The following is a 71,735-nucleotide window of genomic DNA, read 5'->3' on the forward strand; positions in this document are numbered from 1 at the left end:
TTTTTTGCTTTTCCTGGGGGGGGGGGGGAAGTTGCATTTTTCAAGTTGCAAAAGGCCTTTCATGAGTACATGTCAACAGTGCAAGTGCAGCACTGAAAGGCTATTGGGTTCAACAGTGCTTTCACCAGGAGGTTTCATACATCTCCTTTGGGACCAGGGCTTGCAATCTCTGCTCCATCCCACAGCAGGGTGGAGGAGCTATGGTGAGTTCCTGACTGTGAACCACTCCTGGACCATCTCCATCCCTTGTTTGCCAAAGCAAGTGACCCGCGTTGCTGGCTCAGCAGCATGCACGCTGTGATGCGTGGCTCCTTGGAGCAGGCAGGTTGGCTGCAGCTCTCCGGCGTGGTGGTTACATCACTGCCATTGATGTAGGAAGGCCAATTTTCCCACATTCTGCCTGAATAAGGGTGAAAGAAAAGTACTATTTCTAAATGCAGAACAAAACCTGGTTCTAAAAATTGCTGCGGAGCAGAATTATTGTCTTCCGTGTAGCTCAGTATGTCGCTGTTGTACAACACCGAATGAAGAGCTGGAAAGCAGAATAAGCTCAGCTCCAGGTGCACGCACAGCTGGGAGCACAGCGTGCTTTCGGCTGCTGCACCATGCTCTGCTCTCGAGGTGGACAGGGCAGCAAATTAGAGCCATCCATAGGCACAATGGTACTTTTTAATGCGTTTTTTTGTTGGCTTTGAACCTTTAAACAGTTCTTTTAAGGTAGGAGCGTTTCTTTCTTCATCTACTGGGGTTGGGGAAAAAAAACCCCAAACCCAACTACCTGCATTGTTGCAATTGTTGCAATCAATTGCTTTGCCTGGTCTGTTTTTGAAGTTTAAGCCAAGGGATTAGGAATCCACAATGGAAAACTCCAGCACTGGGGCTGATGGAGCAATTCCCTGAGCCGAGAGCCAGACTGGACTGTCTGGCGTGTCCACGCTCAATCTGCGCCTCAGCATTTCACTGCTGCCATCAGCCATGAACACATGCACATCTGTAAAATATGGATTTCAGTGAGGCTGGATTAGGGGTGGATTTAACTCTGTGTATCTGAAGTTTACCAAAAACCCAGAGCCATTTAAATGTATTTTTAACCTTATTTTTCCCAGCAATTCTTATTAATGGCTGTGGCTTGGAAGCAACCGCCTTTATATACCTAAAGAGTCTGTGAATGTTGGCTTTTCAGAAACCTTTCTTGGCGCCTAACACAGCTGCATTTCTGTTTTACATTGGAAAGGTTTGACACCTTAGCAGTATAAAGTTATAGGTTTTATCCCTAAAACTTCCCAAATGCAGTTTCCATTATTAACACAATTGTGACAGCTATAGTTTGTTTATATTGCTTCACCTGGGGCACATAAACTTAAAGGACTGAAAATACCTCCATGCAATAAAAGAATTTAATATAATTGCTACCTCTTGCTGTAAGGGACAGCTGGCCTTTGAAAGTTGGGAACTCATTTACGTCATTGAAGTAAAATGTAAGCCTGGGGTTTAAATGACTGTAATTTATGTTTCTGAAGCTCAAAACACAAATATGGCTGTCCAAAGGGCAAATACCTTTCCAAACAAACTAATACTCATAATTCAACTTGGAGCGTATGTATGTCCCCTTACAGGAGGCTGTCCAGCATTGCTGTTTTCTTTTGATACTTATTCTCTTATTCTCTCTGGCTTGTTACGTTAACATTTCTATGGACAGCTTCCTAATTCAGCTGTTTTACATGTTTCCTAATCCGCTGTGCAAGGCTGAGCCACATCCCTGTGCAGTCACCGGGGACGCATCCCAAACCTGCCACCCGTCGTCACTGGGGGCTCCGACCGGTCCAGCCCACCCGGTAGATGTGGCAGTGGCTGTGTCATCGTAGCCTCTCTCATCACTGAGAATGGCTAATTTCTTGTGGCTGGATAAAAATCGGCATCCTGTGAGCAGAGTAGCTGGAAATCACCCTACAGTTCTTGCTCTGAGCATTTTCTTGTCACTGTCTCTAAGCATTTGTCTGAACACCGTTTATATACTTTGGGTTTAGGGCCTGGTTCCAAACAGCTGTTGCTTGTTTAGCTTTTTTATTTTTATTTTTTATTATTTTTAATTTATAACACTGAAAATCTCTCTGGAATGGGCTGACACCAAAAATGTTTGTTCTAGCCCTTGGATGAAAGCACCCACCCATGGTCCATGCTTTTATGATTTGCAAATTCACCAACACTTATTATGGCATTGCAAAACAACAGTGACAAAAAGAAGCTCAACCACAGCTCCCTCAGAGCAAATTCCAGGCTCAGAGCTCTGCTGCAAGCTCGCAAGCCCGTCATCACGGGGGACTCTGCATCCATTTGGAAGGTTTATTTCCAAATCTCCGTTCTGGTGTGATCGTGCTCTGCCTTTGCTGCCTCCAACAGTATGTGATTTTGTTATCTGCTTTTAATATATATTCAGATTTATCTGTGACTTAAAATAATTAATCTCATTTTCATAATTTTCAGGAGTTCGGTTGTGCTGCCCACTATAGCTCAGTGGAGAAGACCAAATGGCAGATTTTCTTAGTCTTGGATGGTATAAGTGTGAATATTGAAATCAGATTTCTAGTGCAAGAGGACCATGGAAAGTGACTTCAAATTTCACCTGAGCGTCATGTGGGTGAACTTGATTCCACCCCTTAAAGCACCTCTTGGGGCAAAAGTGAGCAGGACTTTGGTCCGAGCACATCCAGCTAAAAGGAGGCTGGATATTCAGGCCCTGCTGTACCTGCTCTCCTTGCAGTAATGACCACGAACGTGCCGAGACGGTGAGGACACAACCTGATGGGTGTCCTGCTGCTGCTCCACGTCATCTCCTTTCCATCTCTGGGAGCATGGCAAGGCTGCAGCTGGGCACATCCTCCTTGCGTGTTACTGGAGTTTATTTAATGTGTTAGGCTGGTGCCTGGGAATGCCGTGGCTCACTGGGGACCCTTCTCCATAGAGGTCTTCCCCCGACATGGGGACACATGGGCACACACACAAGGAGGGAGGCAAGTGGGGATCCTGTCCGTGCCACAAGCTCTCGGCAGTTTGCAGGCTAACCCTTGTTTACGCATTATTTTTCCTTCAGAATCATAGTGGAAGTATTGAGGAGGGAATTTGGGAAAAACACAGAAGTGGCTTTAGAAAATGTGTTAGGAGTCCTGCTCCGGAGTGAGAAGCGGAGCCTGAAAGCAAGCCCAGTCCTTCCTTCCCAGCACAAGTGCAGCCCCCGGGCCCTCGGGATGTGCCGTCATGTCCCGGGAATGTGCTTCCTGGACACGCTGCATCCACCTTCCTCCACTTGCCCGTCCTGCCGGGACCGGCCTCCCTCGCTCCTCTGGCCGAGCCGGCTCTGCGGGGACACACAGCCTCGCGCTGGGGACCGGGGGAGTCACAGAAGGACCGGTACCAAAGGGCAAGACCTTCTTTTCACCCGGTTTTTGGAGAAGCACAGCTGCTTGCAGCTGCTGCTGCAGTAAATAGTGAGTATGGATCAGACACCCGTGTTAAAAACCCACAGCGTGAAACTATCTCAGACTGCTCCAAGGGCAGTTGTGGACCTGTTTTCCAGCTGCACCATCAAAAGTTTGCCAGAGGCAAACGAGCTGAAGCTTGAGCGAATGCAAAGCTAGAGAGCTGCTGCACCCGTGAATCATTCCCTCATAGGAAACTGTCACAGATGCCAAATGAAGAATCTATTCCCTAAAATAAACTGAACGGTTAATCGGACCATCAGGATGAACCACCGGTCCCTGCCACGTGTGCATGGAGGTGGCAGTGGGGCTGGCAACCCAAACAGCATTTTCCTTTCTTCTTTCCCTTTCAGGGCTGGATGTTGCAGGATGCAATGGAAATTTAACGCGTTTCTAAGCGGACACTATCATGAGGAGGTTTGCTGCCAAGCAGGGGCTCGTCCCTTCCTGGGGACTAACTGATGGAGGTGACTGCCGTGTTCAGGGACTGCTCTCAGGGTCCAGGCAACTCCTTCCAGTCCTGCCCCTGTGTCACCAGTACCTTTTCTCCTCTGCCTTCTCAGAAACAGCTGCAAGATGCTAAGAATTTAAAGCCTAGTCTTTAAGATCTATCATAGCTGAAATGTCTATAAACACCTTGAGTCTCTTTAGAGATCGCTGTGCTTGCCAAACTCCACAGTTTACTAGCATGTCTCATTATACACAGTGCTTTCTCCCCTCCTGCAGCCCGTGATTATGTGAGAACTGCAGGAAAAGTAAGTTTAAAGACTTCAGTACATTCTCAATGCCTAAACTGAAGACAAACTGAAGAAGTAGGTGAAGGTACTCCAATTTAATTAAAAAGTTGAAAACTATTAGTAGTATTTAAGATGACCTCAAGACTTGGAGTCTGTCTGCAGCTGTTTTTCAGCATTGGCAGTTATCAATATTGAAATATTATCAGAAAAGGGTTTTTTTTTATGTATTAGTAACCCAAGACCACATACTGGTCAGCTGAAATCTGCTGAACATTAATCACCAGATTCTGTGTTTTGTGACTGAAATAAATCTGATTAGAAAACAGAAAAAAAAAAAAAAGCAGTAAAACCAGTGGCATGATTCACCATACTGTCACAGACTGAAATATGTTGCTTATAGGAGTCAAATTTTTTTTTCTAGTAGAAATATATATTGCACAGCTGACTGGGGTGCGTCTGTCCACTAAAATGGATCCAGGCTATTAATCAGCAGATATCTTTTCTGAGAGTGTGTGTGTGCGCATGTGTGTGAAGAGGATGACAAGATACTTGATCTAGAAGAGCTCCAAGGATATACATGGGGCACTATTTTCTTGGATTTTAACTGTATTTTCTCTTCCTTTTCAGGGCTGGGTCTCACACAGTGTGGTTTGGGGGTTGCAGAGCTGCATAGCTTCATCCATCACAGAAATGTTCTCCTAACCTATAGGTACTGTATCCAGGTATATCTACATAGGGGTTGTCATTAGGATCAGAATTTTGAAGCAAATATCCCAATCATCTCCACTTATGGCAATCCGGTTTGCACCGTGGAGTGGTGCTGCAGCACATGAACCGGATGGCTTTTGGAGGACACGAGACCAGATAATGTGCTCCAGCTCACCTAAACGTGTGGGTCACTAATGGTCACTCAGTACTGGGACCAATCCCTCCTGAAAGCATCTAGTATGGACACCCACTTCTCAGACCTGCTTGCTCAAGCTAATGCAGAGGTAGGTAACCACTAACCATGCTCTGCCCACAAATATGCTCACGCAGCAATAAACAGCCCCCAGCTCACGGAGATCCAGTTCACCTTTCTGAGCGAGGTTATTCCTGTCAATACCAAACAAGAAGAGACACAATTGTAGGGACTTTCCACCATTTATCTTCCCATCCCGTCTCTCCTCCCCACAGGTGTACACTTGATACAGTCACTTTTCTCCAGATAAAGAACCCGATTTCGTGGCAGACAGGAATGCTGACCCACTTGCCTTCTGCTGCAAGCATCCATCAAACCCAGCCTCTGTGTCCCCTGGAGTCTTAATTTTCCTCTTGACAGCAAAGACAAATGACTCCCCCAGGGCTGTTTGCTCATGTCTACTCAAGGTTTCCATGACGTTTCTTGAAAATGACCTGTTTTTTTAAACACACAATCAGTTTTCTTTTCACTGCCACCTACCAGTGTGAAGGCAGAGATAGATTTGTTGTAAGAAAATGTTATGGTGCCAATCCCTGACACATCCTCCCTCTCTGCTCTAGGCTTCTTCTGGTTCCTAGATGTTGCCGGCTCTAATACCTTTCCCCCATTTGGGGTTGTCCTGCACAGACATGATGATATTTTATTTGAGGTGGAACAACCAAAAGAAAATGTATTTCCCAGTATTTTTCCAATCTGCCACAAGTTTTTTTTTCCAATTCACCATGAAATTTGGCTTATTTTTCCCCATCCTGTTCTTTTCTCTTTCCTCTGCAAGGTTTCCCCAACACCCTGCCACCAGTTCCCAAATGGTGGGAATATTCCCCATAGGAAAATTCCTGTATCTCTAGCATTATCCCACTCTCTCTGACCACCACTGATAATCTGGGAATCTGCAGCTCGAGAGGTTGGGGGCTGCTGTTCAAATCATCAGCCGGAAGGGAAGGACTAGTTCGTGTTGTTTAGGGCGATGGTTTCACTGGGTTGTGAAACAGTGCCTTGAAAACAGGTCTTCTTCTCTCCAGCCATGTCAAATGAACCTCAACTCTGAACGCTGCCACAGCCGACTGCAGACCTGGGCAGGCAGGCGGACAGCGCAAGGGAACAGGAGCTGGTTCTGTGATTGAAATCCGCACGATGAGGCACGCAGAGAAATAGGGATGAAGCAACTTCAGTTACCCAGTTTTCTAATTTTGGAGAGCTTGTCTTTGTGATATAGCTTTTTAATGTCATCCTTGGCAAAAATGTCCTTTTATTTCCCTCCTCCCGGAAAACACAAACCCGCCCTGCAGTATCATACGCAGAGCAGCCTGGTCTTGCACTGGGAAATACCAAACACCCTTATTTGTAGGGAACGCTGCCAGCCCTGGCTATCATTAAACCCCCATAAAAATGAAGGGACTCTCTAGCCAGATTCATCCGTGTGTTGAAAGAACGAAGAATGTGGTTGCCACTTTCCAGTTTCCCTTGGCACAAGGATTTTCCAATCAGCCAGGACATCCTGAGGATGGGAAACAGCACCGGACCACCTGCGTGCTGGCTGTGCTCAGCTGCTGGCGAGCCCCTCCAAGCACCAGCATTTCCAAACACAGCAGAGCAGCCCGGAGGTTACACAAAGTCTTTTTGATCCCACCTCAATGACCCCAAGGCTACAAATGCTGCTGTGGGACCTTCTTCTGCACTGGAACGAGCTCCTTGCTCACATGAAAACCATGCAATCCAGGCACGCTATGACACAAACCCTCCTTGGTTATTGACCGCAATAATCACATCCTGGATAGCTATGAGTTACTGTGCAAAGGGAAAAGGCCTCTCTTAAATCCACTGCTTTGTCTTTTTACTGCTTGTATATGTGGCTGCTTAAGATATATTGAATAATTTAAACAATCTGCATGCCATAACATGCCCCCAAATGTTTCGTTGAGTGTCCCCAAATTTGTTTTGCATGTTTATTCTTCCATTCGTTAGGAACGTAAATGTTCTTTGACTTCGCCCTGTGCCTTTCAGCATTATTTTATGGAAATTCCAATTTCCTGCCCTGAAAGAAACCCTGATGATAATGAGAGGCTTGAAGCTTTTCAAACAAAAAAAGCAGTTTGAGTCAATTCTGCATTTTGTTCTTAATCAAAACTAGTTGTGTGCATTTGCATCAACAATGAGCTCAGCACACAATGCTCCTCCATATGGGCTTGGCTGCTGGCATTCAGTGAATGGCAGGAGCCACTGAAAAAGCTCCCTGGTTTTCAAAGATTTAGGGATGACCTTGCAAAAGTGTCATTTGTCACTGCCTTGTCCAGAATCGCTGGAAAAATCCCTGGAAACATGCTATGGAATCACAGAGCCCAACTCTCGCATTACTTACCTACAGAGGGACAGTGGGAAATAAGAAAGTGGAAGCTTTTCATGGAGCCCTGAAATATTTTTTTCTTGATACTTTATCTGGACATTGGCCTTCCACTTCAGATGTTACTCATTTTTCAGGCACACTATTTCAATTCTGTTTATACTGAGTCTACCATAAATACGAATGCAAACAAGCTACGGTCCATTAATCTGGACACCTATTTGCAATTCTAAAGTGTCTAAAACACTTGGAAACAACCCACAAACTTTTACTGTTCCCCAGTTTGGTCCTGATCTCACAGAACCCCCTTCACGCTAATTCCAGTCGAGTAACATCCAGGAGGGGGTATCCACGTATGTGTAGTTTTAGGACCAGGTCCCCATTTTTAAGCACATTAATAGTACCCAGAAGGGCTGCGGAGCACAGACTTTGCGGGTCTGTTCTGCAGAGCATGAACAATTAGGAGAAATAGGGACAGCGAGTTGCACAGGCATCCCTGGACGCACTGTTGTGAGTGGCTGGACAAGTTGTGCTCAGAAAGGATTTATTTCCACTCATTTTGGTCTTGTGGCTGTGAGAGGCTTGCAAAACCTTTCACCTTCTTTCCCTAGAGTCATATATATTTTATGAGAAATTTAAGAATTACCTCTTATTAAAATGGGGATAGTGTAATTACCAATAAAAAGCAGATGTTATGGCATGACTAATGCTTGAGAATGTATATGTAGCAAGCACAACATACCAGCACATCCAGGCTTTTCAGTAAGATAATAAAAGTTGTCTTTGTTGAAACTAACTGGCCAAGTCGCAGAGGTCTGAAGTCGCAGGGAAATCATTACGGAAAACGCTGAAAGGCTCCACGAAATGGCAGCTTTGCTCCCACCGATCTCAGCAGCAAAATGTAACTCCGGAAGGCTGAAATGGAAAACCCACATCCCTGTTCACCTTCCCCACATCGGGAGGTGTCTGCAAAGGTGTCCTGCTAAAGCACCCCGACTCACCGTGCTGAGAGCATCCTTCCCCTACAAGCCGTAATGAGCTGTAATTAGTGAACTCCCTGACACCTCCAGCACCTCTCGGGGGGTCCATAACCCACCTGCAACAGTCAAGATCATTCCCTTGGATCAATCCCAAGTATTTTGGCAAGGCGTATCTGGAGCGGTCCGCGTAGGCTGACTTTTGAAACAGGAATGTGCAAACATCATGTAAATGGAGTTGTTCAGCAAATCTGCTCAAGCAGTCCCGGGGATCACAAACCTCGTCTGCGCTCGCAAATTTCTCTCCCTTCCTTCCTGGCAAATTGTATTTGTTGCTTTTTGCCACAAAAGCGTCTTTAAAGTAGCACTAGGCTTGCAAAAGAGCGTTCGCAACTTGGAAAGAGGGTCTGGTCTTCTGGTTGTGGGTATGAATTTGGGAGGAAAAGGAGAATCTGCGCCTTGGCTGGGGGAGGCTGCGAGGGCAGCAGGAGCTGGAGGTGGGAGCTCAGCACCCAGGGGTGCAGGGGGGCCAGGACACCTCAGCAGCCAAGGGCTGGTGCTCACCCCTGCCTTCTCCTGTCTTCAAATCCCAGGTCTTTGACTCCTTCTCTGACCCAAACCCCATGCCTTGCCCCAAGCCCAGTGATTCAGGGTGCACTGGAGGCAGCAGAGCCCCCCCCCCCGTCTTTCCCTTAAGACCCTCCCATACTCAATCATTATTTCCTCTGCACGTAAATGCCATATTTCAACTTAAAGAAAAAAAAAAAAAAGAAGTATTTGAATCTTCAGACTACTCTTGGCCCTGCAGGAGTGTCAGCTCACTGGAGAAACCTCCCGCAACGTGCTGGGGTGTCTAGCAGGCTGGAGGGGTTTTTTACATTGGTTTGTGCCAGCATTAGCTCTGTCATTTTGTGAAATGAAGCTAAGACATATGCATAAGCAGCCTTGACAGCAATTAGTTCTGGCAGATTCTTTGTGGTAATGAATTCCAATGAAGCTGGGGTTTTGGGTGCCTGAACACTTCATTAGCTACCAGTATATCATACTGATGCAGTTGAGAAATTACATTATAATAAAACACTTTTTACTGCAGGCAGCAGCTAGGATAATAAATGGGATGAATAATAAAATAGTCCATTCAAAATTGTTCCTGTGCTTTAGAGTTCTGGAATTTCAGTAAATAGATCAAATACTATGTGGGAATAAATCTTATTCTGAATTTCTCTGTTACCCAGGTATTTATGAGCATTTTTAATGTATTGTTAGAGGAGCTGCTCCACTCTATTACCCTTGCCAGTTAAACACTGAAATACATAACATTGATGCATTAATAAGAAAAATCATCTGTCATTTAGCAAAAAATATTTTAAACCTGAACGGAGGAAAATAGATGTTAACTATTTCAATGTGAAATATCAGGAAGTCTTTGTTTGTTTCTGTGTATTTACAGGATATATTCTTTTTTAAAGTATGGAAATACATGGCTTTGAAAATGCCTTAAAAGGCACAACTGAGGCATTCCTGTGCTATCTTCTACATTTATAAACCAGAGAGAGATGCATTATTCTGTCATGGTAAAATGAAATTTATACTTTTGCAGCAATTAGTATGAAAATGAAAGAATGCATTAATCTGATGTTATTTCTGTTGAAATTTATCCTTTTGAACATGTCACTTGGGCTGCTGGTTGCTTGGTTGGGAATCCATCAAGCAAGATCTCCTCCAGCAGTGAGAAACAAGGTGGAGAAGCCCGTTGGGCTTTGATGAAACACCCCAACCAGGACCATCACCCCAACTGGGACCAGTGGTTTATTAGGGCTTATCTCGGCAGTTTGTTATCTCACTGCGAGGGACAAAACAACTGATGCTTCTTTAGAAGGAAGCCAGGCCATCTGTGAACATCCCATTAAAACCAGGATGTCCTCAAAAACGTACTGGGGAGGAGGAAGGGGACGGCTCTGCCAGCAAGGAGCTGGGGAGGGTGGGGGGTGTCCCCCCATTTGTGATGCTGCCTTGGAACCCTGTCACCAAGGCAGCCAGGCGGATGAGGGATGATGCTCTCCCCACTGGCTTTCCCTTCTTGGATGCTTCTTGGGTACCTGGTAACTATAAAAATATCCTTTCTCTCAGCCTTGTGAACAGATGGGTTGCACTTATATTATCCAATTGTGCAGATTCAGGCCAATTTGAATGAGCTATTTGTAAGATATCCTTAAAATGTCAAAAACCTTACAGACAGATCTTTTGATAAGAAAAAAGTGGAAGAAAGTCAAGGTGGATGGGGAATTAATAGCACCAGAGCAGCAAATAGCTAAGGAGTAGACATTTTTTCTAGTAGCAAAATATTTGTGTGTATTTATCTATAACTGTAAGATGACTATTTACCTTTTTTTTCCCAATGAAATAGTGTCTTGTAATAGTGGTGATCTGATAAATAGACTTTTCAAATAGAGATAAAACCAGAGTTGAATTGAAACATCAAGTCCAAACTCTTTCAAAGCCTTGAATTGCACATGCCAGTTTTGGTTGTATGGAAAATAAAAAAAGAAAGTATCTGGAGGAGCAGAGGGCTGTACAGGGTTTTTTTTCAGGCTCTACCCAAATTTTAATGTTCTTCCATTTCCAGAATGCTCACAAGCACGGCTGAAATACCAAGATTTTCAGGAGGCCATAAATCATCCTAAATAGCCCAAGCCCGTGGGAGTTCCATTTCGTTGGCCTGGAGTCTGCCAAGGCAGCTCATGAAATCAGATGTAAGTTTAACTTCAAATCAGGTATAAACACTGTCTCTGTGGGCCATGGTTTCATACAGTGCCAAACAGTAGTCTGTAAAAAATCAGGTAGCAGGGGATGGAGACTGGGTTTTTATTTCTGAAGCCTGGTTATTGTTGCTCTTCATCAACACAGGGAAAACAGGAAATTTCATATTTTTCCTGTGTGAACTACTAAAGACTGACTGAGAGTATAGGACCTAACTTGGTATTTAAATTTAATTGAAAACCCTGTATGAGAAACCATTTCAAGACTCAAAAAGAAAGAGCTGAAAGATAATCAGCCAAATCCTTACAATCCTCAATCTTCTGACTGGCCTCGTTATCTCTTTGCAACGGCCAATGTGCCATGCCCTAGGTGGACAGCAGAACTGATTAACATTGGTGACTGGTTTTGCTAATGGCTCTCACCCATTGATAGCATAATTTTGTTATATTTGATCAAATACTAATTTCTTTCAGGAGCTTCCAGGAGGTCTGGAGACAAGAGATGAAACCACTCCCACACCATCCAGCCCAGGAGACTTGGAGCACGTCCTGCTGACCAAGGACAGTCCTGAAGACTTGAATACCACCCTCTCGCTTTGCAATGACCAGTCAGTCCCAGATTACCAGGTGTCTGCTCTTGCGTACCTGCCCTGCTACAGAATGTCTTGTGTCTTGATAAGCCCATCTTCCCTTACTGCATCGCACACCAGCACAGAAACCAAAGAAAGCTTCAATGATGGCAAAGTTGACGCTAAGCAGGATGAGAAAGTGAGTTATTCAGCCTTTTCCAAGGGATATTTTCCATATTACAGAACATATGAAGAGCTTTTTGACCAGCCACTCACATATGGATTAAATACAGAGGAAAAAAAGCCTGATAACGATGGGAAAGATGAAAGCGAAGGTGGATGTGCAGAGGATGCTGGAGATGCTGAGAAAGTAAGCTGCAAGGGTAATTGCTAAATTGCTCCCTGAGATTGCACAGAGTCAGGGAATGCTCCATCTGTCACGAGTGGGAGCACCGACCCCACCACCCTCAGTGCCTCCTGCTTGCCCCGGGGCCTCGCGGACCTTTCTGAGCACCGGTGCAGAATTTGTGCAGGCAGTGCCTGTGCACGAACACATACCTTCAGGGCATGAAGAGACATAACTAGGAAAAAAACCCAAACAAAATAAGCCAAAGGCAGGAGCGGGAGCCCTTGCAGGTGCCTTTAGGTCTGAACGAGGCGCCTCAGCTCCCTCCATCATGTCAGCTGCCTCTTAGGAGTGCTTGTCACCCTGCACAGACTGTTTCAAAGTCTATGTGGTTAAATTGGGTCAAATACCTGCAAATTAGGTGAGGTGAAACTCACCTTTAAAGTTTCTGAAAGGGGTAGGAAGGAAGGCAGAGAGGTGGGATCATCTCACACCACGCTGTTCCCCAAAACTAGGCCCTTACGAACACAATAATGAATTATGCTCTGAAAACAGGACGCAGGGGTAGAGCTATCTGCAAGGAGGAGATGCCTGAGACAGCCCTGGCAAGGTCCCTGTCCCTTGAAACAACCTTGCGGGCCCCAGACTCTTGTGTGGGGACACTGTTGGCTCTGGATGAGATCTGTCCCACTGCTGCAGGGGACTGCCGTGTCCCCAAAGGCAGCACGGTTTCCAATGTGTCATCCCCGCTTTCCCATGCATTTGAGACCTTAGCTTTCACTTCTGTATATGTTTTTTTCAGACCATCTCACCAAGTTTGGAGTTGGATGAGAGGGCACTTTCTTCTGTGACCGATGAAGAGCCAACAGCCCACCAACTCCTGAGAGCCAGCACCTCTGAACACTGCCCATCAACGATGTCCTTCCCCAACGGGCTGCCCTTTCCCTCTGGTGGGTACTTCCCTTACTACAGGACAGAGGGAGAGCTCTGTACGGGTCCAGCTCAGGGTGGCAGGTTCTTCACCAGGATAGAAGGTTTGGAGAACAAAGAGGGAGGACAAGGGGGAGAAACAGAATTTTGGAGTCTCAATGCCAGCTGCTTGGTGTGCTGAGAACAAAGCGGGGGGTTTGTCTTTGTCAGCAAAAGGTTCAGTCAACACAGGCATGAATGAGAAGCTCTCGAAAACTACAACAACATGAAAAATCTGCATGAATGTGGAGTAAAAATACACTTCCCCTCAAACAAAACAACAAGCGATAAGCGGGACTGTGTAATGACAGCAGAAAGCAGCAGAGAGGGAAATGCCTGATTTGGGGGAATCCAGATAAACTTGTTCTAGAAAACACCCTGAAGGAGGAGGGTGAGGAAGAGAACCGTGTTTTTCTGTAGCTAATCCCAAAGGCTAGATGCTCATTTGAGGGATGTGCAGCTATGGGAAATGGCCAATGGGAAAAAATAAGAATTATTTAAATCTAAGCTGCTTGGAGGAATTAAGCAGAGACATAATTTCCAGTAGGGATTGGGAAATACATTTCCTCTCCCCTCCACTACAATCCTTCCATTGTATTAATGGCATCTGTTAGACCTGGTTACTGTGCACAACAGTCATACACAGGAGAAAAAAAACATTTTTATTTAAATTCTTTGTCAATAAAATTTTTTGAACACATTTCCATTACGTCTGTCTTCATTTCACTTGCACAGTCAGTAATGAAAATACTCCTGATTACTTTAATATGTGCAACTATGAGCTTCTACAAAACACGAGTTTTCACTCTGGAAAACTGGACAACAGCATCCAGGAACAACTTGGCTTTTGTGAAGCTTCACCAATTTACACCACATGAGGATCTGACAAAAAAAAAAGGTCAGCTCGGTGTTTCCTTTGCAGTTGTGAAATCTTACAACATACTCTCCCTACTGCCAGCTACGTCACCTCTTTCAGACACCACACAAGTCGATGAAACACATCCCTTTCCTATTCCTGCTATGTGCGCAGACGCTTTCTGTTCGAAATAGATGTGTGTACTCCAACCATTTAGTTAATCTTTGAGTACTTCTGTAACGATTACACATTGGTATTGGTAGCCCGCAGCTAAACGCACCAGTGTTACCTATTTTCTCGTAGCGATTGAAGGAACAAATCGCATCATATTTAGCATCATATTAGCATCATATTTCACGTCTCTGTAGTTAGACCAGCTTTCCCTGTCGGTAAGTGTGACACTGAGACCAGGAAGGCTACAGCCATGTAAGGTACATGATGACTTGGATAATAATTTCTGCCCATGCTGTTTTTGACAGGCAGGGAAGGGTTTTCAGCTGGATGCTGGGACCCACCAGACGACAGGAGCTTTGATCCCGGTCTTTCTGCTAGGGACTGCTCAGGATGAGGCGATGCACCGCCCCGGAGCAGCAGCTGCCTGTGTCCCACAGTGGATGAGAGCTTGGTGCCGTTTCAGGAAACCTGAGGTCAGCCAAACTGGTGGAAATTCATCCCAATGTCCACGCACAGCTGCCCTGACTGGAACTGGGAATGCAACTGGAGCAGCCGGTGTGCCTGCTGCATCTCTGCATCCCTGCGGGCACCTCCGTATCATTCTGCCACCTTCTCACTGAAAAACAAGACGAATCAGACTCTGGTTGAACCAAGCCAGGCTGTATGAAATAGCTTCTGGTTTTAAACATGAAGGCAGCCTACATCTTGGGTTGAAAGCAAGCCATGCAAAATATAGTGGGATTATTCAAACTCAAGGGATCTGGCAGAGGAGGGAGGGAAATCTGTCTGAAAATCAGGTGTGATTTGTTCTGAGAATATTAAATTCAGCATTTCCATAAATTCAGCATATTAAAATAGTTTAAACTACGTAGTATCAAATCCACAAATCTGCCTGACTTCCCCCAGCTAGATGTTAGCTGCTTTCTATTGGCTGTACTTGATAATTTACGGGAACAACGAACATCAGAAATCAAGGATTTGGGAGATGAGAATATTACAAGCTTTACCCTTATGGATCAGAAAAGCCTAATTTTAATCAAAAGCCGGCAAATATCATATCATATGTTGCCATCTGGAAAGTGGAGCTGAATAAAACTCATTATTTTAATATGTTTTCCATACAGTCTTGCTCAGAGGTAAAAAGGAAAGGATGGAGGGCAGAGTTGAAAGCTTCTGTATTTCTCTCAAAGGCTTATGCTGCTTTATTACTTTTCCACATAGTTAACATCCTGTACACAGACAGCAAACGACTTTTCTCAAAATGCTCCGTGGATCAAATTGCTACCTTAGAGAGGACATCATGTACCTCTACCCCAAGAGAGGTCCTGGTCAGCTGGACATAACAAACAGTTCAGTTCAGCTTCGTGTACCGATAATGTATTTCCTTTCATCTCTCTATTTGAAAAATTCATAATTATTGCTGTAAACCCTTAGTACTTCAATACCAGTGGTCCTATGGAGTTTGAAAAACAATCCACAGTTACTTTGATGCATGCTGTGTAGTCTTCATTGATCCCATTTAAGCTTTTAATCTCATGAATTCACAAACTTAATTCATAAAACAAACCAAACAAACCATGGCAAAAGATGCCCTTTAATAACAGAAGTGGTGATGACCATCACTGTCTTTGGGGATTTCTTATAATGCAGGTTCTTCTTTCTGGAGAGCTGATGTTAGATTTCATTTGGAAAGGGGGGGCGGAGGACTTAGTCACAATATTTGTTAATCTGCGTACCCCTAGGGAAATACCTACTTCAAAGTGAGTAAAAAAGTTCACACAGACATCACAGGGCATGGAATTTGTCTCTGAAATCAGGTATGAGAGGCCTTCTTTTAGTAAAAGCACTCCAGGCTTTAAGATCTAAACCCAAAACATCCTAAAATCAGTAAGAAAATTCCCTCAGCCTCAGCAAGGCTGGGCCTGGGCCTCCAGTCTGGTGCAGAACAGCAGCTGAAACGCTCCCTCTCTGTAAACCTCAACTCCACCAAATGCTGCTTTAGGGAGAAAAATAGCTCACCAACGTTTAACTGTACTGGTGTGTGTCCTGCCCCAAGGACTGTGGTTAGCTAAGCTCTCCTTCCTCTCCCAAATCCTGATTACGTCGACGTATATGACTTAATAGCTTTACTTTGAACTACATTAGAAATGAAGCTTTTGGCAAGTAGCACTTATCGCAGAGGAGCAGAACCCAGCATTAAACAAACAAGCTTAAACAGGTCCCTTCCCAGCAACGTGACAGGGAGGAATGGCAGCGATTCATTAATATGAAACAACCTGGCTTCCATTCAGAACCGTATTTACGGTAAGTGATTAGAGAACACCTTGAATATATACCTCCCACGCAAATACCCGCACCTCACGGGGTGAGCCCGCTGATGGGGGAACCACACAGCCCTCCTGCCGACACAGTCTAATCCAGGCTTCTCTGGTTTGCCAGTGCAATTTAGGAACCACATCAGACGTTAGGAACCGTGTTTTGCAGAACAGGGATGGGTTGAAGGTGATGCCTGAGGGTTGTGCTGAATGCTAATCATCAGCAGGAATAAATGGAGATACAAAGGAATGAGGAAGCGAGGGAGGCAAGCTCCAGTGCTCCTCATGGAAGCTGGTGCACCAGGAGGGGAAGCAGCTGCGCTCCCCGTAACACCTGGACCCTCAAAACGATTTGATTAGTCTATCCTGACACACAGATGTATATCTCTGTCTATCTAGATCTGTATCTTAATTCTCTCCAGAACAAATGTGTGTGTAACCCAGGTGAGGTCTCTGCCCAGAGCAATTGTATCCCAAAACACGAAAAGCTGGGCTGGGATGAAGGCGCAGGCTGGGCTTGTCTGAAATCCTTTCTCGATTAATGATACAGGTGGGAACGGATGACGAAAGAGCAAATGGCCCACTGACCTACATAAACCCCCATAAATCTATCTGTGCCCCTGCACTACCAGTTCTCATTAACTCCCTCCAGGCGCCCCGGCTGCTGGGGGCACTTTTGCCTTTCCCAGGGACGCAAGCTGATGGGATTTGCAGGTGTGGGTAAGGCAGCAACGCTAGCACCTGATCCAAGCGATGTACTCTTTATTTTGACTTCTGCAGCAATCATTAGAGTCTCACACGTGGAAAAATGCATGTGCTATGTATTTTAGTTAGCAGTCTTTTATCAAGGCTGGTGTCCTTGGGCTAGTTTCTGCTACTGGTGAAAATAGATGGAGAAACGAATTCCTCAGGACAGCCTTACAAGAGGATTACCTGAGCGGTGGGACTCCTCCAAGCTAATGTTTGAAATGTATACACTGTGCAGGGGAATGACTGTGTCTCTGCTTTTCTGAGCACCTACATCCTGTGCCTGGTGTTCTTGTGCGTCAGCTATTGCATAGGGCACATCACCCCGCGCAGCGATCGCCTGCAGTCTGGGGGAAGCTGGGGCACCTTCTCATGTTATTAGGTAAGATAAAAATAATGCCAAAGACTAGAGGTGGCACAAAACTGCTTCTGTTGCAATTGCACCAAGGAGCAAGCATGCTCCGTGATGGCTAGCGCACGACAAAATTATCAAATGCAAGCAGCTAAAACTGGAATTCTTGCTGGAGCAAGATCTGAAGGCAACTGGCAACGCATGCAATGCAAAGGGAGTGTGGCGGAGAGTGAGGAGTTAAGCTTGCCTGGCCGAACAGAGGGCTGTGAAAATAGACACCAACCTGGCTGGGAAGGAGGATCAGCACGGAGGATGCAGTGGCCTCTCTTTCCCACTCGAAAGCTCTGCAACGGCTGAGACATCAAAAACCCCAACACAATATAAACCTGAACAATGGGGTCTGACAGCTGCAGAGTGTTTGAACAACGTGTCAGATGGGAAAGTTTGTGAAATCTTCTATATCCCACCGGAGCATGGGAGTTGCAGCTTTTCCTGGTTTCTCTGACTGTATTTTCCCTAGAGAGCAGAGTCGCTGTCAGCGCGTGGTGTGAGCGCGGGTCCCGTCTGCAGAGGGGAGAGCAGAGGGAATCACCCCGGCAATGCAGAGACGGCGGCTGCGGTGCCGCTTGCTTAAACCACAGGTTGTGCCCCTGGTCCTCCCCTGTCCCACCACGTCCTCCTGGGGACCCGACGCGCACCCACAGCCACCGAGCTTTGGATTTACTCCCTAAATACATCTCATCTTGCAGCAGTGTGCTTATTGCTTCCTTTGAAGCCCTCATTTTCTTACGGCATCCTCACGACTGCGTGCGCTAGGTCAAGGTGACGGCGTCTCGCTCCAAGCAGCTGCCCCGTTAGCACCTGATGCTGGATAATAATAATGATTAATGAATCTTAATCTTTCTGTCACAATTCCCTTTCATTAATATTTATATCTGGCAGATGTACCCCCAAGGGGGAAGTTGAATTGCTACGTATTAGTCTGCTATGTACAGCTGGTATTTTCTGCAGCAACTTTGAGGACATTCTTCTAAACAGCATATTATGTGCAATTTTATTTTCAACTCATTGTTAATGCTGTCACGTGTCAGCCTAGAGAAGAATGTTTATTTTAGACCCCCTCATCTGATGAAGTTAAAAAACCCCTGAAATACCAACATTTTCAGGAAAAGGCTCTGATGTAAAGGAATGATTACACGCTTAAACAACTGGCATTGTCACCGAGGTCAAGCTCAGCTATGGATACACCACTGAGCCTCCTCATTACAACAGGGTGTAATTTAAGGCATCTTTAGCAGCCAGTGATTTTAAACGTGTGCCATTTTCCAGTTAGATGTATGTGTTCGGCTGCTAAAAAAAAGTCATGTGCAGCACTTTTGGAAGAATAAACATTCAATTAAATGATCTAGTTGAGTCCTTATAATTGGGCTGAAGTCTGTTTATAACTAATTCATAATACAGCATCATTAGCCAAATGATTAATTGCTAATTACTCTACGAAAACAAATTAATCACTGTGCTTCCCAAACCACGATCCTCTTGCTACACACTGTAGCAAACCATTTGGCTCTTGTCTATGATTGTCTTGATTTATTTCTAGTTATCCATCTAAGTCCTGGCTATTAAATTTGGAGGAATCTCCTCCCGGCTCTCAGCGATGTACTGTCAGCTGCAGCAATAGGCAACATGAAAAATATTTTCCATTTTTTTAATGTTTTATTACCCTCCCCAGACATGCCTGAACCCTGGCTGGATGGATACGATTTCTTTGATTGTGCTCTCACTTGAAAGGAGGAACATGAATCTTGCGATTACGTTCATGTAAAGACTAAAGAAATCAGCAGATGTAAAATACGGTCAGCCTTTGTGCCTGAAACATTCCTCAGCCTGCACAAACCTTAGAGTCAGACTTCCCAAAAGAAGTTGTTAAACTATGTGGGCACAGAGAAAGCATAAACTGGCTGCATGCGGGGAAAAAAAAAAATGCGTGCACGGTTATGAATTTTCTCCAGGAATTGATGGAAATGCTCCAGCATCTGTGAAAACGTGGCTAACCACATCCAGCCTGGGGAAATGGCGAGAAGGACACCTGAGTTCACCCACCACCAGCGTCTGCAGCAGTCGGCAACAAGTCTGGAGACAGCAATGGGCGTGGAAGGCGCTTCACAGTCAAAACACCCTCAAAATAGAAGATTGCAAATGGAAAAATAAATCTTCAAATGACCATTAAGACACCTTTAATTCTGCTTGTTCCCAGAAAGAGAAGGAAAATCAGAAATGCTTTAAGAGAAAATGGGCTGGCAGAAAGGAGAGGTGAACTCTTGGGGAGAGTGCTGGTCATCTGGAGAAAAACGAGGCCACAAGGCATCAGCAGGTATCATAAAAAACCCTGAAGTTCACCAAAACTTAGGGTCACTGAATTTCCTGAGAAAAGATTGCAAACGGCATGCTTAAATGATCACAGCAGGCAGGCAGAGTGTAAAGTCACCCATGGGAGGTGGTTGACGCAGGGAGATCTCAGGACCAAAGTTTACAGAGTTTACAGTCCCTGCAAAGCATCATGCTGACTTCAGACACATGGCCGAGATTATCCACGATGCCCAGCTGGCAAATCACTGCTGCCTGGTGGGTAATTTGCCAAATAGTCCCCAATTTACCAAAATCAGATCTACCTGCAGCCCCTTGACAATAAGTCAGATTTCCAGCATCTCCTTGCTCTAGCTTCTGAGAAAACATCAAGGGAAGCCGATCACCGTAGCAGCCAAACAGTGGGTGCACAGCCCCTCTCTGGGTGGTGACACTGACAGCACTTCCCCGGGTAATTTCTACTAAAAAGGAAGCTGACAGCACTAGGTGACACAGAAGATATCGGCTTCTTCACGCTGTAGGTATGATTCATAGCAGCTTTAGTACTTTAACAGAGTAAGTCTCTTTGGCGATGTGCTAGAAATAAGGGTCGAGCCTGTTTTTCAGCTTGGACACCCCAGGGACCCTGTGCCGATTGCCAGATTGCTTCCTGGATGAGAGCATGACTCAGCCATCAAACATTTTTTTACCCTTTGTATTCAGTTTTATGTACCCAAAGCTGCTCGTAATGGGGTGCAGATGTTTCTCAGACTGAGTTATCACAAAAATGGACAGGAGAAGGAACTACTGAAAACTCCAGAGAAGCCGAAGGGACATCATGGCACTTCTGAATCACCAGCAAGGAAATAGTTGGGTAGAAAAACAGAAATGGCTTTGTTTGTTGGTTTGGGTTTTTTTTATTTTTTCAGCAATCGCTGCTGCTGTTTCATGGGGGAATGAAGGGACAGAAACTGGGATGATGCTTCTTATGGACCATCAAGGAATGCTAAAGTTTAATGAAAGATAAAAACACATACGAGGAAAAGGAAAGGAGACAACACAGGCAGGGAGCCTGGCCGCAGGTCCATACTAGAGGTGAGCTGGCAGGGAACAGCAGCAGCTTGGGTGGCTCAATCCTGGCCCCAGCGTGTGTGTGCGCTAACGGTACTGATGCTGCTAATTGCACTAATTGTGCTAACTGTGGCCCCAAGTGACTTTGGGGCTCGCAGCGAGCAGCCGCAGCAATCCCTGCTGCAGATATTTCCCTCCAGGCTCCGTGGGACCTTTGCTGCCGGAGCAGCTCTGCTGATGGAGCTGGGACACCTGAGGAGTGACAGGGACGAGGTCAAAGCACACCCAGACATGGCACCTACAGGTGCAGCTCTGAGGTTTGGGTCACAGAGACTAAAACCACTGTGCAGCAGCAAGCAGCTATGGGGTAATAAAACAAGCTGAAAATTCCTGTTTGCCTTCATGCACAGCAGTTCCGGATTAGTTTTTTTTATATGAATTTCACCGCTTTCCACTGAGCGGCAACAGTGGATGGAGCGGGATGATCTTGGGATAATTGGGGAACTGGTCTTCTGATGTTTTCTCTAAGTCCCTTACTGGGGGTATTTTTTTCCCTCTTGTCTTTCTTCTCTGCCTTTTTCCAATCAAAACGCCTGTGGTTTCAGGGGCAGGGCTGACCAGGCTGGGTACCACATGCCCTGGCTGAGGGGTGCTGAGGCTGCAAACAGGAGCTTTCCGCCTCCTCTCCGCACAGCCCCAGCCTGCCCTTGGGAGGATCCTCATTCTTCCCCTCATCCTCATGCAGCAGCAGTAACAAAAATTCAGTCAGCTTTGGACTGACTCCTCTGACTTCACTCTTCCTGATAGGGATAGGCAGAAAGCCAGAGAGATGATGCTGAAACTATTATTTAAAAAAAAAAAAAAACCAACACAACCAAACCCACAAAAAACCCCAAACCAAAATAAAACAGAAAACCTGAGAAGGTAACAATATTCCATGTGTAAAAATGTCACAGTCCCAACTCGAAAGGGCACTCACCACCCTTGGCCCGTTCAGACCAGTCTGTCGGCTGCATCTGCTAGCTGGCACCTGCGTGTACTCACTGAACGGAAAATAATTGCATAGGTGGTGAGCCAAATGCTGAAAATCACGGTCCTCTGCGTCAGAGTGGAGGCATGGGAGAGCTGCAGCCGCCTTTGCTAGAGCGGCAGGATTAGAGGAAACCCATGAGCAACCAGGAGCAAAACCATGGCAGGATTTTTAAGGGAAGAAAACAGCTTTTTAAATCATCGCATAGTTGATGATGAGCAAGGCATATGCATTTAATGCTGAAATGAAATGGATTTAAAAGCCATCATGAAGAAATGATCTCAGCTGCTGAGTCCTGTGAAAGCTCCTCCAGGATGTCCAGTGGCTGGAGAGGACTCATGGCCCCCACCATCACCTGCCACCCCCGTCTGTGTCCCGTGCCCCGTCCTGGTGCCCACCCTGCAGGCACCGCAGGGAAACCCGCAGTATGCTCTCAGCCCGGCGGCGGTCTCCTCCGAATTAGGGGAAATCAAAGGAAAGGGCAGAAGGCAGTGTTTGGTAGTGGGAGCACAGCCTGGTTTTATCATTAGTTAGGGAAAGAAGCTGCCTTTGAAAACAGAAAATGAAGGTTTGAATCATACCAAAGGAGTGAAATAATTTTTACTGCCTCCTGAGACGTGACGCTGTAGGAAAGCTCCAGCTCTCAGCCCCGAGGACAGGACTGATGCAGCCCAACTGTGCCCAGCCCATTCCCCACGAACAAATGGGGCATTTTCAGATTGGTGAAATAACTAACAACTGTGTTGTCATTGGTAATGCAATTCAAATGTTGGGAAGGGACAAGGATCCTTAGGACGGTGATAAAAGACTATTTTTATACTTCCAACAGTGCAGAGAGGCCAAGCTGTGGTTTCCTCATCATCAGATTAAAAAGAAGGATGGATATACATCCTCCCCCACCAGCAAAGAAAATCCGACCTGTGTGAAGCTCACAGATCCTTTCTGCTCTGCTCCAAGCAATTAGCCTGGTCTCACGGAACCCCGTTCGACGGCTTTGTCCCCCTCAAACACACTGGTCTGGGGACACCCAGGGTGTGCTGAGACCCAGCAGGGAGCTACAGGATCCTGCTGCACCTAACATCAAAACAGGGGACAATGTTTTTTTTCAGGGTACAAACTCACGGCAGCCGGATGGGATGTGCCAACAGGACCCGTCCTTTCTCTGTCATATTAAATGAAAGTCTTCAGGTGGGGTTGTAGCAGACAGGTCTGTGCAGAGCCTGGATTGACATCCTAACAGTAAAACCCTTTCACACCCCCCTGAATGCACACACCGCCTGCAGCAGCCCGCAGGGTCCGTCCCGCTCGGTGGAGTCCCCGTTTCGTGCTGGTGTACGCAGGTTAACAGCACCCTCTGCAGCCACCCCGGCAGCGAAAGCCGAGAAAAACCAGCCTCCGTGAAGCGTTTCGATCCGTCTTTCCGTACAAACGGAGATGGTTATTTTTGCTTCTCGTTAATTTAGGACAAACTTGTAGTTGTGATAACAGCTTGATGTAAAGCACATCAGATGTGAAGCCCCTCGTCCCTGTCCGGCAGATGCAGGATTCGGCTGGGTCTCATCTGCAATGAGACAGCGATGCTCCAGCGGTGGTGGCCAGAGTCAGGCCATGGACCAGGACTGGGCTCAGCCTCTGAGCTGCATCCCAGAGCGAAGTCAGCTATGGTAATGGGTACTTTAAAGATCCAGACAAACTAATATTTTTAATTTCTTGTTGGTAGTGTCTGCTTTGAAAAAAAAGTGAGAAAAGTATTCCAGTGTATCAGGAACAAATAAAGTGTTGTTCTGTAGGATATAGGGGAATATATTATCTAAAAACTATCAAAGAATAAGATTTCTCCATGTGTTGCAACTTAGTATTCAAGGAATTTTATAAGATTGTACCTTATAGGGCTGGAAAATCTTCAGCTGCTAGGCTAAAAAGAGACTCTCCCTTCGCTGAACAACTAAAACCATTGATTTCTCGATGCCGGTACCTTAGGAGGGCTGTGTGTGTTTCTAATAGAGAAGGATGCACCAGAGCACCCTCTGAGGAGCTGATGGGGGAACCAAGCAGGGGTCTGGGGAGGGAGGGTAGTCGTGGCAACTGCTCAGAAAGCCCCAGGAAACAGCATTTTTTTGGCTGGGTAGTTTATCACGTTTCCTTTTGGTGGCACTGTCTGCCCAAATATTATCAAATCACCAGCTGTTGTTTCAGGTGGAAATCCTTCGTTTGGGTCTGGCTTCCTCCAGGTACCAAAGTGCGGCTCTTGCTACTGAGGGAAATGTACTGCTGCAAATTGTTCTGTTGCTTCCTCAGGTTTTGGAGGAAAGGTGTCAATCCACGCAATTAGGTAATTAGTCAGCATTGCAACAACGATAAATAGCTGCTGGGCAAACCAGAGAGCAGCTCCTAATGCTGGTCTAGGCTGGACCTGAAGTTTTTGTGCATGGGGACTCTGGAATGACAGCAAGGATTCATAGTAATGAGTCATTTGCAAAAATAATACATACTGAAGAATAATCATTGCCTTGAGCTTTGGGTAGATGCCGCAAAGGCACCATTTGGACCACATCTGGGCCCTGAACCAAGTGCTTCTAGAAGGGAAAAGCATCCACACAAAGACCCAGTCCCTGCTGTAAGGCCCATCAGCCTCATGTATGTGGAGCCCAGCGTGGGGACACGAGTGCTGAGACAGCCCTGCATCCCACGGCAGCACCAAAACCCAGCGCGAGATGCTGCCACGCAGGGACGTGACCCTCCATGGCACCCAGGCTGCTGTGACCCAACTGCCTGGGTGCGAATGTGACCATATGCGGTGAGCAATTGGATTTGCCAGCATTACCTTGACTTTGTTTTTTTCTTTAAAATACTTGTTAGAGCTTCCCTTTGTTAAAGCTCAGCAGAAAGCCTGGCTCTTTGCTCCAGAGTATTTGCTTGCCCTGTTTATCCAGGCAGCTGGAGATGGGCAGCTCTTAGTCCCACAGCCTCTCATGGAGCGCCGGGGCAGGTCCCACGCGTGGCTGAGGGAAGAGGTCACATGTGGGCGTGAAGTGTTTGAGTTGTTTTTCATCTTTAATAGCTTGTGAAGCCAAAATGCACAAGGATGCATCCAGACCCAGCTAAAGGTGCAGTGCTCTTCACTGCCTTACTGGCCTCTGAGGAGCCCCTGGAGGGACCATCTGGGACTCCTGATTTATAAGGTCAGATAATTGTAATGAAGAGGTTTGCAAAGGGTGAATTCCTGGCTCAGGCACAACCACCAGGATTTCTTCAGCAGACCTAAGGCGCCACTCCTCATTTTCCAGTTTTCACTCTGCTGGTTTTTCATATCTGAGCCCTTCTCGGCTGCTGTCTTGATTTTTTCTTTCACTAGCAGTGATGCTGCAAGTCCCTCCAGCAAGGATGAACACAAATTCTTCCTATAGGTTCCACAGTGAATTAATGGAGCTTAAATAGGACATTGTGAGCAGGGAGTCAGTGGGACTGAACACGAACAAAGGATGCTTCTCCAATAATACAAACGAGAAACTGTCTCACTGTGCTTGTTTAATCAAATCGTTGCCTAGAAAGAAGTGGTATTTGCTTCTCTCACGTAAATTTTCCCACAGCTTTCAAGCACTCTGATTAGTATTTGCAACTTTGAAGATCTCAATTTAACTGTCGTCTTTGTCATTCTTCTTCCTGATGTTATTGATTGCAGAGATGTTTCCAAGCAAATAGGAGCGTTCACCTTGTAAAATTATCCTGCTCCTCTTTCCCCAATGATGAACTTCTACCCTAGCCCAGCTGGGCCTGGCAACCTAACAAAATCCCTTTCCCACAAGAGAATAATATAAAAAAAGGGTAGAAGGATGTTTGGAGGGGTAAACACAGAGGAAACTAGACTAAGCTGAAGACAATCATATATGCACACACAAAACCCCATTTAAACTAAGTTTTAGGACTAAACCCTTGAATTACTCCCAATTACTGAGATTTTCAAGGCGATTTACAAAAGCCAAGCTCCAAATTGCCATTTATGTTTCTGGAGAGTTCGATATGATTCGATTCTATTCTATGATATCCAGCTTCCACATGCTGAAAAGAATGGTTTATTCTAATTTTCACTTGCCAGTGGGGTTTGCGTGAGGAGCTGTGCATTCACGTGCTGCTGTTACAGATGTGGTATTTAGCATATGCATATAAGCAGGAGGGGTTTGATCACATGAAGCTGGAGCTCAAACGGAGCTCATCTCACCTGGGGAGTCTCTGTCTGATATCTGACTTGATACAAGACCTGAAAGCCAAGAGTGGGAATTATTTTACCTAAATGTGGATTTCTGTAGTGGAGATGTTTGCATGTGAGCTTAAGTTCCCATTGGGTCGCAAGCCATGACTCAGATGCCTAAGGCTGCTGAGATGACCAGCTCAGGCAGACAGCTGCAGAAGGGAAATGCAAAGTTCAAATGGACAAATCCTGTCCCAAATGTTGAGAAGATTCCTCTCCACCACCACCCTTTTCTCTGGGACCTTCTCATCTCTCAGCCCTGCAGACCTTTGTCTGCCTCCTGCCTTCATCCGTCTTCTGCTCCCCTTTGCTTCTGCTCCTGCCTACCCACACAAGCCCTGCTTTGGCTCCAGCCCTCTCAGCCCCCCTCCACCATCAGAGAGGCAGGACAACCACCACAGCTGACAAACACCTCTTAGGGCTAGACACTTCTTTCAAAGCTTTTTCCATGTTTCTACCACTGTTTTCCAATAAAAACTGGCTGAGGCTCAGAATTTCTCATTCATGTGTTTGAGCAAAATGACTTGGTTTTCTGCTTGAAACATTAACCATTGTCCAAGAAATGAAAACACAGAGAGCCTGGTGAACTTCCACGGGCATTTTACAAGGACTTTTATCCATCAGGAGGTCACTGTCAGGGGGACAACATGTGATGGTCATGTTTGAATTCTTCTGGAGTTTAAAAAGAGAGTTTGGGCAGCCTGGGCAGGGCTTTGCCTCCCAACCACAGGCAGGCTGGAGGGCAGCAAGCGCACAATCTCTCCTGCAGCTATTTGCAGTGTACTTCAGTCCTTTGGGGTGGCTGTTGCAGATGCTTGGCTGATGGACCGTGAAGCTCCCTGAGCTTGCAACTTGCTTGTAGCCTCCAGAGACATTCCTGTCTCTAACCTTGGAGAAAGCCTCCTCTCTGCTCAACCACTCTTTCTACATGCTCCAATTCCCTCTGTGAGAGCGTGGAGGGTCTAACGTGCAGGAGAGCGGGTCACGGGAGTCAACACTTCCTAGAGAGATCTGGGAAAGTATTTTTCCCGTGACCGTCACATTGCTATTGCACACAGCACAGCCTGCCCTGTTAAATTCTGCACTGGTTGAACATCAACCCGTCTCTTGATCTCCTCTTTGGCAGCTCTCTCTCTTCTCTGCCTATAATAAAACTAAATACAATGGTGGTACTGGTGAAAGTGTCCCTTTGACCATGAAGCGTGGTGGCAGTTGAGTTGAGAACCGCGAGCAGGCGGCTGTTGATGATACAGTCAAAGCTTGGAAACTTGTTCATGCCTTTGAGCAAAGTGCTCCACTTAGGCTCATTAGCAGTATAACCACACATTGCCCGTCCAGCCGCCTCTGCCAGGGAAACTTCCTGCTCTTTCAAGGTCTTATCAATAGCTGCTGTGTCGAAAATTAACCTGGGGGATGGGAGCGGGGAGCGTGAGTCACAGCTGGCTGTCTCCTCCCGACAGGACAGAGAAAAATGCCTTTTCTCCCATGCTGTAGCTGCCTGTTGCAGCATTGTTCTGCTCTCATCTTCAAGCATGTCCCTACCAAGCTGACTCATCTCAGCCAAAACCTCCTCGGCTTGTGGGAGGGTCAGCCTTGCCTGGGCAGGAGCACGGGTCCAGCTCGCCAGGCTCCACATGCTGCTGCTTCTTCGGCTCTCCAGAAACTGTGGCAGGGAAAGACTTTGGCGCATGGGAGAGGGCTGTTCATGGCCCTCAAGCGAAGGTGTTGGATGGTGCTACGGGGCTGCTCGTGGGACACTTTTTCTGACTGCTGGCTGGTGCTTCAGGCTGTGATCTGGGGGGATATGTTGGATGTAAATGGAAAATCTCCCGGTCCCTCAAGGCTGAGGGCAGGCTGTTCTGCGAGGTCTGCTCCAGTATTATGCAATTGCATCAGCTGAACCTTGCCTGTAGGTCTGGAGACATACATGGACATCAGCTACTGCAGGCATTTGTCAGAGATGTTCCCTACATAAAAGCATAAGCAAATGGGTGATGAAAAGACCAGAGGATTCCCCTCACTGCCTAATTCTTCCTAAGACACTATTCCTCCAGTAAAACCTGCCCAGGTCCTGGGCAAGGAAAGGCAGAGAAGAGCTTTGCAGCTGTTCATAGAGGGGCCCTCCGTGCCTGTTTCTGGTGTTCTCGTAGTCCCTAATCCCTCTTCCACGCACGTTCCTGCAGAGAAAGCGCTCATGTCTCACTGCCCACAGAAACGAGCTTGTGGGGTAGCTCCTGGAGGGGATAACTATTTCTGCTACATGGCCCCTGACGTGTTTCCTGCTGCCTGGATCCGTCTGATTGCTGCAGCCCCTGAAGTTGTCCCCTTATGACTGCTTGCACGCTGCTTCAGGGTGTGTGTGCACATTGCTTTTTAATTTACTGGCCTCTGCTCATGGGACCCAGCCCCTCAAAGAGACACCAAGCGTTAGACCTTGATGATCGGTGGTTGTGGCCGCAGCAGCGAGGTTTAATGTTGTTTTACTGTATCTTGCCCAGCAGCTTAAGCCAATATGTTTTCCCAAAATCCGGTGTGCAAAGAGCCAATCAACACACAGAGTCGAGATATCTGTTTTATTTCTAGTCTGCAGAGTGCGGTGCCGGGTGTCTAACACCAGCCAGCACACCGAATGTCACAAATGTTCCTTTACTACAGTAACAAAATGCAGCTGATTGGTGTTCTTCAACTTCCTTATCCACCTTTCACCCGCCCTCGTTGTAGTTTTTACTTTATGTTTCAAACATTTGGGGAGGTCTCCTAATTGGCATGCTCATTATTCACAAAGGGTGCACATTTTAGTATTAAAATCAATGCAGGCTAGCTGAGGACACGCTATTTCTTGATACTATTCCAAGGCTAGAGATATTTTATATAGACTTACAATAGGGAAAGAATACCTTGAAGGGTACTATTGTGCTAAATCCTTGGTCCATTGAGAGATCCTATCCTGGTTACTACAGTTTCAGAACATACTGTCAAGGATACTTGAGGTGGCATATGCTTTGTACAGTCTTAACCCTTATTTTTCCTACATGAAATAATACATGTTATTAATAGGTTAATATTTAAAGGGAATTTATCCCTGGATAAGCTGTATTTCCAGTGAAATGCATCCTAGCCCAGAAATCTTTTACAGCTGGACAAGAAATGCACAATCCCTTTGCATCTCTAACATACTCTGTCCCTTTTGAGTAATTTCTTTAATCCCTAGAGTGGTTAAGTGTGAATTTACCACAAGTTACTGACTCTGCCCCAGTCCCTGCACTGCAGTGCTCACCCAGAGAAAATATATGGCTCCTGGTAAGATGGTGGGAAACTTCTTCCCTTTTATCAGTAGCAGTAAAACCTGTTGCGGAAAGAATGTAAGCTGGTCAGACTGTGGTATGGTGAGAAAAAGTGGGTTTGAGGAGGAGGGAGAATCAGCAGCGTTCAGGATGACACAATCTCTCTGTTCCCCTTCTTGGCAGAAGGAAGAGGATTCCTCATCCCTAATCGAAACCACACTCTTCTCCCTTTGAGCAGCACTTGCTTTGAGGGGCTACAAGCCCAGGCTGATTCAGAGCAGCACAAAGGATGGATCCCTCCCCAGTTCTCCATCCGGCACTGCTGCCCGTTATCAGTAAAAGGAGATCCTCCGTCAGCTGGAGATGGAGGCGTACGCACAGGTCTCAACAAACAGCAGTGCATCTGACGCTGTCTGCTGAAGATAAGAGCCTAAGAGCCATCAGCTTCTCAGCCCATCAGCATGACTTGGAAACATGCTGTAAAGTATTTTTGAGTGCAAAGAAGCCCCTACCAGTGCCATTGCCCAAAGCAGGGGAGTTCTGCTTTGCTTTAATGGGTCCCAGTTCGCTCCAGTATAACAGCAGCTTGGCAAAATGCCTACAGATGGCCCAGCAGTGGCACAGGGTTCCTTGTGCGTAACCACTGAGAGGTGCTGCAGTCGGGTGGAAACGGCTCACGTGCTCACAACCCGTAGCTGACAGTTATGACAAACTGTCCTGAGTTGCAGCCACTTCACTTTATGGGCAAACACGCTCTCACAAACCACAGAGGAGCAAACGAATAGCACCGAGAGCTTGCGCACAGGCCTCTTCCCCCTCGGGGGAAGATTTCTAGGTTTGTGGGTGTTGCTAACAGCAGGCGAGGGCAAGAGCTGCAAGCGTCCTGCACCCCTGCAGACTGCTGGGGTGAGTGCGAGAGGTACAGCTGCAAGAGTATCTCAGTTCACCTTCTGCGTCTGTTCTAGCTTCTTCACCTCTCCCTCTTCTTCTTTCTTACAATAACGTCTCCATAACATTTGGTTTCAATTCTTGGTCCAACATTGCAAAAAGACCATTTACAGTATTCTGCCTGAGTTAGCAGATGTTCTGAATTTGGCGTGGAAATGTGTTACTCACAGTTAAAAAGAATTCATATGATTAATGATTAATGCTGCTATCTGAATAATTACCTCATTCAGCCAGTTTTTCTTCTGGTTTTGCAAGAAAATATGCATGAAAAATGAGGACAATATCCTTTGTCTGTATTACTGTATATATGGAATCAAATTTCTTCTAAAAAAAAGAAAACAAATTTCTTTGAGAAAACAAATAGCTGACAAGTTTCCACAGTGCTTGTGCACACATGTTGTCTCCAATGTTTATCCAGGACCACAGCCCCCCTGAAACCCGCACTGCGCTGTTAGAGACCTGGTACTTTAGGAAAACCCTCCTCATGGAGAACGTGCATTATTATATACATTGAAAAATCTAAAGTTTCAGGTGTAGATTATCTGAGCTGATAACCATGCACCTAAATATCAAATTTCTATAAGCATTTCCTAGACAAAAGCTCCCTTCAGCCAACTCAGTGATAAGGTTTCTTGTGTATATGTGCATGCACATAAGGGGACATTGTTTTAAGGTTGGCTTGAATAATTTTTGTGGAAAATATTCATTTATCAATGGAAATTAAAATACTAATTATTTAAGCAAAAAATTTAAATATTTATATTTTCAGCCAGTATTTTGGCATTCAGGACTTCTTGTTTATCAGCTATCAACATTTTCCGTAGTTACCAGACTATGTAGGCAAAATACATTTCAACAAAAAGCGAATCTGGTATTCCAGGAAGGCAATGTAGCAAACCTGATGCCAATCTTTTCAGAAAGCCTCCAAAACTGGTCCAAGGAACTGCTATCTGCAGAAATCTGACCTCTATAGAAAAAAATTCACTTTAGGCTGTAGTAAACCACAGCCAGATGAGACAGATATATGTGCTCAGTGGCAAAGGGCCAACGCATCTTTTGCAGAGCAAAGTTGTGTCCCTCAAGTCCAAGAGGAGTTTTCTGACAGAGTCAGTGAGCACAAGGATATCAGTGATGTGTTTAAGGATCAGAAAGATGTCGTGCTATTGAGTAGCTGGGTGCTATTCAGGCCTAAGACGTTAGATTTACTAATTGAAAGTACTGCACAGGAGGCACAATAGCCAGGCTGACCTCAGAATCAGGTATTGACCATTTGGGAAAGAGCCCCCAGTCTTCAGTGGCAATCAGAAAGGCATGTTAGGAATTGCCAGAAAATGGTTTGAGATCAAAAGAGAAAATATCTTTATGCTGCTGAGTGCCTGGTTCATTCGTATGACTTGTGGTTCTGGCTGCCCAGTTCAAAGACTTTAAAAAAATGACCGAGGAGGGTAAAAAGGAGCATCTTGGATGAAAGGGGAACTAAACAGAGCTGGGCAGGGCAGGACTCAGGGAGAAGCAGGTAACAGGAGTATAAGAAAATTGTGAATGCTATGGAGAAGGAAGGGAATAGGGAGCAATTGTTCATTGCTTACAAAACTAGAGAAATTGGGGGTATCTCCTGAAAAGATAATACAGAAATTGGGAGTATCTCCTGAAAAGATGAGACAGTGTGATTTCAGTGAAGCTCATGGAAATGTTTTTCAGTTGATTACAGCTGCGTGAGATACACCCTTTATCTCTGAACTTACATCTTTAATTTGAGAATTTATAGCATACTCCCCAATAATCCCTATTTCCCCCTCCACACAGAACCCCCCTCCCCTGTTTCCCGGCCGGAGAAGGGGCGATGCTGCTTTTCCACCTCCTCGGCGTAAAGAGGACCCTGGTCTGACCCCAGGTACCCCACAGCCGGCAGCATCAGTCCCACCAGCAGCACCCGCGCTGCCCCCACTGCCACCCCACGCCTGACCGAGACCCTCCCCACCCGCCCGGGCGGGTCTCTCCCCCCGCCGGCCCCTGTGCGGCGCCTTTAAGCCCCGGTGCGTGATGTCACTCGGGCTGGGAGACACCGTGCGGCGGGCGCCGGGGCTGCCGCGGGGAGAGCGGGCGGTGGGACCCCTGCCCGGTGGGACCCCTGCCCGGTGGGGAACCCTGTCCGGCGGGGACCCTTGCTCGGCAGGTACCGCTGCCCGGTGGGGACCCTTGATCAGCGAGGACCCCCTGCCCGGTGGGACACTCTGCTCGGCAGGGACCCCCCTCCCGGCGGGATCCCCTCCCGGCGGGGACCCCCTGCTCGGCGGGATCCCCGGCCCGGTGGGGACCCCTGCCCCGCCGGCGGGACGGGCTCGGCGGCGCAGCATGGGCAGCCTCCAGCTGCAGGACTTCGCGGCGGGCTGGGTGGGCGGTAAGTGGTGCCGTGGACTCGAGGGGAAAGGCAGCGGGGGGGGCAGGGGACACACACACACACACACACGAGCGTGCGTGGGAATAAAATCCTCCGTGTCACCTACGGTCCGTGCCTCCGACCGGCGTGCTCGAACCAGCGATGCGCGGTTTGCTTTGCTTTGGCTCAGAAGTGCAGTTTAATCAAATTTCCACAGGCGGGATACTTAAAACTGAAGTGTCGGGACGGGTGATGCTGCTGTGCGCCCAGGGAGGTGGGGGGCGGCTGCCACAACCACCCCGCACGCCCCCGGCCCCCGCCGGCTCTCCCTTCCTTGCTCTCACGGCTGGAAGCTCCGCCGGGCTCGGCCGGGAGCTGCCGGGGGTCGCAGCAGCCAACGCGGGGTCCCCCGGCCGCACACACCCCCGGGAGCGGCACCGCCTGGCTCCGACCCCGCGATCCCCGCAGGGCAAACAGGCCGATGGCCGGGGCGGCGACGGCAGGGAGGGGTATCGATCCGGTCTGGTGAAAACGCTGATTGCAAACAGCGGGAAAATAGATACCAGAAAGAAAAGAAAACGCGAGGGTCTCTAGAGACACCACTAATGCAGGATCCTTACAGAACGGAAAGTCGCCGCTGGGTTTAACAGCAGAGAAGGTGCACGGCTAAGCTGCCCCGGGACGGGATGCAGCAGCGGCAGGACAGAGGGGCAATCGTGGCACCGGCAGCCGCAGACCAGAGCTGTGCCCAGGCTCAGGAAGGGGGTGTGAGATGGCTCACGGATCCTGACCGGCCAGGCGAGGTTAATAGGTTAGCTGACTCTAAAAAACCCCAGAACTTCTGCCAACGGGTTACTCGAGCAGCTGATTTTTGGACCTTTGCAGCCTGTGGTGGCTGTGCAGGATGCAGTCACTCGCTCTGCCCCGCTGATCCTGTGCTATTGCCGCACACCCCCGGGAGTGGGACAGGGTGTCCGGGCAGTGAAGAGCCACCAGTGCTCAGCGGCAGCGGCCAGTTTTCATGCACAGCACTGGACCACAGGTGGTCTCAGGTCGAGGTCCAGGAGGAGAGGGGACATTTTATAACACATTTTTGAGTAAAGTCATAACGTGTTGCCCAAGGACATGATGGTCTTCTCAGTCCTAATTCACTACAAGTGAGAAATTTCATGTAGTCTCTAAAGTGCTTGGGGACACTGGTTTGCACAGAGACCTGCAGATGTGGAAGCAGCACAAACTACCCACCATCTCCACAAACACCCTGAAAACTGCCATGGACAGCTCATACATATACACCACCTCCTCCTCTTGCTCAAATGCCTTTGAGATGTAAAGTTGATGGAGTCCAGGATAGTTTTCAGGGGAAGATGCACAAGTGTTTCTGCTGGGCATTGCTCTGGCCCAGTATGGCTGTTCCTATGGAAATCTCTCCTCCTCTGTAAATCCATTGCTTCCTGTCCTGTCACAAAAGCTTCTTCAATGTTTTGTGTAATATTTTACTTTCATCCCCAGGAGCTGCCAGCGTGGTTGTGGGCCACCCCCTGGACACAATCAAGGTAAACCTTTTTGAACTGTGCTCTCATGTCACCACCCAAACCCCCACCGATGGGGAAGTGGCCTCTCTAGATGACGCTTCAAAAGACCTTCACTTCCCTCATCACCCCAAGGGGGAATTTAGCCTGGGTTGAAATGTTTTCATAGACTTTAGCCTTTCTTCCTCTCCAACATGCATTTTGAATGAGAGACTAAAAGAACTGGCTGATACGTTTGAATTCCTCTGCTGAGGATTAATGCTGAAAATTAAACCTGGCCTTACTTAATGTGTGGTTTATTGAACAGTTCTGACAATGTTTTATTGAACTTTGCAACAGACAACTATTCAAAGGGCAACAGGGGAACTATATTTGTTTTGCTGCAGGCACACTTTTACGTGTTTTCCTAGTGTTGGCAACGCTGGAAGAGCAGAGTGCTGAAATTTTTATCCTGGGGCTATGAGAGGCAATATTTATTATTCCTGCAAGACGATTATTCCTCAGAAGGAAGTATTTAGAGATGTAAGAAGATATTTGCTAGCATGATGCAGACAAGCTCATGCACACACCAGTACAGCCTGACCCAACTGAGTTGACCAACCCTACTGATGCAGAGATATAGAGGAAGATCCTGTTCCTTTTTCCTTTCTGCTTTTGTACAGTGTGATAGGCATCTCTGGCCAGCTTTCATTGCTTCAGCTGCTCTGTCCACGTGCTCTGATCTGGTTCAAGCCTTGTTGCTGGGCTGTCAGATGTGGCAAACCCAAGAGCCGGTAGTCTTGTTTGCACCTTAGAGACCCTTGGAGGGCAATGGGGAGGAGGCAGGGTCCAGCGCGGCCCATGCCACATCCCTCCCCAGCCATCACAGCCATCCCCTTGCACGCAGCCGGCTCTCCTGGGATCAGGAGGTGGCCTGCCAGCACTATCCTTTTGGAGCTGCTAGGGTGAGATCAGCCTCGAGAGCATCACTGTGCAAGGATGGGCGCAGACCCCACGCGGGAGGAGCCGCGAGGCTGCCTGCACCATCCCAGCGATGGGCAGGGCCAGGGCACGGGCAGCGCAGGCAGGCTCTGCCCAGGGTTGCCAAGGCAATCCCCATCTCAGGCTGGCTGTCAGGGCGTCATTGCCAGGTTTGGGGGAGTTTGGCAACAACTGAGAGGATCCTGCTGGGAAGCATGGAGTTTCTGGATGCCAAGAGAGAGCAAGCCCATCCTTCAACGCTTATAAAGACAACTGTCAGGCTGACCCCTCTGTTGCCCTTGGCTTTGGACATTGCCTGGGAATACCAAGTAGGCGGACTTGTTATCTTTCCAAATTCAGGGCAAGAGAAGTGGCAAGGAGAATTTTTACACAGCACTAAGGCAGCTGAGGGGCAGCTCAGCGGCATTTGCAGCCTCCAGGGGATGGGGGGTCCTTCCCCACCTGGAGGAGGGGGCAGGACCGAGCGAAGGGCTGGATGGGGTATGTGGTACCTGCACCATGGCTCCCATCAAGCAGGCCTCCTCCTTCAGCTGGCCCCTTCCCAGCATCGCAGCTTCCATCAAACCCAAGCAGCTGTTTTTCCACAGCCTTGCAAAACTCTAAATTTTACATTTACTCACTTTTCATCCTCCACATTGCATTAATTTCCCCAGACCTTTCTTCCATTGCTGGGTGTCACCCGAGACCCTATCATACTAATTAAAATGTAACAGAAAGGAGAAGTTTCCTGAGGACAATCCATACTGGTATCTGTTGACTTTGACAGAGATGCCAGCAGGGATTTCGGTGCCAGGTGTTGTTGGTTAAGACAAAGGGGCATTTGTGTGAGGAGCAGCTTGTGAGGACACCCAGTTGGCTTCAGTTAGTCAAAAAATACATTAACTTGAACCTCTAAATACCTGGTTACTGTGTAAAAGAAAAAAACCAAGCCCGTGGAGGCAAAATGGAAACGTCTGGGCTAAGCGTGCAGATGAAGCCAGCAGGGAACGCAGGGCTGTGCACCGCAATCGCCCTGTCCCGGGTTCTTGGGGTGCTGCCAGCCTCCCCGCCAGTGCCCCCCCAGCCCCATCACCCCCGACGTGAGTCACGGCGTGCACAGGTCTGCCCCCACGGCCCGGGCCTGCCTGCGTTGCACAATGTGCACTGCATGAGCTGTAGCCGGTGTCTTCACGTATCGGCTTGTTTGTAAAGGCTCAGTAAATATTCTGCTTTCACTGCCGCCTTCTCCGTGGCCTCTGGCCAGGCACAGAGCAGTGCTCGGTGTGGGCAGACGGCTGCGCGGAGCCGCCCTGGGGTGAGCCCGGGCTTTGGTCTTTCTCGCTCCCCGGCCGGGTCCCACGGCAGCACCCCCTGACCAGCCTCTTGCAGGGCTCTGGCCCAAACGACTGTGTCGTTCAACCTGCTGCTTGCTGTCCAAAAGCTCTCCCCAGGTACAAACTCTGGAGGACACTCATTCCTTTAGGCTTTAAATTCCCAAATAAAATTCCTGCTTCACCTTGGTGTAAGTCGGGGCTGAGCCCCTGGAGAGCATCGGGCACTGTTCCTCCAGGCTTCATTTTGTCGTTCCTGATAGCAGCAATGCTGACGGATATGACCAGAAATGCTGTTCCCATTCCCTAAAAACATCCCCGACAGAGCACAATGTGAATGTCTTCCTATAAAAAATGAGCTCTGGCCTCAGCCAAGATTAATTGCTGAAGCCCCAGGTCCTGCAAACCAAACAGGGTTTCCATTTCTTTGCACATCTCTAAGCCCCAAAAATGCATCACTTGTCAGGATTTTTTTAATTGCAAACTTGTGAGCAGCTTGAATGAAAGATGATCTAAATATATGTTGCATATATACATATATATGTGTGAGAAGGGGAAAGCATGTTGAATCACATAGGCTTTGTCGTGACTTACACGCCATTTCTTACAGCTGTTGTAGGCATTTTTTGGAAGGCGTATAACCATTGCTTTCCAGAAACAAAATGTCTTTGTTGGAAATGATGTAAAAATGTATTTTTGAGTGAAGCATGGAGAATTTCTGAGATGGAGCTGAATTATTTTGGCTCCGTTTAGAATTTCTGTGCCTTAAAATCCACCTTGGATCAGAAGGGCCCTGGAAGCCTCCCGGGGAGCTCTCCTCTCCATCCTTCAGCAACGCATCCCAACCTCCACTGAGAGTCCCCAAACGGGGGAGACCAGATCACTCTCCAATTTCCACATAAATCGGGACCTTGCCAATGACAGCACCGCACACCAGCAGTCTGATGCGAGCACTGTGCCGGGACGGGGGAGCTGGTCTGCACTCGAGAGCAATTTGACAGTCATCGATTCCAGATGTTGCAGAAAGCTTCAGACCTCTGAGGTCCCGTTCAGCCTTGCTTCTGGCAAAGTTCAAGGGGGGTGGATGCACATATATCTTATTTTATTGCTCTGTTTTCTTTACTACTTGGAGGATTCACTCTCAAAGCAAAGTACACATTGTTTACGTAGCATGAGCTTTCACTGGGCTGGAAGCACTGGATTTTAATTGCATTTTATGAATGTCTTTTGCAGACTCGTTTGCAAGCTGGACAAGGGTATGGAAATACACTCAACTGTGTTCTCACTGTGTACAGAAATGAGTCTGTAAGTACTTTATCTTACTTAAAGTGCTGGTAGAAAATGCAAATAGATAAATAAATAAATAAATACGTATAGCAATTGTACAAAATCACTGTTGACACCAGCAGTTGTATGAAGACCAATAAAGTTGGTGAAATTGAGACTGCAAATTCCTACAGCCTTCTCTTGCTAACTCTAAGGTAACTCTCTCGGTTACTCCTATAGGGAAAAGAGAGATCCCTGGCAGGGAGTGATAAATGACATTGGCCACGTCTCCGCATGGGTCGGGGTGTTACATCCACAGTGGCTCTTTTGCCTGTACCTGCTGGCAAAGCTCCACTGCAGGTATCTTGCTGACTTTGGTGATGCCAGGAAAGACGCTGGCCAAAAGAGGGACTTTTACATGGGTTCCTGTGCTTTCAGCATATCCTGTATTCTGCACAATCTTTACAAGTCTTGAGCAGTATGAATTAATTTTCATTTGCTCAGCATGTGCAAATGGTTGGTTCTAGGAGATATCCGATACTTGGATTTACACTTCTTGCTGGATAGAAAAGTTGGGGTCTACTCTGCTCAGTCCTGTTTACTGTCTTAACTCCTGCTCCCTTCCCTGGGTAGGTGGCTGGTTTCTTCAAAGGCATGTCCTTCCCTCTGGCCAGCATCGCTGTCTACAGCTCGGTGGTGTTCGGCGTCTTCAGCAACACGCAACGGCTCCTCAGCCAGCTCCGCCACGGAGACCCATCTCGCACGCCAGCACTCGCCGACGTGGCTCTGGCCAGCATGGTGGCAGGGTTCATCTCTGTGGGCATCGGCACTCCTGTGGACCTGGTAAAGATAAGGCTACAGATGCAAATGCAGCCGTACATCAAAGGTAGGAAGCAAGGTAGGACGCTTCCTTCTGCCTCAGGATGGACCCCATCCTGCTGAGCTCAAGGGGAGGGTTTTTATCAATGACATTGATCAGATGTCCTCTGGCATTTCCAGCTGATTGGGATCACAGGGGCAGGTCTGCTCAGGATCAGGAGCCAGGGGAGCCCCCTTCAACATGTGGCTGTGGGGCAGAACAGCGAGTCCTGGGGCTGTCGGGTCCCCTGGAGATCCCACCAGCAGCACCACGGCTGCCAGCAGCAATGCCAGCTCCCCATCTACTGCTGCACCTCTCAGTCCCACATCTATTTGCCCATAAACCACTCTCTGTTATTCCACCCTCCTCTGTTCAAAAGCAAAAAGTTCACATGTACGTTTGAAAACTGCTAGCTTATTTGGGGGAGGGTTATAGGTACCCAGCCGCAGGCAAGATGGGTCAGGAGGGGATGCTGGCAGGATGGCAGTGGGCAGCTGTAACCTCTCCAGAAGCTGCAGGCAGAAGGAAGTGCTTCTGCTCAAGACAGCGGCAGAATTTCATCGCAGGCTGCCAGCATGGAGCAAACCCCACCAGAGTACATGCGCAGCCAAAGGAAGAGACGGCGCAGCTTCAGAGCTGAACAGCTTGGATTTCAGTGGTTTCACAAATACCTTTCTCATGGTTACAGTTGTGGTGTTCAACTGTGAAATACTGACATTTTTGTATTGCTTTGATAAAATAATACTATGTCTGTTTTTAAAAGTCTCCATGCAGGTTAGCAACCTAATGCCCTTTCCAAAAGCACCTCGGTCTTCTACATTATAAGGGCCAAACTCCTAATATGTCAATGCTTCCAAAGATCCAGCTTGGCACCAGATGTGGTTAAAATCTATGAAAACTGGGCACATAGCCTTAAACTCATTTGGAAATCTCACTGAGCACATACCTGTTGGGAGGCATGCAATGCATCTAAGAAAAATCTGTCCTGAAGTGTCTAAGCATCTTTTAAAAATGGACCAAAGTCCTCTTTCTTAAAACTTTTTTTTCCCATGCTACATATTGATCCCAGCAAAAGAAAATGGATGGCAGTGATTTCTGTCTGTTTGGTGGCAGTGGGCTTTTGAGAGGAGTTTTGTAGCAATATAGCTGTTATAACAGTTGTATCTTCTTTTGCAGCAAACATTAAGCTAAAGCCCACAGTTCCTGGATTTCCTGTGTACCGAGGCCCAATTCACTGCTTTAGGACAGTCCTACAGAAAGAGGGGATAGCAGGAATATACCGAGGCGCGGGAGCAATGCTTCTGAGGGACGTTCCTGGGTACTGCCTCTATTTCATCCCTTACACATATTTCTGTGGCTGGATTACCCCTGATGGATGCATTTCCCCTAATCCCTCCTCCATCTGGCTGGCAGGGGGTATAGCAGGTAAGCACCCTTTTTTTCTCCCAACACTGGCAAAACAAGGACAGGAAGGTTCCCAGGGCAGATTATGGGGGTGGCTCAGTGGCCACCGCATCCTCCTGGTCACCAGGAGAGGACATAGAGCTGAACAGCCTTCCTCCCCAGGACCAGGTCCCCTGGCACCACGGCTACGCTTTATGACTTGACAAACTTTATGGAAGTCGTGTTATCAGACCTTCATCGGGCTCAACGTCAGCAAGAAGGAAAACAGCCCGCACCTTCATCTTCCTGGATGTCTCATGGCAGCCCACGTATCACATTGCCAGTGATACACAGCAGCCAAGATGCCTCCAGAAGAGGACTTCACCCTGTTGGCTTCCCACCAGGAGGGCGTGCACCACACACAGCAGAAGCAGAGCTGACTGTTACTGAGCTTCTCCTTTTTTTCCCCCTGCGTACACCTGCCAGTAAGACCGGCATGTGCATCCCCCACCACGCTTACATGTGTAAGGTCACCCCTGCACCCACTCCCCATTTCTGGGCCATTTCTAAATTGCAGACCCCTAAATGCAGATCAGTCCTTAGCTCAGGTAATGATTACAAAATGCACTCTCTGCTTCTCCTGCAAATAAACAGAGCCCTGGCCCATCTAGACAGCTTCTCTAGTATGTCCCAGCACTCACGTAGGTCCAAACAAGCTCTCATCTGTCCAAGTGGGCCATGTATTTCGGTTACATGCTGACCTCTTCAGAGAGGGAAAACATCCCGCCTGGCTGCAGGCTAATCAATGTAAATAGATGGTTTCTTTATAGGAATGACAATATATCTCAGCCGTGTGGAGCCTAACCCTGGTTGCATGAGACGGACCACCCTCTTATTTGCATTCTCAGCTTAAAATTTGCTTTTCAACAGTATTATCTGAGGACTCCAGTTTTTCTGAAACTGCCCAAAGTGGCAGCTCCCTGCAGCTTGGGCTCTTCCCACGGCACATCCATGCTCTACCAGAAGCATGGCAGAAGATGTATTTGCACCTGGGGGAGCATCTCCTGCGCTGCCTGCATTTGATTACCAGCATAACCCCCAACATCGCAATGGTTCCTTCAGAAACAGGGAACTTTGCTCCCAGAAATACTGTTCCTGTGCCTGAGCAGGGTGAACACCCTGAAACGAAAATCCCATGAATATGATGTGGTAGATGGGAGATGAATTTCTGAGTTCACTGACCTGCGGTGAAGGAAATATAGAGAAGAAATTGTTCAAATACTTCTGCATTTTTCTAGGAGCCATTTCCTGGGGGACTGCTACTCCAATGGACGTTGTGAAAAGTCGACTTCAGGCAGATGGAGTTTATTTAAACAAATACAAAGGGACCCTTGACTGTATCTTGCAGAGCTACCAGAACGAGGGCTTAAAAGTAAGTGATATTTGAAGTAAAATCTGGGTATTAGGGATTTAATTTTCAATTGGGAAATACAATGGCTGTTACAAACCTATTTGCAGGGTTGAGGGACAGCTAAAGCCAGTTACTGCTAAATTACAATAATGAGAGGAGGTAATTGTAGTGCAGATTCTTTTTAAATCATAATAGTGAGAGTAATAATGTGCCTTACAGCAATGACAAAATGAATGACTGGGGGTCAAGGTCTGCTGGTGTAATTAACTTAAAATAAGACTTCATATCAGTGAATTTAGTTGTGGATATGATTTGACTTATAAATCAGAGTAGAAAATCTTGCCTCTGTGATTGCTTCTATAAAACGCAGAGGTCAAATGTTTCCCATTGACCCCAAACTCAATGGGAACGGATTCCAGCGGGACTGCGCTGGCACCCAAGGTGCGTTTGGTCGCCTTGGGCAATGCTTTGGTGGAACTGATGCTGCTGTTTGCACTACTCACCCTCACTTCCCACCAAGATAGAGTCGACTGAAAATGCTCTTAAATCAGAATTACTTCAGCTTCAAGCATGAAGAAGGTCTGCATGCCAAAAAAACCCCCCTTATCTCCTTTTTCTGACTTTATCTATTAGTGTAATAAAAGTTGTTTGCTCTAACTGCAAACTTTGCCTCAGTTAAATGTGAATGGCAGAGAACCAGGGTTTGCAGCTTTATTGTGCTGCATGGTTATGAGAAGTGACATCTTCTGATATTGAAATAAATCTGTATTTAAGTTGTCATCAAAACATCATGTGGGCTTTTAGCTCCAAAGTGTTAATTTTCACATTCTGAGGGAAAAGTAACAAGTTACCAAGAGGAAAATAACCTGCAAAATCACAAGTCGGTGTGATTTAAATATTTGCCAACATGCCACTATATTATGGCAGCTGTCACAGGCGCTTGCAGTCTGGTTCGTTTTTTGCCGTCGAGTGAAGAAAGCCACATTCATATGACACACAGGGACCCACAGAGGTGCTAAGGATCATGCTTGGGTGGTCCAAGGAGGGTCAGGGTGCCCCAAACTCTGCCCAGGCCACCCTGCACCTTCGGTTTTAGATTGGATATTAGGAAAAATTTCTTCACCGAAAGAGTGGTCAAGCATTAGAACAGGCTGCCCAGAGAGGTGGTGGAGTCACCATCCCTGGAGGTGTTCAAAAAATGTGTAGACGTGGCACTTTGGGACATGGTTTAGTAGACATGGTGGTGTTGGGTTGATGGTTGGACTTGATGATCTTAGAGGTCTTTTCCAACCTTAAAGATTCTATGATTCTACGATTTGGCATGCAGTTCCACAGTAAAACACAGGGTGGCTGAAAAAGGAATTTCCACGTGCTTTCCCTTCTCTTTCCATCCTCATCCTCTACCTTCCTTGTCCTGCCTGAATATTAACAGCTGAGCTGCTTACAGTTTTTCCGTTATCATACCTGGCACTCGGACCAAAGCTGGCAATAGGATTAAGTAATAGTTGATGATAAGACTAGATCCTTCTCTCATAAGGAAAATCTTTTTATATCTTGGGAGACACAGAACAGATAAACGGCAAACCCAGCTCTGGATGTTTTCATTCTGGGAAAAAGGAACAGTATTCACAGTGCTGAAAATAATTGCCTGGTGTACAAAAAAACCCCAAATATAGCCCTCTTCTTTCCCCATGGTCAGGTGTGTTCAGTCTAATGAGAAAAATTTATGCCTCTGGGTTTTTCTTCATAAATCTTCATTATTATTTAACTTGGCGCTCTCATGTTATTTTATGGATACTGCAAAAATTTGAATTTCCTCCCAGAAAATTCTATCTTTCCTAGCAAAATAAAACACCCCAATAAATCAAGTAATATCCTAAACATCCCTACATTGCAATTTCACGTTGAAAATTCTATCCTAAACAATGTGAAGATGTTTTGATTGTGTCTCGTACAAGTCAGCATCATGCACTGGATTTACTGGATACAAGATATAGTCTTGTTTAGCAGAGCTCAGTATTTCAGGGAAAATACTGGTTAGAGGCTTAAATCTATGGGCTTCTGGTCTTGCAGCCAAGATCTTCCATGCTTTCTTACAGTAGCTGTGGGAGCTTTGCCTTTGTGAAGCCTGGAAGGGTGCTCGCTTTGCTGATGTTACTTTTTGTGTCTATTCTGAACTTCTGGTGTTTAGATTAGTGGCCACAGTGATTAGCCTGGGTGGTTAACGGAGCGGTTTTGTGAGAAACAGGCCAGCAGAGATACTCCCTGCAATCATCATTTTGTAAACAGGCTCACCCCAGAGCGAGTGGTTTGTGCGCACCCTCGCACATACCAGGCAACAGTGTTTGTAGCGAGGGGGATTTTCAAAGGGAGACAAGCCAAGCGAGGAGTGACAAGGGCCCCTCTCCACTTTCCAGAAAGCACTCTACTGTTCGAGCACTTAAAAACTCTTGTAGGGGCCAGCATCTTTTCAAAAAAATATATATTGAGCAGAATAAGGAAGCCTTGCTGTATACATTCATATTTATTATCTTAATGAAAGAAAACACTGGGATACATATGGGCACCAAAGCTTGACCTTAGGAACCCGCATGTGAAAATATGAGCTTCTACCGAATATTTTTCCCAAAGCCAGCGGCGAGAGCTAGTTCTCAGCAAGTGAGTCTAGTTTTCTGTTGATTGAAAAATTGTTTCTATGCTGAAAGGTGAAATCTGCAAATTAGTCTGCGTGGCACAGTGCCCGTGTTGGCTGGGCTGGCTTGCAGCCACACCGCTCCCTCTCCACTTCCCAAACATCTTCTGCACCCATAGACAGTCCCAGAGGTCAGAGCATTGGCAGCACGAAAGCAACAGCCACCTTGTGGTACCCTGGGGCTTGCACGATCCCCACATACTTAAGGAGGAACTGCAGCTAGGTAGGACAACCCTGGAAGATGTTTTAGGTTTCTTGCTTTCTGCTCTACACCAGTGGTGTGAGGCCATTTTTTACCCTCAACCTCTTGTAGCTTGTGCTGGCAGATACAGAGGGGGGTCCAGAGGGAGCATGGAGCACAATGACACCAAACCAGTGACTTTTGCCATTGCGCTTCCATTCTCCAGCATGACTTTCAGACAATGTTTTCCAGACATTCTTTCCAGAATGACTTCAGCAAAGACCAGCAGTGAGAGTGTATCTCCTGAGCAAACCAAGATTTGGTTCTTCAGAATCCCACCATGACTTCGTTCAATGTTTTCTTCTTTTTCTTAAAATAGCCAGTATATTCCTGTGCTCTAACCTTTCTCCATCCCCAACAGGTCTTTTTTAGGGGCATCACGGTCAATGCAGTGCGAGGATTCCCAATGAGTTCAGCCATGTTTCTTGGCTATGAACTTTCTCTCAAAGCAATGAAAAGAGACCAAACTGAGACCAATCCTTAACTTCCAGGTCAGCGCATAAAGACCCTCTAGCTTTATTAAAATTAGAGAATTAATCTTTGAAACAAATGGAGTTGCACTTGTATAGATCCTCTGAAAGTCAGATAACTTACATGGGTACCTACTTCTGAATAGTCAAACATTTTTCAAATTTGGGTCTGTGGATCTGGAGCAGACAATAGATGTGCCGATGGATTTCGGTTTCATTCCTGATCTTGTGGAATTTCATTACAATCCATTCTGTTTGCTGTGATTGTTTTGATGACTGTGAATCAGAAAAGAAAATCTGGAAGAATATTCTCTAACATTTTGTAAGTTTCGAAATATCATTCTCACTAAAGTCCCTGCGCAATATCATTTCCTCCTTTGATCCATCTACACAGACCTGAAATTAAACCCTTTCAAAGTGTCTTGATTATCAACTCACAGTTTTACTCTTTCCCTCTTAATCCTAGGGTTACATAAAGGAGCAGCATTAAAAATATCTGATTACAGAAACTTTTTTAGCAGTTAAATACGCAAGATTATTCTTGGCAGTTGTTGCTGTTTCCTGCAGTACGTTACAAACCTCCTTCTTTCTTATTTCAAAAGCGTTGCCAAGAAGACCTGAAAGTCTCCTACTTTCCTGAGCCAAATCAGAAGTGTGGTGTTGGTGAGGGCTCAGCTGCTCTGACTGAACACTCTGCTCCTGCACCTATGGCATCTGCTTTCTCTTCTGCCACGGACTTAGTCCCTGGAGGACTCAAAAAACTGCAACAGCTCAATCAAGTCCAAAGCCCATTTTCTTATAAAATCTTTGCTGTCTATGAACACCTTAATAATTCCCACGTTGGTGTTGGGCTTTTGCGCCAATGATGTTTTGTGCATTGAGCTGAGAGAACAACTTACTTCCCTTACCCACACGAGTGAGATATACCCAACACCAGACCACTCAACATCAGCTGAGGAAGCGTCTTTCATACAACACTGTGTATCACGCTCATCTTTTTTTGCGGATAAGGAAAGGGAGAGGTGTGATGGGTGTGCAGTTGCTTTTTTATATAGGAAAGTCTGGATTCCCACCAAATCCCAGCTTGCTTTTGGGACCAAAGAAATGGATGACTCTACCTGTATGAACGAATACTTATGTTTTACATCACAGAACGCTCCTGTTTGCCTTAATTCAGGCAAGATTATCATGAAAAGATGTGAAGGGCTTCAACAACTTCAGTTTGTTATCCAAGATATTAATTAAACTGGCAGACAGGAGGATGTTAAATTCAGAGACTAAGCTGCTATTTTTCTTCTGAAAACAATAAAACAAGTCTGCATTCCATATAGATGGCTGCCTATTAATTTACCTAACTCATCTTGTGCAGCCCTCCAGGGACCTGCTAGAGGTATCTTCTTAGACCGTCTGATTTCCCTGACGTGACAGTCCAGCTTGCCAACGGCCAAATCCTGCAGACGTCACTTTGCAGCCTTGAGAGACCACCGGCAAAGGAAGTCTCTTTAAAGGATGCAGTTTATCCCAAACTATTCTCTAAAATGCACAGGCCAGCTTCAGACCTCCAGCTCTTTGCTGCAATTCCACTGAGATGACTGGGGCACCCCAGGTCTCTCTTTGGTCTACCTCAGCCTTTCAATTATTCCAAGATTTTTTACATCATGACTATTCCATGGTTTATTTTCTAATCATGGAGCTTCTGATGCCAAAAACCAAGAAGAACCTAGCTCTGCTAGGACGAGAGGACTCTGGTGGCACTGGCAGGAGAGGCTGAGGGGTAACAGCCTCGCACGCAGAGGGACATGCAGCATGGGGGAACAGTCTGGGACAACATTGTCCTCTGGGAAATGTATGGTTCCCCCCATCTTCCTCTGGAGAAGAACAACTCTGGTGAAAAAGCCCAGCAATGGCAGTTTTAGCAGATGCCCTCAATAAAGGTTTCTGAAGACAACCTGGAGCAGCTGTCCAGCTTTCCTCCAAAAAAGGAGGAGAAGCAAAGAGAAACTCCTGCATCCTCTTCCCTGGATGAATGGAGGACTTGGTGACAAGACTTGAAGACCTCAGCGGAAAGTGCCTAAAATCTTGGGTCTGGAGCAGTACCCAGAAATGGGGTCCCCAACCTTGGACTCCTCTTTGCTGAGGCCTGAACTAAAACCAGAAGTGTGGCTTCCCACAACACCGGTCTTAAAAAGTGGGAGAAAGAGCTGGTGTTGCTTCATCTCAGGACTTGCAGGCAAGGAGGCTCACAGTGCCTCTGAGCTTAGCGAGAACACAGGGAACTGTTTTTGATAAACAATATGGATAAAATTGATGAGCCTTCACACAAGTATTTGCTGCTGGCTGCATTTAAGGATTCATCCTTTCCATGTTACCTATTTTAATGCATATACGTAAAACATGTTCTCTAGATGCGTAATATCATATGTCTCCAGGGATAATACTCGGGGAGACTGGTTTTTCAGTGCAGATAAATGATGTTGTTTATCTGCCTGCATTATGTAAAATGGACCGTGAATTAATTAAACTGATGAGGTTTGCAATGAGCTGTGTATCTGAACGACCCCGCCCTCATGGTGCCCAGGTGTGGTGTGTTCAGTGTCCCCCTGGGCATAAAGCCCTAAGACCCACGTTAGAGTCACATGGTGATCTTCCCTGATATTCTTCATCCAATTATACCAATTTTGACAAGGATTCTCAGGATTTACTAGGACAAAACTCTTGTGTAACACACGCCTGCCAGAAGTTGCTGTCAGGGAGAGCTGCGGACTATCTGGCGTTGAAAGGGGGCAGAAGGCAGAAAGTTTTTGATATAAAAATATGCAAAGCAAGAGTGAAGTGAATGGAAGGCTTTGGCCACTTGATGGCATCCTCGTCCGTGGCGGGGCATGGCCGTGTGCCGCTCGCCGTGCTGCTTTTGAGCTGCCAGGCAATCTCTTTCTGCCTTGCTCCATTCAACCCCGAGTCCAGGTTTGCTGCCAGACCACCACACGCTCCCTTCCCTACAGGGCAGCCCCACGCCGGGCAGCGTGCAGGTGATTTTTGGGGTGACCCTGCTCTGCCAATGGCTTCCCTAGTCTGGCAGTGTGGGAGGCAAGCCCTGCATGCCCTGGTTAATGAGTGTATCACCCCGTTAGCATTTATAGACAAACCAGCAACGCCGGGCTGGACCACAGGGGTTTCGAGGGTGACAGCAGCCCTGGCACCACGCAGGAGGTCGGGCTGATGCTGGGTCAGGCACAGCGGGGTTGGGACAAGCAGCGTTTGAGGTACAGCACTTTCTGGCATGGTTGTACCCATCGCTGTGATGGATCACAGTGGGTCCCTGCACACAGAGCCCAGTAAATAATTTAGTCTTGCTTTTGATGTAGTGAGTGCCTGGCTGTGTCACCAAGGAAAGGGGGATGGTGGGGGGGGCTGGGTGACGCCACAGCAGGTCAGCCCAGTGTCTTGAAGATGACAGGTGGCAATTACAATTTACACACTGAGAAACTCAACAGGTCTGTGTCTTGTGAATGTTTTTCTTTGTGATATAACAAATGCATTAATTTGTAGAGATAATATCAATATCATCATCCACTGATAGAAATTAAGATCTCTAAAGAATCCTCTTCAGGGACCTGCTGATGGGAGTTGCAAACAGTGCCTTGCCTGGCAGGCAAACAGCCATACACATAGGTGTTTCACATCCCTTGTATGGGGCGCTGATTGCGTACGTTGGTGCTTTTGTGCCTGAATTACACAAAAGAATAATCCCTCGTGTCAACATAATTCAGGATACGGACCTGCTCCTCCGTCAGTGCGGTGGCCGTAGTGACCTGCCGTCGGTGCCACGTTCCCCAGCACCGTGCACGCTGCAGTGCGAGAAGCCAACTTCAGATCACAGATGCTCACAGAGCCCCACATTTCTGAGGTAAATGCAGTAAGTCCTGAAATTGGTAAAAAATGAAAAGGGAGACCAGAAGGACCAGGGATACCTACTTCTATGCTCTTCTTGCCTAGGATATTAAAACATACTCAGACCTGTCATGCCTTAAATGAGTCTGCAATTGCCTGCCTTTCATGTTGCTGGTGGTGTTCCAGCTCTTACAACACCCCATATTACTTAATGAGATGCTGGCTGTGTACCTGTTTTTCCCAGTTTATAGACTATGTAGTGCTATGGAAGGAAAAAAAGGTAATAGTAGCTTATTTCCCCATTTTAAAAAAAAAAAAAACAAAAACCAAACAGGAACCGATCTCCCAGTGAAAAGTTAATTTTCTGGACAACAGCCCTGACCTGGAAGAAGGTCTTTGGTGCTGGGAGAAGCCTCATGGTGCGAGGTGGGAGCAGGCTGGGGCTGCCCTCTGGGCAGGGGGCATGGAGGGGACCACCTCACCTCCCTGTTCCTGCATCCCTGCTGCTGCTGGGCACCTATAATGTCCTTCTCCCAGGCAGGGTGCAGCTGACATCCCATGCAGGAGCTCACCCCCAGAGGTTTTAGCTCCTGCTGAAGCCCTGCCTGTGATGGCTGTGGGCCAGGCTGAGATTTTCTCACAGCTCGGGAGTCCCTGCTCGCCGTGTCCACACCTTGGGGGAAGGCGAGATCAGAGTCCCCATCTCAGTTTCTCTTTTTCTGTTGTACTCTGAGACAGGAGTAGGTGACACCTTTGCAGGCATTAAGATCTAATATATCTCCTTGGTCTATCTGAAGTTCCCTGTTTTGTCGTAGAGATTGTTCTATTGGAGACTTCTCTCCTGACATTGCATTCATGTAAGCCAAGAAGGCCAATGCCTGTCTTGTACTCATGAAGACAAAGGTAAAGTGTAGAGCCAGAAGAAATGGTGAGATCCAAGGAGAGAAGTGGGAAGAAGTTCAAGTTGCTAAATTGAACACGAACTGCACAAGCTTCCTTTCTCTATAGCCACCTTCTGCCTATATATGCTGCTGTAGTGATGCATAGACTGATCACTGCCAACTTAGATAAGTAGTATGTAAAGAATCCTTCCAGAGGTAGGCTCCAAAGGGAATTGAGTCATGCAGTGAGGGGAAATTTAGGTAGTTACACTGATTTTCAAAGCAGTTTTCCTAAACTGTAGATCCTGCAACAGCTCCCGTCAGACATCAGTGGAATGACCAATCTGCGAAGAGCCATACATGCAGCAGAAGGAGAATAGCTTTTTAACAGGGTCTTAACGGTCCCATATGAGGTCTCACTGCAAGACATAAAATGCTGAATACATCAAGAAATCCTTTCTTAATATAGGTGAAATACCAAAGCTACTGGACTGTAGATCACCAAATCTCTGAAAAGAATAAGAAGGTCTTCTTGAATGACGGAGAAAGCGATGGGTAACTTTGGGTCACAAGGAGAAAGATCTGAAGAAACAAGAATCTTGCAACGGGGGCAGCACAGGCTGAGACAGCCGTGCTGCCTAACGCTCGGTGCTTCAAGGCTGGCACCGGCACGGCCTCGCCTGCTGTAAAAGCATCTTCGTGGTTTGGACCGGCTCTTGGTCTATTCCCCCATGTTTCAAAACATGTAGCACTAGCGTAGCCTGCTGTACACATAGCATGGAAAATCGTGCCAAGTCATGGAAGAGGGCCAGCCTATTCTTACTCATGTAACTAGGTGTGAACCAATATCCATGCTTATTTTGTTATTAAATTGTGATTGCCATGCTTCCATCAAGCAATCTGCATGTGGTTTTTCAGTGCTTCCAGGATGGAAAGCAAGCTGCAGTGCAGGTATAGCTGGTGGAGGGCTCTAACGCAGCCACGGAGTGAATGCTTAGTGCTGTCTGTCTGTCCTACATGTTCAACCTTCCTCTGCATGCTGTGCTGAGAGGAAAATCCAGCACCCAGGGTCATCTCACAGTGGGACAAGCAAGGAAGGGTGAGTGGACTTATGATCTGAGAGCTCTGCAATGTTTTTCTTTCCTGGGGTGAAAGCGGTCAGGTCCACAAAAGGGGATGCTGAAGGGAGAGCAATGGCATCAAGGAAAAAAATACAAGAGAAACGGTGACCTTTGTGGACAATTCCTATTTTCCTCTGCTTACTTCTGGAGGCTGTTGGTTGTGAGATGCACTTGCAATATGTGCAACACCCAGCATGGCTGGCACGTTACTGTCAGGGCTTTTTGCTTTTAGATGCCTCAGCTGTTGCTAAATATCACTGCAGCATGGAAAGCTTGGCTCGCCTGCTAGAAAACCCAGGAAAGCTCTGGTGACTGTACTACTGCATGAAACAAAGATGACTCGCAGCTCTGAAGGTTCCTCTCAGGTGTTTCCCCCACTTCTCACAGCTCCTGAGCACTGCTAGTTTTGATTAGTTAGTTTAAATGGCTTCAAATTAATTAAAATGCTTCTGAAAGTAATGGGGACTCCATGACCTACAGGTGAGTCCTGAGGACATCCCGTGGTCCATCTGCTAGGGCAGAGCAGAGCTATCAGGAGGTGCCACTGCCCTCTTCATGCTGGCACATGAAATGTTCCCTGAGTTCATCTGGATTTTACACCTTCCTGTCAGAGGCAATCTTTCTATTACTACGCTATGGTTTACCCTTTCGTGGAGGAATTAGAATAACCCTATTTTCCTTTATTTCCACACTAGCATATGCTATCTCCATCTAAAAGAATCTACCTAAAAGAAAGGAAAAAAAAATACTCCAAACCACCTTATCTCTGGAAAATGAAACTATCAATAGCATCTTTTCATTTGTGGTCTTTGTAAGCTCTTACATCTTGATTAGCGTACACAGCAAATGTAAAAGAAGCTTGTGTGTTATCTTGTTTCTTTTTCTTCTACAGGGAATCTTTTTTCTACATTAAAAAAACCCCAAACTGTACAAAGTTTCTTGGAAATACTACAGTGGGATGCAAATTCTGTCATGAGAACTCGGAAGATCTGGGGGTTCATGCTGACTGGGCTAAAATAGTTATTTGGAAATTGGACATTTATGTGGCATTTTCGGTTGATCAACCTCTCTTAATGGGTGCATTAAAAGAATATATCCCAAAATATATACACATAAACTAAAAATGTACAGGACAGGAGATGAGGATTTCCAAAGGATCCAGAGGGAACTGCCTGTAAGAGACCACAGAATTACACTGGGAGAGTTTTGAGTGTTCACCTTTTCCAAATACCTGTTCTGGACTTTTGAGGCTGGTGGGTTTGTGACCTCGGAGGGAAGTGGACACGGAGTCGCCTTCCTACCTGCTGCGATTTGGCTACTGAATTTATTATGAGTTTCTTTCAGGTTTTTTGACCAATGGTCAGGAAACCCCTATTTCCTCTCTACGTTTTGGTCTGTGTTGCTCAAAGAGAGATTAAGGGAGAGGAAGAGAGGGAGGTCAGACTCCTAGACATGAGGACAAAATGTAAACTGCTGGTTGTATTTAACACACAAATGAAAATACATCGCCGCAGCTGGTCATCAAAATGAAGACTTTTAAAATATCAAAACTAAGCGTTTAAAGATTATATTAAAAAGCTGGGGTTTTTTGCTGGGATGGCAGCAAATATTGATTTCCATGGTCTTTGGATCTGCCTCTGAATGCCAGAATAGAGCTAAATTCTCCGAAGAGAAGCCATAACCAGTGCCCAATCCACTACTGCTCTAACCGATACGTGGAAAGTTCTTTGTCTGCCAGTTTGACTTCTGGTGATTTCTGATTCCCTGAAATCGAATACAGCTTCTCTGCTCACCTATTTGCCCTGCAGCAACAACAGCATGTGACGGATCTCACTAAGCAATCAAAGAGAAATTAAAAGATGCAGAGATAGCGCTGGCACTGCCGGCAGATAGAGACTGCGAGGAGGAACCGCAGGCAGCAGCTCGGGAGCAGCTCTGGAAGCTCTGCCAGTCTCATTTTCAACTAGTAACAAAAATACAGATCGTGTCATTTTGGGTGGTAGGCCTGGGAAGAAGTTATCTGATCTGCTCACTGTGCAGCGAACATAATTACAACTCATGTATGGAAAGGTCCCAATTACGTATCTCGCAATTTATGCCACCCATCGCTCTCGCTTACAGAGCATGGCAGCTGCAGTGAGACACCGTTCCTCAGGTGAAGAGGCCCTAGAGACCCTGCTAAGTATATCAGATTTTGTAAAATCCTTGCAAAGACAGAGCGTAGCAGCTACTGGGCAAAATGGGATTTCTAATGAACATCTTTTCCTTAAAAACAAGCAGTAGAAACTCCTGGCTGTCAGGAAGAACCCCTTGCCCCTCTCTCTCCATGGCTTGTTACCATATTCCTTGCACGACCTTGGCTAAATCAAAGATGCTCGTGAATTCTTTCCTTTAAAGCCACGTAAAATCCTTTTTTCAACTATCTGAGAAACCAGTTGTCCCACAAATATTACATATCATTTATTTCCCTTAGGGATTTACGCTTCGAACTAATTGTTCTAGCTCTTGCCGTGGGGCTTTACCTGCTGAAGAAACAGAGCGCAGCACGCCCACTGCTCTGCTTGAGCAAAAAGCTGGTTCCTGAACCCAGGACAGACACCTACCCATCACGGAAGTTTCTTTAGTGCTTTTCAGGGAATCACAGGTTCCTGATCACACATCAATGATTTTAGCCCTTCTCTAACAGCCCAGTGCCTTGAAGGAGGCCCCTGCCCGGCTCATGAACGCCATCCCTCCCCACGATATGCTTTTGTGCATCTGTGGATCACAACGTAGCCTGCTGCCAGCTTTAGCTTGCCAAGGGAGGGCTTCTGGCTTTTCACAGGTATTCCCCGGGGGCCTGCGTGAAAGCTGTGGCTGCCTGATGGGATGTACGCTTCCCTCACTAAATCACCTAAGGATGAACTTCAAAGAACAGGCAGGGAGCATCCATCCCAGCCCGGAGCCGGTGCTCGGTGTGCAGCCAGCGAGGCAGGGGCAGGAGCCGCAGGCAGAGCCTCCTCCACTCCCCTTGGAGCAGGGCAGGAGCGCAGCTGCGTTTGGCAGAGGAATCCCTTGCCAGCAGGCAAATGCCAGAGAAAAAACCAGCAAATTGCAACCTGATGTTTTTCTCTTTCCAGGACAGTTTCCAGAGAGATCGTGCTCATCCTTCAGCCAGACCGACCGGCAGAAGGCTCAAGCTTTTGGAGGAGATCTTTGAGGCATAACAGGATTTAAGGCATACCAGGAGGGAAGCTTAAAAGTCAACACTGGGGATCTAAAAGAAACCTGAAGGGTTGCTGCTTGCTCTGCCAAAGTGTGCAACTTGAAAAAAGGAAACCTCTGTGGCCACAGAAAGCTCCAGCAGACATTCAACCTGCCTTGGAGACTCCATCGGAGACAATTTCCAATTTAATACCAGTTCGGTCACCTAGGACTATTTTTTTGCGTTCACTACTTTCTGCTTCAAAGGGAACGGGTGGGATGCGACGTTGCAGCCAGCGTTTGCACTCAGAGGGTCCGATCCTTATCTGCGTGCATTTGCACTCGGCAGAGGTGGGATCACAGTCAAGGACTATGGGATCGCTCTCCGGATGCGGCAGCCGTAATTCAGCGTGACAATTCAGCGTGCCTTCTCCAGGCACCGCTCCACAACTCCGGCTCTTTGTCTATCTGCTGACCAGACCCCAGCAGCATTACCAGCTTTCGTTGAGAAAGGTCGTGCTTTGAATCCAGAGGGAAACCAGCTTGCAGCCTGCCAGTTTGTTTTCTCAGGAACTTTGGCAATGCTGAACATTATTGCCTCTTCGCTTTCATGGAACCATAATTTACATAAGCACAGGAGACAAAACCCACATATGAAAAAAAAATGCTTTCGCAGATTTTTAACCATTGTTTCCTGTTGGGGTGTGATATCATAATGTTCAAATTAATCACTTCTGAGGAGCATTTGTGAATTTCCACAGTACTAAACAAAAGTCACTGCAGTAGGTGACTCAATTCCACGTTTGATTTCTCTAAAATGCTGTCCAAGCTAGTGGGAAAAAATAGTGGGCACCTGGTATCAGTTTTATAATTGGGTTTTTCCATATTAGAATGGGAATTTTGTGAAGACTCAATTAAAAGGAGTGTCCTCCTATTCTTCTGTCACCCATCAGACTGAGTTGCACATGAATGCCAGCATGCTGTCATACATACTCTTCTCTTGTTTGCTGCTCTCTGTGCAAGCACAGAATTGCAGTGTCCGTGAAATTATCCGGTATACAAACCGTCTACTTGTAAGTGGCTGTTCAGCACCTTAATTCTGTACAAATGCATGCCTGTAAAGTAGATGATAGTAAATACTGATTTCTCACTTGTTATTCTTTCAGGAGGAGAGTTCTGTAAGTTGCCCGTGTAGGGAGACAGCTGTCAGTGTGAGTACATCGCTTTTGAGAATATCATGAAACTAAACAAAAATGTACTTGTGTGTTGAATGCTAGCGATGCTGGATTTTAACGCTCACTCTTTTCATTTTCAGTCATGTTCATGTCTTCCCATTGCTGAGGTAAGTCTATTTTTTGTAAGCTCCTGTAGTTGTTAAAGAAGTTCAGTATCAACTGAGTTTAAGTTTGTTCACTTTGCTCCTTACATAACTTTTGCTTTCAGTTATAAGGAAGATTTTAATACCCTAGTAGCAGTAAGACTGAGCTTGACAAATAGTGGTGGGGAGGGAAGCAGAAGTCCTCCCATTATCAGTGCAATCAGAACCAAGCCCAGAGTCAGGCAAAAGTCCTCTGTGGGCTTGACGTACTTACAAATCCAGAGATACAGGTTCTTGCTTTGAAAATCTCTGCAAGACCTTGTTTTGTGGTTAGGTGCTAAATACTGAGCAAACCGGGGCCGGAGATGTCAGGCCTCTGATGCTCAGCTGTAGGTGTGTCCAAAAACCATTGCACATGTTATGGGTAATTGTGACACGCTGCCACGTTTAGGATTACGTATTTCTTCTTTCTGTAGATAAACACAAAACACATTCTAGCTTTTAGTAATGCCTTCTTCGTTTAACAGCCCGGCCATGAGTTGGCGTGCTTTGTGGAAGGAACTGAACACATGCGGAAAAACAACGTATCTTCAAATGCAATAATTACAAGGCTGAACCTCATCTTTCAGACTCAACTGGATAGAAACCTCTGTGAAGTAAGACTTTTCTTACTTTTCTATAGGTCTTTGTCTGTCTTTTACAAAAGAAAGGATTTTTTTTTAATAATTTAAACATTTGTAGCTACGTGTTTGATTAATTTGAAATGTGTTTCATATGATGAGATGCTGCAACGTGTGTGAGGCAATGGAGAGCTATTAAAATTGGCAGAGGAAGCAGGGAGATGGGTTCTGCCCCACTGTCTCCTCTCCCTTCTCCAAACCCCTCTAGCATGAGGACCTTTAAACACAGATCTCTGGGAAAGGAACTTGATTTAAATTGCTTGTCTATTTTCCTTTCAAAAATGTGTTTCTACACTAAATAGCAATGATATAAAACCAGAGAGCAGATGTGCAGAAGCGGCGTGGCTGGGGACAGGCAGGCAGAGACCTCCTTCTCTTCTGGAGCATTAATTCTACCTAAGCTGCAGTTTCTTCAAGGATGCTTGGGCATGAAATACCCATCTTCAAACTTGTGATGATACTCAGGAAGACTCCTGAATCCCCAGATGCCTTTTCTGAGGCAGTGAAGCATCCTTCATTTACATACCCAGCTAAACTGTTGTGTAATTCAATGAGACACGGAAGACGCTGATCAGGCAGCGTCTCCAACTCCTTGAAGCTAGCTTCAAACTCGCAAGGGGAAATACTGTTAGACTGGCATCGCAACGCCCAGCAGACCCCTTGCCCTGGTCTCACCCAGCTTCTCATGCTGCTCTGTCTGCGCGTTTGCTGGGTTACAACAGCCTAGTTTCAATCACTTCAGCTGTAACTATATGGCGGTGCAAGCTGTCACCTTGTTAGTAACCATCAAAAGCCATTCTTACACTAACTGCTCAAGGAACGGTTCTTTAGGGACTGTTTTTGAAATCCTTGCTTAGCTCCAAAGAATGGATATTTTAACTGTTTCATCTAAACCCTTTATTTTTTATAAAATCTTTGGTAACCCAATCTTTGTTCTTCCTTCCGTCACAGAGCCTGGCACGTGGGGATCAATGCCAGTACAAGACCAAGGGAACTGTGAAGGAATTTTTGAATAAAATCCTGAGCACCTATCAAGCAATCAGTAAACATAGAGCTTAGTGGTGTTTTTAAAAAAGCTTTAAAAAAATCCAAACCTCTTCGATAAGAAGGGGGAACAGAAAAGTTATTTATTGTATTTATTGTCTACCTGAAATATAAAAGGTAGAAATAACAATGGCTAAACCAATAAAACTATCATTTACATGAGCACCAAAAGTATTCAAGTCTCTTCATTTTATACATTTTGTACTTGGTGGAAGGTTTGGACATCCTGTTTTTGTACCAGCGGGTCAAAATGCTTCTGCAAAGCTCCGGTCCAACAATTTCACTCGCATGAGGTGCTACAGCAAAATGCAGACTCTGACCACTGTATAGCACCAGAAGCATATGTGAACTTGAGATTCAAACAGAAATTCTGTGCTTTCCTTCTGCATCACTTTTATTTTTTGATAATATCTACACATCACAAATAAGTTGCTTAGCTTCTTTCTTGCAAGGTTGCAGATTTTCCTGCCCATAGCCACTTTTTTTTTCTTTTTTTTTTTTTTTCTTCTAAATATTCAGTAGTAGAGAACTCATGAACATTTTAACACATAAAAGCAAGACCATTCCCAGGGTTAATTAAAAGTTCTTAATGGGCTGGTGTATTTGGAACGTGTTGTGGGCAACTGTTTTTTCCTGAGGACGTATTTAACATTGCCTGTGAAGAAGACCTTTCTATAGCGCGATGAGCTCAGATATGCTCCTCTACCACCTCTCCACTCAGCTCAACAGAAACAAAAGAGGTAAAAAGGGAGCTTTGCTGGGGGAAAAAAAAAAATATATATATATATATATATAATGGGAGACGCTTATCTCAGTCACCTATTGCAGCCTTACTAGTACTTTCTTAGATGTCTCCGCACAAGGGAAAATCCCAAACAGGTGAGAGAAGGTTAGATTTCATCTCCTTTGTGCCTCAGAGAGGAACAAAAGAGATGAGGCATTGTAGCAGGGCTGGCCTTTGAGATGGAGGATCTTAAAAGACCTCCAACGACTTCACCACCTCCACTGGAGTACGGTGGGGTTTTCAGACTTTAAGGAACAGACACAGGCATGTAATTCCCTTTCTTTTTTCAGCATGAAGTGTGATATTGATTGGATGATCATGTTTCTAAGACTAAAAGCATGATGGAAGTGCTCATCAACTACACTATTATTCTTAAGGTTTCCATGAATATGGGCTTGGGGAAAAAGAGAGAACTAGATTATAGAAAACGCATGACACAACTATATGAAAGGAGTTAAACTTATGTAATATATATCAGATCGGAGGCATTTCTTGATGTGTTTATGCCACCTGCTTCGAATATGATAATAATAAATATTAAAATACAAAATACTATTTCTGTGATAACACCCATGCAGATGAAACCAAGAAATAAAACAACTATTTCATCTTCCTCACATTTTCATATCTTCCTACATTTTCTACTGCAAATTCAGCCCAGACAGCTTTCTGCTAAATAATAATTTTTTAGGGATTCTAGTGCAAAGTAAAATCATTCACATTTCTGACAAATCAGCAGAATGTTTATGAATGCTACTGTCCTTGAACAGAAGAAAAAGGCTCCTTAACATCCATAAATCTTAGCGTATCTAGTGCTTAGTATGCTGTCAGATCTCAAATTTCCAAATATTGCCTCAGCAAATACTGCTATTCAGCTTTGTTAATATTTTCCAAGTGCAAGTCCAAGCTATTTCAGTGTTTCCATGATGCTTTGATTTTCATATCTTTGTGTCTGCAGCTCACCAGCATTGTGTCTAGTCATAATCTGTAGCAAGTGTAAAATCTGAAAAATGTTGATTCATTTTTATAGACGAGCAAAAGACTTCCCAGCTCCTAGGACTGCAGACAGCTGCTCTAAACTGTGTGTTTTCAGCAACTGCAAGGAAAAAGAAAATACTTTGTCTAATACTTTTAATCCCCAAACAACTTAATTATATTTATGAAATACATACAGTAATTGTGAAATAGTGGCACAAGCAAAAGAGACATCATAAATTCAGTTCTGCCCAACATAAGCTGGCAAGAGTCAAATGCAGTCAGGCAGCTTCCAGTCAAATCAGTTCTGCAAGACAGTAATAGGAAACTCTTGCACAGAATTTGAAAAACCAACCAAACTCACTAAACTGCAGAAGACATATCTGCAAAATATCTACTCATCTGATGCCTCAATTTGCAATCTACATAAGAGAAACGATTGTTGTGTGCTTAAAGCATTCAGTGCTGAATTGTGCAACCTGAAATAAGTGCCTCCACAGCCGTCTGTCATTGCACGCATACCCCTTGCATCTGTGAGCCGATGCCAAGTGTTTGCTCGCACCGGTGACCTCCCCAAAGCCCTGCGATCCAGAGTCCAGGAAAGGTGATAGTCCTCCACCCTTGAGTAGTTTAGCTCTCTGCCTCCCCACAGGCATACTCAGATGTTCTCCGTGGGACTCCAATGCCCTGCGAGGTTTTGCAAGCCCCAGGGCAGCCTTGTGGGAAGGGCTGGATGTCTCTCAGCAGGACCGAGCGTCCCTTCAGCCAGCCCCTGAGCAGACGTGGGACCCTGCGGGTGCTCGTGGGCCTCTTCTCCCTCTCTTGAGTTTGATTCACAATAGGATTGTGAAACTGCCAGATGAAAACAAAAGGAGAATAATCCATTGAGGAATTTAATTACTGTAACAATTATACCTTTTTCTATCTCAATTATGTTTCTCTTGCAGCTTTCTAGAAGGACGTGTCATGCTACGTGCTCTGATGGAGATGATGTGGCGTATGGCAGAGGGGACAGAGGAGGTGACGATGGTCAGACATTTGGTATACAAGATGACTAGTCTGCGCAAGTAGATTATATTGTGAAATAAATTTACAATGGGGAATTGTTAATCAGCCGTGACTTTAGGAAAAAGCCCTTCTTCCACCCATTCAAACCTGTCCACGTGTCCATGGCAAGGCGTGTGCTTGTTTTCAAACATGTACAGTTCCGCACTTGCCTTGCTTCTACGACTCACGTCAGGAAAAGGAGGCTCTGAACACTGTTTGCTTTATGATTTCTGAGACAGAAACCCTCGGTATCTGAGGATGCAGGGCAGGAGTGGCTGCTTTCTGCAAAGTGGAAAGAAACACCATTATCTCTGTACATAGTACCTCTTTCTTTGGGAATGTCTGTCTCACGAGTTAAGGGTTAGGAATGTGCAGACCAATTCCATACCACATATCACCACAACTATGATTTTTTTCCCCGTTAGCATGAAGTAATGCTAAACTGTATGCTAGGAATGACCCAAAGGCACTTGAGAAGCTATTTTACTCTTCAGCAAGGAAGAATTCTCCCAGTCCTGCAACACCAGCCAGCACACACCTTTTCTTTGAAAGGTATTTGCTCACAGCAGTCAGCCAGAAACCCACTCACAAGACCTGCAGTTCCACAGCAGTATTTTCTGCCTTAGTTCAGGCATCCACTTAGTAGCATGGCTATTACAAAACTTGTAGCGTTGCCTTTAGAAACCTGACTAGGGCAGCTTTATGTGCTCGAGTCTCTGCTACGATACTTCTCAAGGCAGAAATACAGCAGCAGAGCCAAAGTTCTTGTGCTCCAGCCCACTACCCTTGATTTTACACAACTCCATGACCTGCTGCAGGACAAGCCCAAGCCCTAAGCAAGTCAAAGATCTAATAAGAAGCTGTCTCCAATGACAGATAGGCAAACATTGGTTTAGAAGTTATTTTTGGAGGGACTATAACTGCCCTGGTGCATCTGGTATGTTCTTGGTTTTTTCTGAGTCTCTTGCACCCTTGTAAGAACAAGTCTGCTATATGCCATGCCATGGGAAGGAGAGGCACCGGGCTGCCATTCAAACACTTCCCAGTCATAAATCACATTCGGTATTTAAAAGCAGTTCTACATATTTGTGTAAGAAAGCTGATCTTATCTGGTTAATCCTCGCTACATCCTCCTGAGGCATGTGGACAAGCCTCACTCTTCTAGTTTTACAGAAAAGTAAGGAAACGAGAGTTTGGTGAGACAGAGAACTCATTTCTCCCCAACACTGCATTTTACAGTTGTGTGAAGACTGATAGCGTTTGCTTGCAGAGCTCAACGCGCACCAGGGTTTAACATCGCCAAGACAAAAATGACAGCACACACAATATCAGTTGGTGCTACTGGGAAGGCTAAAGCCAAAGTAACTACCATTTCTGGTCTGTTTTCCGCCCAGATAAGCCTACACCTGCCCACAGCTGGTTATAGCTCCCTTCCCCTCTTCTCTATTGGTCTCTCACCTTTGATCCAATCAAATAAAAAAAAAAATCTCCAAAAGTTAGAACTAAAAATTCCCAAGACTTTTATGTGCATCTCTCAGGGAAGTGATCTATGAATTACAGCATCTTCATGGACACACACTATGTTGTGCAAGCTGCACACCAAGCTCCAGTTCAAACAGTCATCTTTTGTCACGTTGTATGAACTTCCATAAATAATCCTGAATGTTCACACTACTGTTATGAGATAGGAGATAAAGGTTGTCTTCTTCCTGCTGAGACACAGAATGGACTATATAGCTCAGCAGCAGCACGGCTCAGGCAGGCAAAGGAGTGAAAGGGCTGGAAAAAGAAGGTAAAATGCTTCACTAACACAATACCTAGATTGCCACAACGGCCTTTTCCCCCGATTCATATGTGGGCTTTAAAAATCAAAGATGCTTACATATGAGCAATGTGTCTGAATTGTTTCTGCTATCTAGTAGTGTAGTAATACATGAAAGAATCCTAAGCGCATATCAGGTTATAATCTAGAAAAAGTGACAGTAAGAAACTACACTAAAGACATTTTTCCATGTAAAACATCAGTGAGATTTCTTTTTACTCATGTCAGACACAGCATCATCAAGAGACTTCACAAGAAAACAGACATCCTTGATTTGTTTATTGCATTCATATTGCTAGTTTTTAATTTGATAACTTTCAGACTAACTAAATATTTTCCAGGGGTAATAGGTCAACAAAAAGCCCAGGAGTGAGGGGAGTTTCCCCTGACTCCCCACAAAATTGGAATTGTAAAAGAGCAAAATAAGAGGGAAATCATGACTTAAGAGATGCAGATAATGATCAGCCTACTTCTGACTTTGCAAGCAGCCTGTGGGAGAGAAGAGACACAGACTTCAGGCAGGATATAAATCAGCCATTGAGATATAAGATTGTTCCACCGTGGCAAAAATAGTTTCTCACTCTCATTTTGCCGTGCTCCCATACACCTGACATCATATTACAAAGTAAAATGCAATAGAAAGGCAAGCATGAAAACTTACAGATCCCCAATGACCACAAGGTATTTTCAGCAACATAGCGTATAATTAGAAATAAAGGCTATGGTGTTTGCAAGGAAGGAAAAGTGCAAAATGCATTTAATCGTTATCACCTATTTAGAAGCAAGTACCCCTAAAGACTAATTGCTTTAGCACATCTCACAATGATTTAAGAAAACAGGCATTTAGGACCCAATGATGGCCTTCACTGGTGGCTGACTGAGGCAGCAAAAGTTGTGGAACAGTTTTGGGGAAGAAGGAAGGGAAATTTAGGTGGTTTAAAATATGGTCTCCCTGCTCCTTGGAGACTCTGTGATATTGATGGGCCACAGAGGACAAGATGAGCAAGTGAAGGATAATTTAATGCAGCTTTCACCATTCCAATAATCCTCTTATTGATTGATCTATGTGCAATTAAGGAAAGCTATGTGTATAAAGCACATATTCTGCATATTTCAATTTGGTGCTCCCATTTACACAGGGCATGAAGATGAGGAAAAAAAAAAGTGGCAAGAATCTAGCAGACTTCTTGGGTTCGGTGGGAGCTGCTGCTCAGTGTGCTGTTGGAGTTGTTCTTGCCACCAGCTTAGCTTAGCATCAAACCTTGGGACAGAGTAGAAGACCAGAAGATCCTGACAACTGCTGAAAATTTTGTTCCCTGCTAATTGCCTCCTGGAAGGGTCCAGCAGGTAGAAAATGCTTCGGCATTGGAACAACCTGGTTATGGGGAACCAGAGTTTCCAGGCAGTAAACTGAAAAATCCCCTTGCATGAAGGGAAACCACCAGGGAAGTGGAGCCGTGTGGGTGAAGCAGGGGCAAGAGGTGTGTATTGCAGGAATGCTGCCAGCCCCAAGACTGCAGACAGCAAGGTAATACCAGCTACAGAAATAAACAGAGAAATTTACCTTACTTTGTATTTGATATAAGGAAGAGGAACTATGAAAAAATGAATGAGAAAAGCCTCTGTCTGAGTGTATACATGAGAGATGCATCAGGAAGTAGTTGGCAGAGGCATACGGAAGCCTAGTCTGATACTTGTTTGATACGAGAGATATTTTATCAAAGTAACATGTCCTAGTAGAGGTCATTCCCTTGAATACAAATACCTTATGAAGACATTTTAAATGTACTGAGTCAAAACACGGACAGAATGCCTGCCATAAACAAACTAACTGAACTTACTGGCAAGCAGACTGACCATAATATCAACAGAATGCCCACGAATTCTCTGGGGAAGTGCTGGTTAGAAAATCCTGACCAGTGCTGACAGCTTTGCTGTCCCCAGGAGGTGACCCAGTGACTAGAAAATGCCTGGGGCTTTGGAACAAGCTGGCTGTGCTAAACAGATTCCAACCCAGGAATCACGGGGCTGTGCAGGACAGAAAACTGTCCAACCTAAAAATAATCCTTCATTTTCCATTGCCTCTTCATACAGCTGGGAGAGGGCAAAGAAGAACAGGACTGTACCCGCACTGGGTGCCCTCAGTTAAGTAAGTTTAGGCATATCGTGAAATTGCCCTTGGATAAATTGTCAGTTCTTCTGTTCAAAAAGGCCAATTCCAAGTGCGTTTATTAAAGGTATCTTTCCAATCAACACCCAGGTAAGTACTTGTGTCAGCATGCTTCATCCTCTGCAGATTTATCAATGATGAAAGGAAACCTGGCATAACTATGACTCTTTACAAGTCTTGTCTGACATGAAAAACACAATGGATGGATCTATAATGAACTCTTACAAGATCTAACTGAATCTTTTTCATACTAAATGTATGATCTAAATAGTTGTGCCCTCAAAATAGAAATATCTTCAGGCAGTATCAATCTATTCCTATTCCCACTGGAAAACTTAGGAAATTTTTTTTCATTTTCAGCAATTGAAAACTACGGAAAACCTCCTATTTTTGAATGAGAAAAGCCTCTGTCTGAATGTATACATGAGAGATGCATCAGGAAGTAGTTGGCAGAGACATATGGAAGCCTAGTCTGATACTTGTTTGATACGAGAGATGAAAATCTTAGGAGAATTAATAACAAAGATTATATGTTTTTTGTTCTCATTCAACTTTCCTCAAAGCTTCTTGGAAACAACCAAAGACTTCTGCATGGTTCTACAGTTGGCACCGTCCTGGCTCCACTACGAAATGAAGTTCAGTTATCGCCATGCTTTGGTTTTACCTCATACTTTGGTGAAGTAAAACTCCTGATCAAAATTCTTGATTAAGGTGGAAAACCAGTTACTGTAGATTAATCCACAAGGATTAGACTGGCTAGAGCCCAGACTCACAGAATAACAGCAGCATCCTATCAGATACTCTTTCCAAGGAGGACCATCCACTCTTGTAATTTGGCTATATTTATTAGAAAAAGAGACATATACACTAGTAAAGGGCATCGAAAGGTATATTGAGACACAAACCAAGTTCTGAATCAGCAACAGCACACAAGAACATTACAGCAGTTAGAAGATACAGCCTTGAGAGGGTCTTCACCTTTCTGATGGTGTGTTTGTGCTTACGTCTAGGCTGTGGTACCATGTGGCACCACGATCAGACATGCTCATGGCTGTACACCTGGCTTGAGGTCTAACGTTATTATCTGTAATTTTCTTGGACTAATCCCAGGCTTTTAAGATCTTCAAAATTAGATTGTGCAAACTTTCTTATCCCACTAACTTAAACAAACAGAACAATCGTATGCAGGTGTGGTGCAATTAAATTAATACTAGATTTTTAATAAATCAGATGTGCAGATTACAGATAACAACTAATTACGCATAACCTTCTCTTAGAAGTTTCAAGACCGGCAGCCCTGCCATCTATCAAAACTGACAGATATCCACGTGATTCGTGGTTCAGTAAGCAAGCTCAGGTTAGGAAAGCTGCCTTCTCCTATTGACAGTGTCTTTCATTGCATAAACAAGAATCAGCCTAACAGAATTCACTCTGTGCTTCTTGAAACTGGCACATCTCTCCAAACATCTAAATACCCAAAATACGTAACAGTTCTAGGAATCAGCCCTATGGTGCAGGACACCTTCTCTTTTCTGAAGGGCCCCAAATTCGTTGCAGCACATCACTGATGTGTGGCCCAACACCCACTGCATCTGTAGCAGTGCCACCAGCCACGGTGGGGATGATTTCATGATGCTGTATTTGAAGGGTAGCAGTTGTACAGAAAGAAAACTTGAAGGGCACTAAGGAACTCACAAGGTCAGAGGACAAAACAGAAAATGTGCAAAACAGACATGATACATCTGAAAGACAAACCAGCCAGGAGCAGCTATGACCCTATTATGTAGCTCATGCTGGCACAGTGCAGTGGGTTTGCATTGCTTCATAGCCATGGGATAAGCCAAAAGGCCACTACAATTTGTGCTCCAGACTGCAGCGCTTAACAAATGTGTGTGAGGGACCAGACACACCCCAGGGGTGAGACAAGGTAGTTCACTTTCACACAGGAAGGTCATACAATTCCTAGGAAACCAACCACCCTGAGCATCTACAACTCAAATATCACCAAACCCAGACCCAAATCCAGGTACTGAACTGTCAGGGGTTATCTCGTAAGCTGTACACGGGCTGTCTTCTCTAGCAGCAAAGTTTCCAAGAAAAGTTCCCCTACCGTGCTCAGTTTATTAGGGGCATTTATTAAATGTTTTCTTGAAGGAACTTGCAAATGCATTAGCAGGATTGCTGGCTCATTGCTGGACCAGTGGGAACATCAGTGTAGGAAGATGTGTGACACCAAGTTCTGAGGACAACGTTAATTCTCAGGTTAGCAAGCTCTGGATTGATAAATTTGTTTATGCAGGAAAAATGAGCCTTGAGCAGATTGGGTACAACCCATGCTGCTGCCACTGGCATCTAGCAGAAATTGAAAATTAATTAGTATTTCAGTCTTCTCCTTTAATGTACCCAGTTAACAATCAAACAATATGCATGTACATTCAATGCTATGACTTCTGGGACAGATTCCAAGTACGATCAAGTTTTGGCTGGCAAAGGACTCTCTGCAAAGGTGAAAGGCGATCCTGGGCTCAAAACATTAACAATTAAAACTCAGGGCTGCTCAAAACTATTGGTGAGAGTTATCCCTGCACTGCTGGGAGAGAGCGTGTTCTGCTCCGTCCGTGTCCTCATACCCTGAGTTAGTATTGAGATTTACAGACCTGCAGTGTGGGAACAGAGACAAGCCACGACCCATGAGCATATCCCCATGAGTGTTAAGATATATACCCATGAGTATAAGAAAGTTATTTCTGGGCCATTCTAAGGCTCTTTTCTGCTGTCATGCCTGCTAGGGTTATTGTTCCTTATTTCTACGAATGGTCTCCCTTTGGTAATAAAAAGGCATGGGCATATAAACATACATAGATTTATATATGCACACTTACACGTCTCACACACATGCATATCCTAACATATTCTTTTTATTAGTCTGCAGAGTCCTCAGAGTTTTAGTATAAAAAAATAAATCAGAGACTGATATGCGAGTTCCCTCTTGTGACCAACTGATGCTATAGCAACACCTGAAAGTAAACAAATATATGTTTAAAAACCCCAGACCTTTAGAGAGCAAAGAAACAACTCAAATTGCAGAGAACATGACACTTCTGCATTTTTTGTTCACTGGCCATTGACCTAACACTATGAAAAGTTGTTTACACCATCTGTGCATAGTATAGAAAAAGAATTAACAGAAACATGTCTCTGGAAAAGATTGTCACAAATATCAATCAAAAAGGTAACATAAGGTTGCTAAAGCTAAAAGATTATTTTATCTACGCATGAATCCTAGGTCTCGCAGACAAAATCTAAAGAGGGTGGAGGAAACTGGTCAAAACCCCTTCTATAACCTTTATCGTTGTTAATAGTTTTCCTTCCTGGCAGTGGAACTGCAACAAACCCACTTCCTCCTTTTTTTCTCAGATCTGTGAAACAAATGGGCACTTGCCAGTAGCAAAAAAAAAGGAGATAGGGACATAAAGAGAGCATGAATGATCAAAACGTAGGATTGAAGGGGAACTTAAGTGGTCACTGAATCCATTCCTTTGCTCTGCAGTTTTATATATCTAGACCATATTTGACCAAAATTTTGCTTGCCTGCTCTGAAATCTTCCAAAGAGGATTCTGCAGCCTCTGTGGGTAGTCTGTCTGAGCATTTATGACCTATAAAACTAGAAACCTTTTCTTAGTATTAAAACTCAAAATGTTTGCTGCTACTTCAGCTGCTAACTTGTTATTAGTTATTTCTATTACCAGCTGTTTTTCTGATCAAATCAAATCTTCAGCTGCCTGCTTGGGCAGCCTTAGTTGTCTAAGGTTGGTGTTTTCATCAGTCTGGAGGGCATCTATTTATTGAAGCAGCTAAGCAGAACCAGAGTTATTACAGATGGCATCTTAAAGACAAGGTATTGTGTGCTCAGCGCAAAGATATGTATCAGAACGCAAGTGGATACAGCCATTTCTCAGGATTTCATTGCTCAAGTCAGCCACACTGTGGTATTTACCAAATAGCTAATGACATAAAAAATCTGAATCAGAGAATCTTTTTTTTTTTTTCTTTTCCCAAAAATGACAATCTATACATCAACACCAGTAAACAGAAGTTGAATTAGCTGGCAATTTATTTTGAATGCTGATCAGATAATATTCAATCAGAGTATCAAATAACCTGTATTTTATGGATTGGTGGGCAGAGTTACCCATGGGAAGTGCCGGGACGCTAACACATGAATACCCTAATTGGTACCAATGGCCCCGAGCAGCCTCCCCCAGGGCTTCACCCACACCGGTGTCCCAGGGCCCCAGGTACCCATTTCAGCTCAGCCCTGGCCCTTCAACTGCCCCGGGCACGTCTGAAAGACCTATGTCTAGCATATATATAAAACAATTGTTAATATACCATCTTATATACTCACATCATCAAACAAAAGGATAGGATTACAACATACCTGGAGTTACTCCCTTTAGTGATTCATGTTTATTTCTGGAGAGATAATATTAGACTGTTACTGCATTTCTAAAAGCTTAATATCGTCTCATAAAGATTTGCCCATATAAACCCATATTTTAACTCTTTCTTATAAAGTAAGGCATTTGTAAACAGGCATGTAAATAAGCTATTATTTTAACTAATTTTATTTCGGATTCAGTGTCGATTATAGAAACTTTTACAAAAGAACTTGGGCGATTTCTATTCCCAAGACAGGTTGTTTCTTGCTGCCTGCCTGTGCGGCAGCTGGTGCCTACCAGAGCAGCTCACAAGCCTCCAGCAAACATGACATACTAACCCACTTTCTGGGCACGATCGTCATTTGCTACTCTAGTCTGCTCAGTTACATTTAACTTGTTAGAGCTGCAATGTTTGATCACAAAGTTCAAGTATTTGGGTTTTAAATTAAGAATGACAGTATGTCACTGTGTTTTCAATACTGTTTGTGAAATACACATTTCTTTCTAAACTTTTAAAAGGAGAAGCTACAACATAGCACTTGTTTGGCTTAGCACATGGACACCAATGCAACTACTTTCAGAGAAAAGGTACACTGAGTATCATTCAGCATGGCGATGATGGTGTCTGTGCGAAACTTTCCCAAAGCCCCGCACCACGTTATTTTTCAAGAGTTCAAGATAGTAAGAGTGCAACCATGAGTATCCTTTGGTTATGTGGATTTGTCAGAATCATGGTTGTGACAAAAACAAAGCGGGGCTTGCATTAAAATGAAGTCCTGCTATGAAATTCAGTTATGCAGAATTTAGCGTATCAAAAAAGTTATTTCTTTTTGTGAGAATTATCTGTATAAACTATCGTTGTGCAGCACAATCTACTGCACGGTTTCCTACTTGATCTGACAATAAACATCCTTGACTCTCCTGGAGTCCTTCTGTTAAAAACTAGTTAGGAAATGGCCAGTAATCTCAAGAGACTCATCTTTAACTTTTCATACAGTTCTTGTAAATCTCTAAGTGCACGGCGTACTGATTCTGAATTGACACACGTTCATTCTTCGGTCTTGGGAAACTTCTGATTTCCTGAAAGTTTTCTTAAACTAATTAACTCATGGGTTCACTCAAATTGTTTTTCTTGATTACTACTTCAAAGACCAATGATAAAAAAAAGTGAATATCAGTATTGATCAAAGTACAGAAAAAGTATAGTATGAAACCTGTGTGAAATATTATGGTGTTACAGGAATATTTTGCCTAAACATGAGATGTGAGTAGAATATCTCTTTCTGTAAATCTGTCTCCAGCAGAGACAACCACAGGAGAAAGGCTAAGCTTGGCTTTGAGTGGCCGGATGACGTGGGCAGCCCATAGCACTGGGTTAGATAAGGAGGGTGTATATCCAGTGGTGCAGTCTGCCTTCAGCTCTTTGCATCTTGTGTATGAGATGAAGGACCTGGAGACGCAAGCAGCAGCTCTGAGCCAGGCACCTCTCTGATACCTGGAAGATGAGCAGAAGATAGAAGCTCCTGGTGTGTGCCCATGTTTGTGCTTATTTCCCTCCAGTACTGATAAATTCATAGCTGATTTTGTTGTTGTTGTTCGTATATACCTGCAAGTATTTTAGAGCAATACTGAGTATAGCTATAAAATCCGTATTCTTCTTCTACACTGCTCTATACTTAATTTTAAGTATACAATACGTCTGTGCTAGACTAGATCAAAAGAGGAAATTCTTCTATACAGAACGCCTCAGAACTGAGTCTATACGAATCTTTCTAAGGTACATTTGAACCTGCTCCTGCACAGCAGCCCAAAGGTTGCTGGCAATGGACCAAAGAAACCCATGACTGGCGGATTTAGATACTAGCTGCAAATCTCCATTAATCTCTGTTTACAATCTATCCTCTATTACTGTCTACAGATAGTAATGTCTAAGTTAAAGGTGCTTGTTTTGTAACAGTATTTACTGAAAAATCAATTTTAAAACATCAGGAACAAAAGACGTAAAAAAAATTACCTGGAACTTAATCTCCTACTTCCTTTAGGATCTGAATAAAACAGTTGAGAAACATATAGGTGAGAGTGGTTCTGGCAGATTTTCTAAACTAAATTGATTTTTAAATGTGTGGTGTGTTTTGTCATTCTGTTTGAAGAAATTGTGTACTTTAAAGACGTCACAGTCACTGTACAATAAATACTACTTTCAGTTTGTTTCATTAGCCCTTCAACATGCCCATTTTCTAGTTTTTTAGATCTGAGCAAAGAAACCGTATTTCAATGTCACACAAATACTCAGTTGAATTTTGCCAGCTTTGCTTTTACATAGGGCAGATATAATCTACCACTGAAATGCTTCACGTTTAGTATTATCTCTTCATAAAAAGATGCTATAAAGGCTTGTTATTGGTTAATTATTACTGTATGCAAGCCAGGAAGCCAGGAAATCTGCGGTTGTGAGTGTTTTGTAGCAGTTGGTAATAAAACCTGAATTGTTCAGAGAACTACAATCAGACAGAAACACTGACTAGCGATAAGCTGTTATGCAGCATGTCTGCAGAGATAACATCTGCAGTTTTTTAAAATTATGCTTTAGTAAACTAGAGGTACACTTTTGGCATCTCCAGTTTGGACCCGTCGATCAGCCCTCTGTCCCTGGCAGGGTGTTTTGAAGAGGCAGGCAGGGAAAACCTTGTTCAGAAAGGGGCTCTTTTTCACCAACAGATAGCTGAAAATCAGTCAAAGCTCCTTGAACTCCATCTCCTTTTGAAGCGTGGGCATTCAGCTGGGGACTGGCCAGCCTCGGCTGGCTGAGGCTTCCCTTGCGGGGGCAGCAATGCAGGGCCGCAGAGGGGGTGTCGCTCCCACATCCCTCCCACGGCTCCAGGCCGAAGCTCCATCACGGCACTGCCACAGAACTGCCTCCCCGAGGCCCAGCTCCGACAGGAGGGATGGGGAAGGCCATGCCTGGAATAAAGAGCCTCCCAGGGAGGCTCACAGGGCCGTTTCCAAAGGCCGGGGCTGCACCAGCTCAAGGGTGGTATGATAATACAAGTACTTCACGTCAGGAAATGATGCAAAATACACGGGGCAGAAAATGAGCGGGAGACAAAGCCTGCAGCAAGGGCCTTAGGAGACTGGTCAAGAGGAGCAACTGGCCCTGCTGCTCTGGGGAGGGAAGGGAGAGGACAGGTGACCCAGAGCATGATCCCTGCCCGCCTGGTAGGGGGCACGGCCGGCTCCAGAGCCGCGGGCACCGCCCCGCCGCCCGCCCTCCCCATTTTAGCCGCGGGACGAGGCTCTCCTGGGCGCGAAATGGCGCTTGCTGTCACGTGCGGCCACCGCCTCCT

The 71,735-nt window shown here is 45.6% G+C and overlaps 1 protein-coding gene across 10 annotated transcripts; it reads left to right on the forward strand.

Annotated features, from left to right (window-relative positions):
* Positions 1–32,572: 32,572 nt before the first annotated feature.
* SLC25A48 (solute carrier family 25 member 48) lies at positions 32,573–54,940 on the forward strand. 10 transcript variants are annotated; one of them, XM_054842070.1, is made up of 8 exons: positions 32,573–32,908; positions 34,400–34,443; positions 37,944–38,015; positions 38,610–38,874; positions 40,012–40,260; positions 41,517–41,650; positions 48,803–48,939; positions 54,045–54,940. In XM_054842070.1, exons 1-8 carry the CDS (start codon positions 32,863–32,865, stop codon positions 54,139–54,141), a joined length of 1,044 nt encoding a protein of 347 aa, XP_054698045.1. In that variant the 5' UTR covers positions 32,573–32,862; the 3' UTR covers positions 54,142–54,940. The 10 variants fall into 10 exon arrangements, with proteins under 10 accessions (XP_054698045.1, XP_054698047.1, XP_054698050.1 ...); XM_054842072.1 differs by lacking the exons at positions 48,803–48,939; positions 54,045–54,940 and adding exons at positions 44,924–45,053; positions 46,402–47,569; XM_054842075.1 differs by lacking the exons at positions 48,803–48,939; positions 54,045–54,940 and adding exons at positions 44,924–45,053; positions 46,402–47,569 and having other exon boundaries at positions 38,610–38,862.
* The last annotated feature ends 16,795 nt before the right edge of the window (positions 54,941–71,735 follow it).

The sequence above is a fragment of the Grus americana genome, chromosome 14 (genome assembly GCF_028858705.1).
Source record: "Grus americana isolate bGruAme1 chromosome 14, bGruAme1.mat, whole genome shotgun sequence".
Classification (NCBI taxonomy): Eukaryota; Metazoa; Chordata; class Aves; order Gruiformes; family Gruidae; genus Grus; species Grus americana.

Coding starts and splice junctions, on each gene's coding strand:
- SLC25A48 (XM_054842068.1), top strand. CDS start 32,863: ATGGGCAGCCTCCAGCTGCAGGACTTCGCGGCGGGCTGGGTGGGCG. Junction 32,909..34,399: donor CGCGGCGGGCTGGGTGGGCG/GTAAGTGGTGCC, acceptor TTTCATCCCCAG/GAGCTGCCAGCGTGGTTGTG. Junction 38,875..40,011: donor CATCAAAGGTAGGAAGCAAG/GTAGGACGCTTC, acceptor CTTCTTTTGCAG/CAAACATTAAGCTAAAGCCC.